General features: G+C 50.8%; 1 protein-coding gene and 3 long non-coding RNA genes across 8 annotated transcripts in view; 2 read left to right on the top strand and 2 right to left on the bottom strand.

The window, feature by feature from the left end:
* The window catches only part of LOC132659637 (uncharacterized), an 18,156-nt gene extending 7,805 nt beyond the window's left edge, over positions 1–10,351 (bottom strand). Inside the window, exon 1 of the long non-coding RNA XR_009600297.1 lies at positions 7,976–10,351. This is a non-coding gene — a long non-coding RNA (uncharacterized LOC132659637). The remainder of the gene's footprint in view (positions 1–7,975) is intronic.
* Positions 10,352–18,739: 8,388 nt separating this feature from the next.
* LOC105608579 (uncharacterized) lies at positions 18,740–46,349 on the bottom strand. Of its 4 annotated transcripts, none has more exons than XR_006059463.2 (3): positions 45,914–46,349; positions 19,696–19,876; positions 18,740–18,906 (listed from the first exon to the last, which is right to left on the bottom strand). It is a non-coding gene; the product is annotated as an uncharacterized LOC105608579 (long non-coding RNA). The 4 variants fall into 4 exon arrangements; XR_009600017.1 differs by lacking the exon at positions 45,914–46,349 and adding an exon at positions 22,541–26,759 and having other exon boundaries at positions 19,696–21,226; XR_003588914.3 differs by lacking the exon at positions 45,914–46,349 and adding an exon at positions 21,135–26,668.
* LOC121819220 (uncharacterized) lies at positions 39,832–41,526 on the top strand. The gene is made up of 2 exons (XR_006059465.2): positions 39,832–39,979; positions 40,548–41,526. It is a non-coding gene; the product is annotated as an uncharacterized LOC121819220 (long non-coding RNA).
* Positions 44,654–67,772, top strand: CCND2 (cyclin D2). 2 transcript variants are annotated; one of them, NM_001127290.1, is made up of 5 exons: positions 44,952–45,146; positions 46,874–47,089; positions 49,717–49,876; positions 58,069–58,217; positions 67,623–67,772. In NM_001127290.1, the coding sequence occupies exons 1-5, from the start codon at positions 44,952–44,954 to the stop codon at positions 67,770–67,772; spliced, it is 870 nt and encodes a 289-aa protein (NP_001120762.1). The 2 variants fall into 2 exon arrangements, with proteins under 2 accessions (XP_060267551.1, NP_001120762.1); XM_060411568.1 differs by lacking the exon at positions 67,623–67,772 and having other exon boundaries at positions 44,654–45,146; positions 58,069–66,842.
* The last annotated feature ends 2,147 nt before the right edge of the window (positions 67,773–69,919 follow it).

Genomic DNA, 69,919 nt, shown 5'->3' with positions numbered 1-69,919 from the left:
ACATGACTTAGTGTCTGAACAACAACAACAGAGTAATAGTAATATATTGTGGAACTGTATGTAACTTTGTTCTGTATTTTTTAAGTCTCATTTAACTGTTATCATACTTTCATAATTAAAAAAATAAAAAAGAAAGAGAATGAATAATTAAAGGAAGCCATTTCTATGTCACCCTCCTACATCCCTGTTTCCACTCTTATCACAGTCCAGCCCACATGGGGCTGTGGCTCCCAGGCTCCTGTCTGCTGCTGAAAGTCTCCTTTCCATATTTTGGTAAAGGTCAGAATAAGGATAGAAAATCAGAACATGTTCATTTATTTCCTCCCAAGGGACTGAAAGCTCAGTAATCAAAACATTGCTTCACTGGTGTTTAACAACTGCTCCGTGGGCAGATGTACACAGAGACACTGAGGTTTGCAGGAGTAATGGGAACTGCTGAAGTTCATGTAATAAGCCAGAGCTGTTATCCAGGGAGTCCCGGGATTGTCTGTTTTCCTCTTACGGCTCTTTTCACTCCTACTGTGTTCAGAAACAAGGAAAATCCTTTTTGCAGGATGAGGAAAATGAACTGGAACCAGTGTTGATTAAGCTGAGCTCCTTACAAGGCACTTTCACAAAACTATCTCCTGAATTTTGTGCAATAGTTGTTACTGCTAACAGTCACAAATGAAACTGAAATTCTGTGATGCTACCGAATCTATCCAGCGTCATCGTCCCCAAATGAGCAGAACTCAGGTGGGTGTGACCCCAAACACCCATTCCCCAATTACACTTATTATTCTTGAGCATGCACCGTGAAAACCATACCAGCATTTTTTGGAAAGGATGCTTTCCCACCTTCACATCCCTCACAGCCGGCCCCTGCATCTTTTCTCCCAGCCCACCCACTTTCTATTTCTCAGATCCTTGCTCCACTGTGAAGCCTGTCTTGATCAGTACCTTTCTTTTGGATCCAAGGAATCCTGACTCTTCACCTCCTCTACCTGCTCCTGACACTCATCTGAGAGCATGAGATGCGAGGCGCGCACTGGTAGATTTCTGTTTTATCACGTGATGTTAAAACCATAATCCCCTATGAAGGATAACCTGAGGTTCATCAGCCTTGAAGCTTGTGTGGTTCGGGAGTCCTCTCTAGGAAAGGAAAACAATGACAGAGCCTTAGAAGAAGCTCGTGTAAGTGGGAAGGCACTAAATTTCCTGCTCCACAGCGTCTTTGCAGTCCACCCCCAAGGAAGATACAGTTCCCTCTGGCCACCCTTTGAGGAGTCTACCTTGAACCAAAGGCTGAGTTTGGAGGCTTAGCCCACTAAACATTCACAACACAGTCAAGAAAGTATGACATTTCGACTTTATAATTCAACTCTTCTCATTCATTGTTATCCATTCAAGCCCAAGTTTCTTAACCTCAAGGGTACAGCTTGCTATTTCTTGGTGGGACCATCCATCAGACCCAACACTATCCTGAGTTCATAAATAATCTATGAATAAGTGGATATTTGAACAGACAAATGAATAGACTCGTTGAATATATAGCAGAAAATTTAATGATTATAGTAATTACTATTATTGAGTGTCTGTTATGATCCGGTGGGAAATATGATCTCAGATTTATAGCTGAGAAAATCGAGGTTCTTATGTGGTAAGTTGCTTCCCCAAGGTCAGACAGGAAGTGGGAGAACCAGATCCAGTTAGCCCTAAAGCTCAGTTCTTTGTACCACGTGCTACAGCTCAGAAGTCAGAACTAGGATGCTTCAGTCATGGGAACCATCTGCCCTGGCTGGTACCTGCTCATCCTGTCTGCCTCATCTGTCAGTGAGGAGGTGACGAGAGACCCTTTCCTGCTTTTACTCACTTTTTCCTGCCTCCCCTGTACCCACAGTTCCTTGGACGTGCTTGGCCCACGCAACATGCAAGTCACATGAACTTAAACAGTGGGCAAAATTCTCTTAGTGGGTCTGCGGTACAAAGTAGAAATCAGTAAACAGTGAGCATGCCGAGGAGACCGGGGTGCTGAGGACTAAACTTGGGAACCAGCGCCTGAGCCGCAGGAGAGGGGAGGAGATGAGCAAGAACCTCTGGGGCTTTTGCCTGGTGCCCCAGACGGCTCTGCAGATAAAGCCAGCAGAAAGATGTTCTTTGCGGTCTCTTTGGACCAAACAGACTCTGTGATCATAGGGGAATGTGAGGGTGCATGCCAGATTCCCACCAAGCACTGAGAAGAAGGAGATCTCTCTTGGGCAATTTTTATGGGATGAAAATGTGGTGGTGCTTTTAAGAGGTTTCAAGAGCCGGAGGCAAAAGATGCTCTGATAACTTTGGAATGAGATGCTCAAAAGCTCTCACCTCCATTATCTCATTGAAGTCTCTCTTATCCTTTAGGGCTGGAAGGGAGGCAGTCCTAGTCATTCCCATTTCAGAGAGGGGAACTTGGAAGCCCAAGATGGGAAAGCCCAGAAGTTCACTGTGTTTATTCTATGTTTGGCTCGGCATGGGATGGCCCCGGATATTAGAAGCTTCTAGAAGACAAGACAAACTAGAGTCTTTCCTTTTCATTAGAGTCTAGTTCAATCTAGCATTCTGGTATTTGTTGTTATTTAGTCACTCAGTCATGTCTGACTCTTTCGAGACCCCCATGGACTGCAGCCCGCCAGGCTCCTCTGTCCGTGGGATTTCCCAGGCAAGAATACTGGAGTGGGTTGCCATTTCCTTCTTTAGGGGATCTTCCCAATCTAGGGATTGAACCTGCATCTCCTGCATTGGCAGGCTAAATCTTTACCACTGAGCCGCCTGGGAAACCACATTATAGTATAGTTCAATCTATTTTAAAATGCTGAAGTTTTATTTTATTTAAAAATGGGAACTTCTCTGGCAGGCCAGTGGTTAAGACTCCATGCTTCCTCTGCAGGGGGCAGGGGTTCAATCCCTGGTCAGGAAACTAAGATCCCCCATGTCTAGTGGGACAGCAAAGAGTAGGAAAAAAGAGCAATGTTGTCTGATGCTGGGAAAGATGGTTATAATGAGGATGGTGACAGTGATGGTGATGCTGATAACGGCCATCACCTGAACTCATTCAGAAATCAGCGCACCAAGAACATCGGGGTAGCTGGCCTGCTCCTGGGTCCCTGTGTGAGACCCAGAGACCTGGCAGAGTCCTCCCAGACTGGTGACAAACAACTTTTGACATGAGCTGCAAAAAAACATAAGTGGAGAGGGGCAAGGAAACTGCAATTACCCAGCTCTGTTGTGCATAGCCAGGTCTATCGTCTATGGTTCTGCAACTCAAGATATTTTTTAGATTTTTGTTTGAAGATTCATGGCCTGAAGCTCTGCAGTCACTTTGTGACCGTGAGGGGGAAATCCTAAGGGCAAAAATCAACATGCTTAGGATGGCAGAGAGGGCTTCCTTGGTGGCTCAGACTGTAAAGAATTCATCTGCCAATGCAGGAGACCCTGGTTTGACCCCTGGGTCAGAAAGATCCCCTGGAGAAAGAAATGGCACCCCACTCCAGTATTCTTGCTTGAAGAATCCCATGGACAGAGGAGCCTGGCAGGCTACAGTCCATGGGGTCACAAAGAGCTGGACACAACTGAGTTTGCATGCACACATACACACCCCCCCACACACACACACACACAAGGTGGTACAGCAGAAAGATGGAAAGAAGCTGGCTCTCTGATGCTACTGGGCCGTCAGACTGTCCAACCACAGAAACAGGCTCAGGACTCCTCACCGTGTGGTGATAAATGTCGTCTTTACTTAAGCCCCTTGAGTCAAGGTCTCCATCCATGCTGTACTAAGTATTTCAACCAGTACACCACCTGTGCAGAGAAAGAGCTCCATGACAAAGCAGACAATGAAGCCAAGGAGTGTGAGAGAAGAAAAAACAAAGGGGAGGCCAGTGGTTACAGAGTTAGAGAGAGAAAGTGAGCAGTGAGACAGGAAGAGCATCACTGGGGGTGGGAGAGAATCAGAGCCTGTGTCCCGCAAGTCCACGGGATGGAAGGGTCCAGAAGAAGTAACACAGGAGTGGACTGAAATCAATGACAGTGGAAGAAGGCAGAAAGCAATGGGAAGAGTGGGGTGGGTGGGGGGAATCACTCTTTGCCAGTTGACTATCTGTACAATGGACAGCTGCCCCACAGAAGCCAGGATGACCTGGGTGTCCAGGACTCAGGAAACTCTCATCCTCAGGACGAGAAAGAAGTGTCATCGTGCAGATATGAACTCCCCACGCCCAGGGCCTCTGGGGCAGAGGCTCTGCAGAATGCTGCCCATTGTCAGACCAGGAGCCCAGACACCTGGTCCCGACCTATCTTCTGTAGACAGAAAACGCAACACAGAGCTGCGTTTATCGCCTGTAACTCCTGGGAAGTCACTTTGTTGCTTTCTTGCTTCCAGTGCCGGCAGCTCCCCAGGCCCCTCCTCCCTCCCACTTTCTTCCTTCCTCCTTCCATGCTTCCTGTCTTTGATCACAGGGTTCCCTCTACCCGGGTGTCCTTCCTCCTCATCTAATCTCTACTTGTTTAAGTTTCTCTTCCTGTCCTTCAAGGCTGCCACCTCCTCCGGGAAGCCCTCCAGGAAGTCCTCCCCAGTTCTCCCATGTGAAAGTTATCCCGGGCGCTTAGGTACCCCCATTTCACCTGTCTTGAAACTTTGTTCTTCAAAAGCTCGAGGGGGATGTGTCTGGGGGCATCCGTGGTCTCCTGGGAGACAAAAGCACAGACCCAGAAAGTAATCGTCCTGCACAAGTAAACGCAGGACCTACACACAGTCTGCCCCAAGGGTGAGCAGAATGTGGGTGACCCATCCCCTCTGCTCACCTTCAAAGTCGCCCCTCCCTCTTGCCTTCTCAGATGACCTCCAGGGCAGACGACCTTGGCAAAGAGCATGTACACCACTCGCCTTCCCACCTCTGGAGGGTAGGTGACCTCACCGGTCCCCAGATAAAAGTCCATTTCCTTTGGGGCCACCTCTCTCCTCCTCGGCTGCCCTCTCCTGGGCTCCAGGCCCAACGCCTAGGCTCTTTCTTTCTCCTTATCGCCCTCCGCCTTTATCTGGCATTGTTTCTTTCTCTGTCTGCCCACCTCTTTCAGACGCTGTCCTTGTCCTTCCCCACCCCTCCTCCTTACTCCCTCAGCCTTGTGGACTGGAAGGATCTTCCTAAGAAGCAGCTTGGCTTCCAGCGCACAAGGGGAGCTGGTATGAAGACCCAAAGGACAGGGGGCTTTGGGATCTGAAACTAACCAGCAGTAACTTACACCGTGTTTACCAGACCTGACTGGACCTTGGAACAAAGTCATGGGCAGGGTCCCAGAAGCCGGGGCCAGAGATGCACACTGCGGCCTCGCTAGCATCTTAGATGGTGACCCGAACAGTTTTGATTGCACACCCTGACCAGTTTTTAGAATTGAGCAGTGGTTAAACTGACACAACGTTCTGAAGTGACTATACTCCAATAAAGATTAATTTAGAAAATTGAGCAGCGGCCTCAGTCTAAGTACTCAGTTCATTCATTCAGACGTGTCTCTTTGCGACTCCATGGACCACAGCACACCAGGCTTCCCTGTGCATCACCAACACCCAGAGCTTGCTCAAACTCATGTCCATCAAGTTGGTGATGCCATCCAACCATCCCATCCTCTGTCGTCCCCTTTGCTTCCTGCCTTCAACCTTTCCCACCATCAGGGTCTTTTCCAATGAGTCAGTTCTTTGCATCAGGTGGCCAAAGGATTGAAGTTTTCGCTTCAGCATCAGTCCCAATGAACATTCAGGACTGATTTCCTTTAGGATGGACTGGTTGGATCTCCTTGCAGTCCAAGGGACTCTCAAGAGTCTTCTCCAACACCACAGTTCAAAAGCATCCATTCTTCAGTGCTCAGCTTTCTTTATAGTCCAGCTCTCACATCCATACATGACCACTGGAAAAACCATAGCTTTGACTAGACGGGCCTTTGTTGGCAAAGTAATGTCTCCACTTTTTAATATGCTGTCTAGGTTTGTCATAGCTTTTCTTCCAAGGAGCAACCATCTTTTAATTTCATGGTTGCAGTCACCATCTACGGTGATTTTGGAGCCCAAGAAAATAAAGTCTGTCACTGTTTCTGCTGCTTCCCCATCTATTTGCCATGAAGAGATGGGACCGGATGCCATGATCTTAGTTTTTTGATTTGTTGAGTTTTAAGCCAGCTTTTTCACTCTACTCTTTTGTCTTCATAAGAGGCTCTTAAGTTCCTCTTCGCTTTCTGCCATAAAGGGGTGTCATCCGCATATCTGAGGTGATTGATATTTCTCCCAGCAATCTTGATTCCAGCTGGTGCTTCATCCAGCTTGGCATTTCACATGATGCACTCTGCATGTAAGTTGAACAAGCAGGGTGACAATATACAGCCTTGACGTACTCCTTTCCCTATTTGGAACCAGTGTATCTACCTACTTCTATATAGTTCTAATACTTTGGCCACCTGATGTGAAGAGCCAACTCATTGGAAAAGACTGATGCTAGGAAAGACTGAAGGCGGGAGGAAAAGGAGACAACAAAGGATGAGATGGTTGGATGGCATCACCGACTCAATGGACATGAGTTTGAGCAAATTCTGGGAAATAGTGAAGGACAGGGAAAACCAGCGTGCTGCAGTCCATGGGGTTTCAAAGAACTGGATAAGACTCAGTGATTAAATAATTTTTCCCTTGTTGTTAACATCTTCCATAGTAGTGGAATTTATGAACTAATACTGATTTCGTTATGATTATTTTAAAGCCCCTGCTTTACTGTGTTTTGTTTTGTTGGGTTTTTGGTCACACCATGTGTGGCATTCAGCAACTTAGTTCCCTGACCAGGGATTGAACCCACACCCCATGCAGTGGAAGTTCAGAGTCCTAACCACTGGACTGCCATAGACCACAATGATGTTTTTTGAAATAAATAGAAGCTTATTATTTTTCTTCCTAACCCCATGCCTCTGGCATACCCCCTGTGTCTGGTAGCCCTAGTGGTGACCGTTGGTTTGGGAGGTCCCCTTGCTCATCAGATAGCTCAGAAATGAGGCGAAGAGGGGACACCAGGTGAAGGGAGGTCAAGAGTGTGAATGCTGAGCAGATATGCAGAGATGGAGTGACTGGCAGCACCAAGGATCAGTCCAGAAAGCATCTTGGAAGCTGGGTTTAGCTGGGGAGGTCAGAGACTGCTAGAGAGAAGGGTGTGGCTTTTCCAGGGTGGAGAGCAGCCCCGGTGCAGACCCCAGGGGAGGCAGGAGCAGAGCAGAGGGGGTGGCAGTGAGGGAGAACCTGGTTTGCGTGAGGAGCATGGCCGGGCAAGTGACACAGAGCTGGTCTGAGTCAGGGCAGTGGGTGGTGGACTCCAGGCCCGGGTCCTGGGTACTCTTCTGCTCTAAGAGCCTGTCTGCGCTCTTTTGAGCCCAAGGTTCTGTCTCTTCTGCTGAACTCTGTGTCCCGTGCTGTGTTGTGCTGTGCTTAGTCTCTTCAGTTGTGTCCAACTCTTTGTGACCTCATGGGCTCTAGCCCCCTGCCCCCACCCCACTCCCGCCCCAGGCTCCTCTTCATGGGATTTCCCAGGCAAGAATACTGGAGTGGGTTGCCATTTCCTCCTCCAGGGATCTTCCCAACCCAGGGATCGAACCAGCATCTCTTGCATTGGCAGGCAGTTCTTTACCACTGCACCCTGTGGGAAGCCCCTGTGTGTACTGGTTCCCTGTTAAAACAGCAGGGTTTTCCTTGACCCTTGGGAGTCCATGTACTGGGTTGGCCAAAATGTTTGTTCTGGTTTCCTATAACAGCTTACAGAAGAACAAGTTTTGACCAGCCCAATATCTGGAGGACAGCCACGATCTTGGAGAAGAAAATTGTAGCAAGACCCCCTACTCCCCTCTTCAGGCCATGAGATAAGAGCTGTCTGGGGAAATCAAGTCCTTTCTGGCGCGTGTACACAGAATGCACCCACGACATACCCGTACTCACCCACTCACTGCCGGCTTCTGTCCACATTCTGATCCCCAGGTTTTCCGTGACTTTCCGGAGGAGGTCCAGAAGCAGAGCCCCTGGGGTCCCCTCCATCTGGACAGACACGAGCCCGTGGACTTGTGCCCAGCGGCTGAGCGCCCTGGCCATCACATAGGCCTGGGGTGTAGAAACGGGTACAAACCAAGATCACAGATAGGTAGGGACGTAAGGGTGACCGATGCGGCGCCGAAACAATGTCATCACCTGTGCGCATCCCTGGAGGTGGGACTGGGTCCCTTCCCTCTGCATGTCCGTGTCCAGCTCAGGGCCTGGTGCACAGTCCGTGTGTCAGACAATTTGTCCATCCAAACGTGCTTACAGTCATTTATTGTAGAACCAGGAAAGGTCTGGGGACCCTGAGCCTTGGGTCCTGCTATTCCTTTCATGGTACCAAGTTACCAAATTGCTTCTGGACCTTGATGTGGCTGCATTTTGGTTCTGCCAGCCACCTTGCTCCTCCACCCCAAGTACACCCACACCCGTCCCTCTGCTGGTTCACCTGGGCTAAAGAGCACTTGTGGCTCACAGAGAGCTGTGGCCACAAGGCCATTGAACATCCGGGCTGGTTAGCTTCAACCAGGCTCAGCCCTGGCTCCAGGCAGCCTCCTTGGAGAAGGGAAGGTGCACTTGGGGACAGACAGCAGTGCTCAAACCCTTAACACTCAGTGGGGCCACAGTGCCTGGAGGATAAAAATCCAAAGTCGTTAGGGTCAAGTTAGTCCTCCATCATTTTTCTGGAGCCTTCTGTCTCTCCGTTACCAACTTCTGCACTCTCACTCTAATCCTGACTCTACTCACCCAGCTCCCCAGACATCCATGGCTCAGTCACGTTTAATATTTGCCATTCCTTATACGGGGCTTCCCTGGTTGGCTCAGATAGTAAAGACTCTGGCTGCAATGCAGGAGACGCAGGCTCAATCCCTGGGGTGGGAAGATCCCCTGGAGAAAGAAAGGAATACCCACTCCAGTATTCTTGCCTGGAGAATTCCAAATGGACAGAAGGGCCTGGCCGGCTACAGTCCATGGGGTTGCAAAGAGTCAGGCACGACTGAGTGACTAACACTTTCATTCCTTATACGTATCCTTTGTCCACCGGTACAAACAGAGGATATGTCTGATCAATGTTTATAACTGCTTCTACTGTGGAAGGGTCTCCCTGCAGCAGGCCAGGAGGATTCTGATTTTGGGAGCAGTTCTGTCAGACAGGGCTTGGGGCACCACCTCCCCACCGTCTACCTCATCCCTCCTCAGAATTTCTCCAGAGAAGCACCCAGTGGCCCCCAGAAAGTCACGGAGCCCAGAGGCGCAGCACAGCTGGTCCCCAGCAGCAACCTTTTCCAGTGTCTATCCTTCATGGCATCCCTCCCCCATTTCCTCTCTGCCTCCCCCAACCACACACGCCGCTGGGATCCTCCGACAGAAGGCCCCAGGCTGCTGCTCCTCCTCTGGACTCCTGAGTGCTGGCGACCTTCGCCCCAGTGCAGCCATGACCCTTGGGCTTGGAACCAGAATCATCTAATTCATCTTCCTCTTACCCATCAAAGGTGGGCGGAGCGCGTGGGCTTCTAGGAAGCCCCCAGACTGCCCAGTAATCCATGCGACACTCAGCCAAGAGCAAGGAAGTAGCATGGGACAAAGTGCTCCCTGCTTTCCTGAGAAGGGCCAAGCTCATGCCCGTGGACCACACAGGTTTCCGCCCATCACCCCTCATCAAAGTCCTGCAGGATCTCCACCATCCTAAGGAAGAATGGCTCCAGTGACATAAAATCATGAAGGATGTCAAGCTTCCCCAAGGCTCAGTGGGAAAGAATCCACTTGCCAAGCAGGAAATGCGGGTTCGATCCCTGAGTTTGGAAGACTCCCTGGAGAAGGAAGTGGCAACCCACTCCAGTATTCTTGCCTGGGAAATCCCATGAACACATGAGCCTGGGGCGGGGCTACAGTCCATGGGGTCGCAGAGTTGGACACCACCGATCACAGTACACATGTGAGGGATCTCAGACCCATTCTGTCCGGTTTGGGAGCACTGGTGGTTCTTTTCCTGCAGCTGACTTTCCCGAATCTATTGAATATTAAAAGCCACGCACCGTCTGGACAGGGCTGGAGGGAAACTGGCTCCTTATGGAGAGCTGGCCACGAGCAAGTCTGAGCGGTTGTTCTCCAAGAAATCTTTTAAAAATCACAGGAATCGCCGGAGAGTCTGAGTGCTGTGTGTGCGCATTATCTTCTCCGCTTTGAAAACCAACCCAGAGTCATAAATTAGCAACACTGGGAGGGGTCTTGAGACCACTGCCTGAGTCCCGCTCTGTGTGAGGAAGCCGGAACCCACAGGGAGGTAGGGCCTGCCTAGCGGGACAGCCCGTCTCCTCCTCCTTCTCTTTAAAACTTTGACTCATACGCCCTTTTACCCAGAAACCAACCCACTCGCCCAGCTCCCCTCACCCAACAGCAACTTTGCTCCACGCTCTGATTTCTGCTCAGCTGCTATTTTTATGCACCTGCTGGGTGTGTCCTTTGTGTGTGTGTCATTATGTACATTTTAATGACTTATTTCTCCTATTAACCTATAAGCTAGAAAACTACTGATTCATTTGGGTTTCTTCGTGTAAACTACATGCTAACGCCTCATCGCCTAGTAACACCCGACTAACGGCCCCCAGCACCCATCCTGAGGGTCTCTGGCTCCCACCAGATCCTGACCCTGCTACTTTCCAGCCACAGGGCTCAGTTCGTCTGGAGGTGGCACCAAGGGGAGGCTTTAGTCCTCACAATTGCCAAGGGCGTTTGTGTGCTCAGTTGCTAAGTCACGTCTGATTATTTTGCGACCCCATGGACTGTAGCCTTCCAGGCTCCTCCGTCCATGGGATTTCCCAGGCAGGAGTACTGGAGTGGGTTGCCTTTTCCTCCTCCAGGGAATCTTCCCCACCCAAGAATCGAACCTGCATCTCTTATGTCTCCTGCGTTGTCAGGCAGACTCTATCACACACCCAAACACACGAGGTATAAAGTGAAAACAATGTATTTTGAAACTCAGCTTCAGGACTAGTCTCCCAGTACCCCTGCATCTGTAAATTAAAATGATTAAACTTCAGCAGCTACTGCAGCTCCCTCATTCTCAGTTTCCATCATCTGTAAAAGGGAGGAAACGATATCCACTAAGGTCTTTGCATAAGTTCAGTAAGATAATCCATGTAAAGCACTCAGCACTTGGAAACCTTTAGTATGTGTGCACGCACGTACTCACTGGGGTTAGGGGTCCAGTGACCAGCAAAACCTGGTCCCCATCCTCAAATGCTCACAGAGGCAGAGAGAAGGCAGACAGGAGATTCAGTGAGGGCTGTGTGGGACTTCCCTGGTGGTCCAGTGGTTAGGACACCTCGCTTCCAATGTAAGGCTCGTGGTTTGGCCCCTGGTCAGGGAACTGAGATCTCACATGCCATGTGGGGCAGCCAAAAAATTTTAAATGGTGACGGTGTGATGAAATGGATGGAATAACAGAGGGTGAAAGGAACAGTGTTAATCGCGGGCAGGGGGATAATACCTCCAACTGTGGAAGGTGGTCTGGGGAGATTTCACAGAGGAGAAGAGAAAATGCCTAAGCAAGGACATGGAGCATGAATAGGCGTTTCCTGGGAAGACAGGTATCTCGCTGGCCCCAAGGAACATCTTGTAAGAAACCAGAGGCTATAAATATCACAGTGCCTCCACAGTGCATGAGCAACCAAATGGGGGCAGGGAGAGGCAGTGGGCAAGACACCAGTAAGACGTGGCTTCTGCCCACATCTCCATCTGTGACCAGCTGCACAAGCAAGAACCTTCACCTCTCCGAGTCTTAGTTTCCTCATCTGTAGAAAGGCAGGAGAACAGGACAACCACCCCCAATAATTATCACCCATCGTTTGGCAGTGGCACCCACTTAGTAGCCTGGGCACGGGGCAGCTGTGGTGTCCTTTGTATCACACAAAGGAGGAGAAAAAGGCCTCAGAAAGAGCTATATGGGTGAAGGTCACCACGGTGGAGATGAGAATCCTCCAGGAGAACACCAGAAGGGCTGAACCGCTAATGGCAAGGGTTGCTGCTGTTCCGTTGCTCAGTCGTGTCCGACTCTTTGCTCTCCCAGGGACTGCAGCACGCCAGGCTTCCCTGTCCTCCACTATCTCCTGGAGTTTGTTCAAACTCATGTCCGTTGAGTCGGTGATGCCATCCAACCATCTCATCCTCTGTGGGTGAGGCAGGGGGCAGGGATGCCAATGAAAGGTGCAAGTCAACAGATGAGAGGGTCTTGGAGGAAAAATGAACAGTTTGTGAAACTTAAGATGAGTGATGGGCAAGAGGCATTTAAGGCGAAGACTTCACCAACAAAAATTATACGTCTGCGTGTGTGTGTGTGTGTGTGTGTGTGTGTGTGTGTGTGTGTGTTTGTGTGTGTATTAAAGGAAAGAAATGCAGGGTACATAGCAACCACAATGGACCTAGCATCATTATTCCTCTTGTCATGGAAAACCGGCCCATCTCCCTCTTTTCTGGGTGAATAACCTGAGGCTCAGAGAAGCAAAGCCATCCTCCCCCCGCCATGACCCTGAGTGGGGCTGGGGTGGGAATGCCCAGCGGAGGAATTGAAACAAGTACTGGGGACTCCTTGGGCCCGTGAAGCCAATGACCTTGGTTCAATGGCTCCAAGTAGATGCTACCATCTACTGGGTTTTAAAAACTATCTTAAAAATAAGATTAAATATAAAACTATCTTGTTCTGTGACAATAGTTGCTCAGTCATGTCTGACTCTGTGTGACTCCATGGACTGTAGCCCACCAGGCTCCTCTGTCCATGGGATTTCCCAGGCAAGAATATTGGAGTGGGTTGCCATTCCTTTCTCCAGGGGATCTTCCCTACCCAGGGATCAAACTCGGGTCTCCTACATTGCAGGCAGATTCTTCACCATTTGAGCCACCAGGGAAGCCTTAAAAATCACGGTATGTGTCATTTAAATTATGAGAGGCCAGTTGATGTCAGGAGCCAGGATCTAAATGCTGTTCCCCAGTGTCTAGGAGGATAAAGTTGTGTCTGGACGGCTGGCCATGGGAGCCCAGAGTCCTGAGTGGCGGTGGTCACATCTCGGGCAGACATTTCTGTGGCCTCCACGTCACTGACCTGCCCTGTGATGCGTGTCATTGGGACACAGGGAGGTTCCTGCTTGGATGGGGGCTCGGGTGGGGGGGTGGAGGGGAGAGAGAGAGAGCATGCTTGTGTCCACCAGGCAAACTGGAAAGTCCTCTCCCCTGAGTGACCCCCAGACAGTGGAGCCGCGGGGGAATGTGCACTAGGGAGGCCGGAGTGGGAGGGTGGGGGTGTGTGTCTGGAGGGGGGCGGTCTTTAGACACCGGGAGCAGCAGGCGAGTCCACGGTCTTTCGCGGGACTCTAGCCAAGCGAGAAGCATCTTCCACTGGAGGAAGAAGTCACCAGGACAGCCAGGCTGGACTCCACCGCCCCTTTGGTCTCCGCAGGCAGGCACACCTGGGGAGTCCCCAGATCGCTCTGCCATCCCCTACTCAGGCTCCCACAGCCCCACCCTGCCCCCACCAGGGTCCCCCCACCCACGTGGGTTGTGCTGAGAGCAGGCAGCAGTGTCTGGGCCTGGCAGGGCTGGCAGGAGAAGGGCTCCAGCCCGCCCCCACACCCCCACACAGCTCTCTACCCTCCAGCTGTCGCTCCCCCTCCAAGCCCACCATTTGGCAGAGCGAAGCCCCACCTCCAGCCCAGTCTGGTCCAGCAGGCACGGCTTAAGTTGCCACAGAAACTCTGACTTTCCTGGGGTTTGGAGCAGCCCCGGCAAGGAGGGAGGTGGGCGGTGTCTGCGGCCGCGGTTCCAAAGGCTGCTGGCTTCGGGACCCCCTTTCCTCCCACGACTTCTGGCGGGCATGGCCACTGCCTGGACTGAGGCCTGGCAGATCCTGGCCCGAGGGGTGGGTGGCCTACTGCTGGTTCCTTTTCCTCCTCCCCGAAATCCCGAATAGCAAGCCATCACCCTTAAAGGGTCCACTTCCACGTTTCAAAGAACTTTCTAAAATTTTATTCCACATGGTCCCCATTGGTTCCCAGAATAATTAAGACTGATGCTGTCTGGTCAGAGGAGAAGGTGAGACCAAAGAGGGTGAAATGACTTGCCCAAGGTCCCACGTTAGGGTCGCTGGCAGGGAACCCCTGGAGTCCTCCCCAGGCCATGTCGTTAGCCCCATACCCTCTCTGGGTGACACAGTGTACTCCCAGAAGTCACAGCAAAAATGTCTTTTGCATTTTTCACAGCTTCCCTTTTGCAGAAAAGACCCTGGAGGTGCCCCATGTAGGGAGCTGGTAGGGCAGTGGGGAGACAATAATTCACTTCCTCTCGGGCAACCTCACCACGTCTGGGCACCAGGACCCACCCTCACCTCCCCCACTTGCTGGAAATACGTGCTCTGTGTCCTGGGCAAATCTCCTGATCAATGTGATAAACCCCCAAAGAAAGATGCTTTGCCTGTGTTTTTCCATAGGAGGAACAGGAAGCTTCAGAGGGTAAAGGAAATTAAGAGAACTGGGGGAGGAAGAGGGCAGAGGAGGAAGAGATGTGCCCTTGCGGGCCTGGAGACAGCAGTTGTGAGGGCTTGCTCCTGCAACGCGTCCACCTCTTGGCAGTTTCACGCGTGTGCTTGTTAACTTGACCCCACCTGGCTTGAGAAGAGACCCCTCCAAGGCAGCAGGCTCATTCCTGAATCCACAGAACTGAAGTCACCAGGTCCAGCACAGTCCTAAATTCCGCCAGTGGTGAATCTGCACCCTGGTCTTGCATGTTTCCAGAAAAGGGAGTGCCTTGATCAATTCTCCAGTCTCAGGTTCTACTTAGAGTCTAGCCTAAATCCCTCCTGCTTCAGTTTTACAAGACCTTCAAATCTCAGTGGAAGAGACAGCAGGCGGGATGCCAACAGGTAGGAAGTGAAATCAGGAGGCTGATGGTTTCCCTCTTTTCTTTCTTCTCCCCTCTCCTCCTCCTAGTCCATCACCTCGCTGGCCCCCACCCGTGGGGCAACTTATCAGATGCCCCACTGTGATGAGCAGCGCCTATGTGGACGGTGCCCTTATCAGTTACAGATTCTTGCCGTGAGCCTTCGGGCTTCTCCTTGCAGCCCGGACAAGGGAAATCCCATAATGAAGGATTTCATGGGGCTCAGAGGCTGGGAGCGGCTTTTCTCTCCATCTGTCATTTTACTTCATGCCTTGACCTTTCTGTTCCCACGTGGGGCGGTACCAGGAAGAAGCCTGGGCTGGGGAGTGAGTGTCTGGGGTGGGCCGTGGACTAGGGAGCAAATGAACCTAAGCAAGTAGACTAGGGTCAGATAACCTTGAAAGGGTGCGTGAAGGACCAGAATACATCCTTCAGGGCTGTGGATGGAGGCAGGTGGGGTGAAGAGAAAGGTTTAAAGAGAGGAGAGGGGCTTCCCTAATGGTCCAGTGGTTAAGAATCCGCCTGCCACTGCAGGGGACGTGGGTTCAATCCCTGGGCCGGAAGATCCCACATGCCACAGGGCAATGGAGCCTGTGCACCCCAACTGCTGAAGCCCATGTGCCCTAGAGCCCTGTTCTGCAACAGGAGAAGCTACTGCAATGAGAAGCCTGCAGTGAGGAACGGCACTCGCTTGCCACAGATAGGGAAAAACCTGTGCAAAGCAGCAAGGACTCAGTACAGCCAAACATTTCTTTGAAAAATTAAATTTAAAAGAAAGAAAGGAGAGGATCCAGTGAGGAGTCCTCTGTGGAAATGAGACCGCAGAACAGCCTAGGAACCCCTCCCCGTCTAGCCGCCCTGGCCAGACACCCGGCAATGCCGCTTTTATCAAAGAAGCCAAGGCTCTTTTGTTGTTCAGTGCCTAAGCCGTGTCTGATTCTTTGCGATCCCATGGACTGCAGCACACCAGGCTTCCCTGTCCTTTCTGGAATCCCCCAAATATGTGTTTAAAAGCCCCTTGCTTGCTGGGACCTTGGGTCAATCCTTTAACTTCCCCAAGGTTCACTTTCCACATTGGAAAGCCAAGGGCGGGGACTCAGATGTCACCAGCTGCTCTGCTGACGGAACAGGCCACCGCCCAGGGCTCAGCCTGGTACCTACAGGTGGGCAGCGTGTAACCAGGGATGCTGGGCGCGCTTCAGGGCAGGAAAGGAACCCAACACCTCCACCTGGAAGATCTCAGAAACCAGAAAGCCCAGCCATGGCCTCGGTGCTCACAGAATACCTGGAATTTGCCCCGCTCCACACCCAGTAGGGCCTCAGCCCCGGACAAGCGGCGGTGAGAAAGCAGCTGGGGGCTTTGATGCCAGTGAAAAGGCCACCTTCTGAGCAACTTTCCCATGTCGGGTCCAGACGGGGCTGAAAAAAACTCCCAGTCTCCAAGGCTCCACCACCAAATGCCCGGCTGGCCCTCAGCTTTGCAGAGGCCAAAGCCTCCGAGATGCACAAGGATTGTAATTGTTCGCAATGCTGGTAACATTTCATCTTCCCAAGGACCTTGTTCATTTATCAGGGTTCTTAAAACCCTTTTGTTCCTAGGCGCGCGGTGAGCACAGAAAACATTCTAATATCAGAGCACAGCTGTTCCCTGACAGACAGACTTGGGGAGAAAGCCCTTAAAAAGGGGGGAAGGGCAGGAGGGGTTTATCCTACCAGGGACAGAAACATGGGAGAAGCAGCCAGGGCAGCTGCCTGACCAGAATAAGCTGCGTGGGGGCCCCGGGAGAAAGTCCCCCCAGCGACAGTGGGCCCCCAGGCGCTGAGTCCCGAGACAGAGGCTAGGCCCCAAGTCGGGGCTCCACCCCCTGTCGGGTTCCTGGCAGCCGCACCCGAAGCCCCAGCCAAGGCCCCTAAAAATGTTTGAAGTAGGTGTGGAGTCTTGAGTAACATCTTCTTAAGGGCCAGTGTGGCTGGAAAAAAAAAAAAAAAAAAAGGCCTAGTGGAAAACTCTGTCCATCCAAGGCCACAGACGACCAGGAAATATTTTCTAAAAAGGGCTTTGATTGCTCCTGAAGGCCCAGGACAGAGTAATCGTGCCTGGCCATGGTGGAGACTCTGCAACGTTACCAATGGCTGCAGAAGGTGGGGGCAGACAGGTCCCCAGTCTAGGATTTATTTTCAGCTCTTGATGATTGAGTCGGGAGTCGCATAAAACTTGGATAAAGGAAAAATCATATCTGCGTTGATGAAATGTCCGAACAGTCGACATCACATTAAATGGCACTTTATTTCATAAATCAAAGCCACATTCTAAAAGGGAAAAAGGGACTTTCCTGGTGGTCCAGTGGTTAAGACTCCACCTTGCAATGCAGAGGACGCAGGTTCAATCCCTGGACTGGGAACTAAGATCCCACATGCCACGGGGCAATGGGGCCTGCAGGCTGTGACTCCTGGGCCTACGTGCCACAAAGAAAGGTCTTTAAGATGCAACACAGATCTCAACACAGCCAATCAATCAATATTTTTTTTTTTAATTTTTTAAAAAATAAAAGGGAAAAATGATAAAGTTCATTGAGTTGCCTTTTCAATACTGAAAATTGCAGTTGCCTTGTAATCAACTAAAAATAAAGTAAGTGTTAGTCACTCAGTTGTGTCTAACTCTTTGTGACCCCATGGACTGTCCACGTAATTCTCTAGGCAAGAATACTGGAGTGGGTAGTGATTCCTTTCTCCAGGAGATCTTCCCGATTCAGGGATCATATCTGGGTTCCCTGCAGTTGCAGGCAGATTCTTTACCATCTGAACCACCAGGGAAGCCCATACTAGTTAATGACAGAGGTAGGTTTAAATGATGATGCTGTGTGACCTTGAGGAAATGTCTCAACCTCTCTGTGCCTGGGATTCTCCAGTGGAATGATAATGAAGGCCCTTACATCACAGGGTTGCTGTGAAGGTTCCAGGAGCTTCTCCATAAAATGTGTTTCAAAGAGGGTGAGAATCTCTTGAGCCTCCCCTTTTAAAAGTAGAGGCTCAAATTTTAATGAGATGGAGGTAATCACAAGGCTTTGTTGTCATCAGGAAACAGGTAGTCTAAGCTTGACCACTAATTGGATCCTGAAGCATCTCCAGGCCTTGGTTATCTCTGCAAGAGGCAAATGACACTCATCTATTCCATCTGACACGAAGGTCAGGGGTCAGAGAAGCTTGCTGCTGCTGCTGCTAAGTCGCTTCAGTCGTGTCCAACTCTGTGTGACCCCATAGACAGCAGCCCACCAGGCTCCCCTGTCCTTGGGATTCTCCAGGCAAGAACACTGGCGTGGGCTGCAATTAAAGGCGTAGGTAACTGTGATCTATCATTATGACAAAGTATCTTTATTAAGGGCTTCCCAGGTGGCGATAGTGGTAAAGAACCCGCCTGTCAATGCAGGAGATATAAGAGACGTGGGTTTGATCCCTAGGATGGGGAGAGCCCCTGCAGGAGGGCATAGCAACCCACTCCAGTATTCTTGCCTGGAGAATCCCACAAACAGAGGAACCTGGCAGGCTATAGTCAACAGGGTCAGACATGACTAAAGCGACTTAGGACAGAGTGCATGTCTTTATTATGTAATTTATTTCCTCTTGTTCAACAAACAACCTCATGCAAGAACTTTGAAGGAGTACTGGGACCCAAATTTCCACTGCATCCTTATTCTAACAGATCCATCGCTAAAGAGTGACAGGAAAACAGTGGGGAAAATTGGATACTGAGTTACTGTTCATTTTATTAGTTATAATCGTTGTATTCCAGATTTGTAAGTATGTACATATGACAGAGTTCTTCCATGGGTGCACGTGGAGTGTTTACAGATGATATCACACGATGTTTGGATTTGCTTTAAAAATCTTCATTGCAGGAGTGGAATCTGGAGCTGGGTATAGATAAAAGAAGGTTGGCCATATGTTAATAATTGTAGAAGCTGGGTGAGGGCACATGGGAGTTATTTATATTGTATTCTCTACCTTTATGTCTGAAAACTTTCCATAAAAACAATACCAAAAACAATTCCAGAAGGGGATCAACGATTAAGCATCCATGAGGGCAGCTGAGGACCATGTAGAGAGTCCTAACCGGGACAGTCAGGTAGCTGGGATGCAAAGAAGGTACCCAGTTTCGGGTGGGTGCTGGAAACTGGATGGCCTGCAGAGGACAAAGCTTTGTGCAGCCACCATCCCTCCACATCTCGGGCTGCTGTGTCATTTCTCCTGTAAACGGGGGACAGGAGCCTGAAATGCTCCTTTCAGCTTGAACATGCTACGCTCTTCGAGGATTTCAAAATCAATTACACTTCACCAGGCTCTCTGAATGGAACACATGAATCTCACTTTCAAGTGAACGAAGCCATTTACAATGTATCCGCAAAGCTCTCAATTTAAAGAATCACCACGGGAAAGTGTCTGGGTCAGTATAACAAATATTTTGGTGAAGGGTGTGCCTTCTGCCTCAATTTCCTCCTGGCTTTTCGATCTGTTTGTTAAGGTCCATTGACCAACACCTACAGAGTCTGGATAAGTCCTTCCAAACTTCATTTCTAAGAGCTTACGGATAATCTGAAAAAAAAATCCTTTAGGTTTCAAATCTCATTACAAAAACAAAACAAAGCACTCAAAGCCAGGCGTCTGCTTTCCTAGCTTAACCACCACGGAGGAACAAATACTACCTTCTTGGTGAGCTTGGCGAGAGGTTTCTTCTCATTTCAGGTCACCGCCGAGCATCAGGTCTGACTGCCCCGGACTGGAGATGTAGGCAGAGCGGGTAGAGATCAAGTCCAGTCTGCAGGGCATCTTCTGGAAGGTGAGTGAAGCCCAACATCCATCCTCTTAGGAGCCAGTTTCACCTTCCTACAAGCGGAGGACAGGAGAGCAATTAACACAATGTTCTGGTTTGGCTGAGTCCATCAGTCAACTGATGTGGGCTGTCTTCCCATTTTTCTCTGCCATGACAGACTGCGTTCATTCACTGTGACCCCAAATATGCAGGCTTTACCCCCACGCCAACCAACTCTCCTGATGCCAACTGGTGGTCCGACAAGTCAATTCAGTTCTGACAGGGACCACAGGGTCTTAGCACAGACCCTGAAGTGAAGAGCTCAGCCAGCAAGACTTGCCCAGCTCAAGTGCCATCTGGACTCCTGACCAACTGGCCATAAATTCAGTGGTTCTCACAGCCTCCTCCTGGGGTTTGATCATTGCTAGAACAGCTCACAGAACTCAGGAACCAGTTACACACTATTACTGGTTTATTAATAAACCATAGTGGGCTTCCCAGGTGGCGCTAGTGGTAAAGAACCCAACTGCCAATGCAGGAGACTTAAGAGATTTGAGTTTGATCCCTGAATGGGGAAGCTCTCCTGCAGGAGGGCATGGCAACCCACTCCAGAATTCCCGCGCGGAGAACCCCATGGACAGAGGAGCCAGGGGGTCGCAAAGAGTCAGACACCACTGAAGTGATTTAGCACGTACATAAAAGATATGATAAAGGATCCAAACAGACAACCAGATGAAGATGTACAGAGGGTGTGGTCTGGAAGGGTCCCAAGCATGGAACTTTCTGTCCCCATGGAGCTGGGTTGCATTGCCTTCCCAGGCATGGTTGATTAAGTCATCGGCCATGGGTGATGAACTCAATCCCCAGCCTTCTCCCCATCAGGAGGAGGGGGGATGGGACCCAAAGTTCCAACCCTCTAACCTTGGTCTCTTTGGTGACTAGCCCCATCCTGAAGTTCTCTAGGGACCCCCCTCCCCCCGAGAGTGGCCTCATGAGAACAAAAGACACACCTATCGCTTGGGAAATTCCAAGGAAATAAGAAGCTATGGGTTGGGAACTGGGGACAAAGACCAAATACATGTATATAGTGTGTGTTTGTCACAGTTACCCTGAAGACTTGGAATAAAATGCATGGAAGTCTCTCACTTCTCCCAAGAAGTGCCTGGCTTTTGTCCAGCAAGGACTCAATACTATTTTGTCCTCTCAAAAGCATCTGAACTCAGGAATTCCCTGGTGGTCCAGTGGTTAGGACTCCAGGCTATATTGCTAAGAGTGAGCACAAATCACACAGCATGGCCAAAACAAATAAAAATAAAAAGCACCCAAACTCACAGATCACTGGAAAAGCAGACCAGAAGAGTCTTGGAACAATCAGTAAGCCGATGTTTCTTGAGCAACTACTCTGCAGGGACATTTGCTAAGCGCTACAGGAGATACAGAGGAACAAGAACGTCCTTGAAAATGTCTTGTTAAGAACAAGACGGAGACAAATCCCAGACTCTGACACCTGCCCGGGGTTTCAACACTGTGGTCCCATCCAGTACCAGCTGGGTCCTTAGCTGCCGAGGACTGGGGCCTCCAGTCCCTATTATGTAATGCGCCAGTAATAGTAACACAGACTTGTAGGGTTGTTGGGAGGATTAAACCAGCTAATCCCTGGAAACGGTGCCTGGTTCATGCCAAGTATTCTGTAAGTGTCTTGCGAACATCTGAGAGGTGCGTTAGTGTAAGAAGCTGCTATGGCCAGGAGACATCGCACCAGCAAGAACTCCAATGCCCAAGGCCAGATGGACACTAGGGAGGGTATATTTGCCATAAGAATGGGGTTAATGGGGAGACAGGTCCCTGGACTGACTGGGCTGGCTTCCAGAGTGTCTGAGGCTTTTATCACCTGGTCTGAACCTCAGCCCTCTGGGGACCCCTGCCCTCAAGGAGTGTGGACTGGCCTGGACCTCAGAGAACCTAGGCTTTGTACCCTCAGAACAGAACTGTGAATTCTATGGGTGTGCGGGTGCTGGTCAGTCAGGAAGGGCTCCATGGAGGAGGTGGCAGTGGAACCAAGGCCTGAAAGAATGGATGGGGTTTCAGAAGGTTAGAGGCAGAGACAACGAAGAGGCCAGCTTTGGGGTGGCCCATCTCCTCTGTCTAGAGGCCACTTCGCTGGGTGAGGTCCCACCGCCACCCTCTGTCACAGTCAGGCATTGTACACCGTCGGGGATGTCTCTCTTGCTCCCTGAAATCCCACTGCTGCTGCCCAAACAGAAACCTACTTTTTCTTGCTTGGCTCTTGGGAGAGCCTCTTCCTACATCCCCTCATCCACAGAACAGCCCTTCTCAGATCTGAAGGCTGAGGTCATGCCAGCCCACCCCGCTGGCTTTCTCTTCTTCCAAGGACCATGTTCGTCTGGTCCCCTCGAAGCCACACTTGGCGCTCAGCCCAGCTCGGGGGTGCCAACCCACCAGTGGGCTCTGAGGCCTTCCCTGGCGCAACCCCAGGCTTGTGGCTGCTGTCTCATCACCCTCCCCTCCGCCCTCCCCATCTCCGGAGCTGCAGAGATGCGGCTGTCCCTGGCACCCCGTCCCAGCTCAGCTCAGAGACTCTATTCTCAGAACCCTGGCATCCCACCCTGGGCCCTCCCTCGCAGGAGATTTCCAGGGAGAAACAAAACCCAAACAGAGGAACATCTTCCTATTGCATCACAAGACCTCAGGAGTGAAACACACACCCCACCACTCACCAGCAGGGTGAGCCTGGGCAAGTGACATGCGCATTCCGAGCCTCGGTTTCCCCATCTGTGAAAAGGGGATAACAGATAAAGGGGATAACTACACGGCACGGTAGTGAGAGCTGGAGGGGTCACTATAAAAGAAGCATGGAACGGTGCCTTGTGCAGAGTGAGGGCCCTGTTAGTGTGGGGTCTGGTTGGGATGGTGGTTAACAGGGTGGGAGACTGCATCAGGCCTCCTGGAGACACCATTTAACCTCTCTGAGCTCCAGTGTCTTCATCTTCTTACAGTAGGAATAACCATAGCACCTACTTCCCTAAAGTGCTGGACGACCATAGGAGATGCTGCCTGCTAAAGGGTCTGTGTTAGTGAGGTAGCACCGTAATTGGCATGTCCGTCTAGTCAAGGCTATGGTTTTTCCTGTGGTCATGTATGGTTGTAAGAGTTGGACTATGAAGAAGGCTGAGCGCTGAAGAATTGATGCTTTTGAACTGTGGTGCTGGAGAAGACTCTTGAGAGTCCCTTAGACTGCAAGGAAATCCAACCAGTCCATTCTGAAGGAGATCAGCCCTGGGATTTCTTTGGAAGGAATGATGCTAAAGCTGAACCTCCAGTACTTTGGCCACCTCATGGGAAGAGTTGACTCATTGGAAAAGACTCTGATGCTGGGAGGTATTGGGGGCAGGAGGAGAAGGGGACGACAGGATGAGATGGCTGGATGACATTACAGACTCAACGGACGTGAGTCTGAGTGAACTCCGGGAGTTGGTGATGGACAGGGAGGCCTGGCGTGCTGCAATTCATGGGGTCGCAAAGAATCAGACACAACTGAGCGACTGAACTGAACTGAAGTTACATTAAAGTTTATAGCATTAAAAAAAAAAAAAGAACCTTTTTCCTTTAGTATTTCTTATATGGACCATTTCTAAAGTCTTTGTTGAATGTGTTACAATATTGTTTCTGTCTTATGTTTTGGTTTTTTGGCCCCGAGGCACGTGGGATCTTAGCCCCCCGACCAGGGATCAAACTCGCACCCCTGCACTGGACGGTGAAGTCTTAACCACCGGACCGCCAGGGAAGTCCCAAGAAGAAGAATCTTGAAAGGAAGAAAAAAAGAAAGGCTGATCAAGGGATAGAAGCGCAATGACCAAACTCAAGAGAGATGTAAAATGTCTGTAACTCACCCCTCACCCCAGAAGTGGCCCCCTCCACGGCACCCCTTGCCAGGCTGACCCAGGGGTCCTGAAATAAACCAGGGTTCAAGCAACAGCATATTGAAGCATGCCTGCTTGACCCCCAGGAACCCAGGGGAGGAAAAAGAAGCCCTTGAAGGATTTTTCTCCACCCGATAAATACACAGACCTCCTCCATCAGGGAGGGTGGCTTTCATGGGTGCCACAGAAAGTGTGGACTTGCCACATGGCTTTGGGTGCCAGGGTCAGGAGCTTGGGCTTTGCTTTTGAAAGACTGGGTTCAAGTGCACAACTCTGCCAGTTACTGGTTATGGAATTTGGGTAAATTTCTTACTCCTTCCTAGCCTCAGTTCCCTCCTTCCTAAAGTGGGGATTATGCAAAGTACCTCATCATAGGCTTCCCTGGTGGCCCAGATGGCAAGGAATCTGCCTGCAATGCAGGAGATCAGGGTTCGATCCCTGGGTAGGGAAGATCCCGTGGAGAATGGGGATGGCAACCCACTCCAGTTATTTTTGCCTGGAGAATCTGATGAACAGAAGAACATGGGAGGCAACAGTCCATGTGGTTGCAAAAGTTGGACACACACACACACCCCTCACCACTGAGTGCAAGCTCAGTTGTTCAGTTGTATCAGAGTCTTTGTGACCGCAGGGACTGTGGCCTGCCAGGCTCCTCTGTCCATGGGATTTTCCAGGCAAGAATACTGGAGTGGGCTGTTATTTTCTCCTCCAGGGGACCTTTCCAACCCAGGGATCGAACCTGTCTCTTGTGTCTCCTGCATTCAGGCAGACTCTACCAACCACGGAGTAAGGAGAAGTAAATGAATTATTTGTTAAACGCCCAACACACTGTCTGGTAGATATAAGCGCTGAATGAATTTGGCTCATTATTATCCATTCTGGATTTCTCAAACTCCTGAAGAGAGAAGAGCATTCCAGGCAGGAAGTATTTTTAGGGCATATCTGCTGTCTTCTTAACTGTTCCGGTTGGGGATCAGGAGAAGAAGGATGGGGCCGTGACCTGAGCCCCAGAAGGCTTCTGCCTCGTGCCAGCACCGCTGACGTGTGTGTTCATCCTGCCCCGGGGTCACGGTCCCCCTCTGGCTGCAATTGTCAATCCCGTCACCATCAACACCGCTCCTTCTGTAGAGATGTGAACACGCTGGCATTGTTTCCTCTAGCCAATGGCTTCTCTCTGGCCTGTGATTGGTACCCCCGAGATTCCACTGCGGTCCAGGCATGCCAGCTATGTCAGCGTGACTCCGGTTCTGTGCGTCTGACATCCACACGGCCCCGTAGAAGGCAGGCTGCAGCAAAAGGTTATTTGGAATGCTGCTGAATGTTTGATGGCTATGCGGTTATCTTTTTGGGGTTAGGCCATTAAAGTCGCATCTCGTGTTTTACGGAGCAAAAGAGATAAACTACATGTTGAAATTCATGAAGCACAGAGGGAATTTTTAAGGATACAGACCCATTAGCAGCTAAAAGTTGGTGGGGGTCTTTTCCCCCCTAAAACTTTGCAGTTTGTCTTCCACAAGGCGATTTCACTTGAATTCAAAGCAGAGACACAGTGAAGCAGAGAGGCATCATAGTAACAGACTCAGGAAACCTTGGGGCTTGGGGTCACGTATAAAGAACGTTGAGTGGGAATGCAAACTAGTACAGCCACTATGGAGAACAGTGTGGAGATTCCTTAAAAAACTGGAAATAGAGCTGCCTTATGACCCAGCAATCCCACTGCTGGGCATACACACGAAGGAAACCAGAATAGAAAGAGAGACGTGTACCCCAATGTTCATCGCAGCACTGTTTATAATAGCCAGGACATGGAAGCAACCTAAATGTCCATCAGCAGATGAATGGATAAGAAAGCTGTGGTACATATACACAATGGAGTATTACTCAGGCATTAAAAGGGCATTTGAATCCATTCTAATGAGGTGGATGAAACTGGAGCCGATTATACAGAGTGAAGTAAGCCAGAAAGAAAAACACCAATACAGTATACTAACACATATATATGGAATTTAGAAAGATGGTAACGATAACCTTGTGTGCAAGACAGCAAAAGAGACACAGATGTATAGAACAGACTTTTGGACTCTGTGGGAGAGGGAGAGGGTGGGATGATTTGGGAGAATGGCATTGAAACATGTATACTATCATGTAAGAAATGAATCGCAAGTCTAGGTTCGATACAGGATACAGGATGCTTGGGGCTGGTGCACTGGGATGACCCAGAGAGATGATATGCGGAGAGAGGTGGGAGGGGGGTTCAGGATTGGGAACTCATGTAAATCAACCTTTTTTCATAAATCGATAATCAGTTGTTTAAAAATAATAATAATAATAATAAAATAAAGAACTTTGACCCATCTGTCTGGCTCCCATCATCCCATCAGATGGCTGCTCTAGCCTTACTCTTTCTGCCCGACCTGCAGCATGCATATTAAAGAAAAATCATTTTCCAGACTCATCAAAATGCCTCCTGGGTGTCTCTTAGTCCACTCCCACACCCTGTCCCCCGCCACAGCCTTCTATCCCCGTGCTGTTCAGAGGCGGCCTGTGCTGAGTGCCCTGGCCGCAGCAGCCAGTTCTTGGCCCTCTGAGAAACGGGACACTTCTTCACTTTAGATCCAGGGCTATGTCCCCTCTGCTCAAAGCATCCTCCCCATGCATCTTCACCATTAGTCATCCAACCAAATGGCCTAAAAAAGAATCCAACTAAATGACAGACACATTGCCAGGCCACGATAGGAAGATGGGCAGACCAAGCATCAGGGCCTTCCCATCCTCTGCAGCTGTACTCAAGTGCCACCTCCTCCATGCAGCCTTCCTGGCTATTCACTCAACAGAGCCCCTCAATCTCCTTCTTCCTGTACTCCTGTAACACTGAGGGGATCCTTATTTCCCTTCAGTCAGTCAGTCAGTTCAGTCGCTCAGTTGTGTCCGACTCTTTGCAACCCCATGAATTGCAGCACTCCAGGCCTCCCTGTCCATCACCAACTCCCGGAGTTCACTCAAACTCAAGTCCATCGAGTCGGTGATGCCATCCAGCCACCTCATCCTCTGTCGTCCCCTTCTCCTCCTGCCCCCAATCCCTCCCAGCATCAGAGTCTTTTCCAGTGAATCAACTCTTCCCATGAGGTGGCCAAAGTATTTCCCTTGCTCTTATATTAAAGGGAAAGTCATGTGTGAACACATTTGTTCTCTACAGACTGTGGAATTGTTGAAAATAGGGACCTCAAGATGTTCGTTTTCTGTCTTGGACCACTTTTGAGGTTGCAGCATTAAGGTCTCAAGACTTTTCTCCTCCCACGGACACTGAAATGCACAAAGAAACAAAGCACAATGATGGCACATCATTTATAATAGCAAAAAAGAGTGGTGCGGGAAGTCGCCCACATGTCCATTAATTGTAGGAAGTGATTAAATTATGATACATTCTAACTGTGAATGCAAGAGACGATGGTTTGATCCCTGGGTTGGGAAGATTCCCCTGCAGAAGGGAATGGCAACCCATTCCAGTACTCTTGCCTGGAAATCCCATGGACAGAGGAGCCTGGAGAGCTTCAGTCCATGGTGTTGCAAAGAGTTGGACGTGACTCAGCGACTATTAAAAAACCTTTTGCACTTGCAATGAATGGAGCAGATCCATACCAACTGTTCACTGAAAAAAATAAAGCTGCGGGACAGTATGTTTGGCGTGATCCTAGTTAGGGTTTTCACAATTTCAATGCTTGGAAAAAGAAAAAAGAAAAATCTTTCTGCTGTGATTGGGAAGGTATTGGGTTATCTAAAGATGTCAGGAAAATGAGATATCATTTAAAAATGAATTATACATACCTAAACATTTATTATGGGGAAACAGTGGAAACAGTGTCAGACTTTATTTTGGGGGGCTCCAAAATCACTGCAGATGGTGACTGCAGCCAAGAAATTAAAAGACGCTTACTCCTTGGAAAGAAAGTTATGACCAACCTAGAGAGCATATTCAAAAGCAGAGACATTACTTTGCCAACAAAAGTCTATCTAGTCAAGGCTATGGTTTTTCCAGTGGTCATGTATGGATGCGAGAGTTGGACTATAAAGAAGGCTGAGCACCGAAGAACTGATGCTTTTGAACTGTGGTGTTGGAGAAGACTCTTGAGAGTCCCTTGGACTGCAAGGAGATCCAACCAGTCCATCCTAAAGGAGATCAGTCCTGGGTGTTCATTGGAAGGACTGATGCTGAAACTGAAACTCCAATACTTTGGTCACCTGATACGAAGAGCTGACTCATTGGAAAAGACCCTGATGCTGGGAGGGATTGGGGGCAGGAGGAGAAGGGGATGACAGAGGATGAGGTGGCTGGATGGCATCACGGACTCGACGGATGTGAGTCTGAGTGAACTCTGGGAGTTGGTGATGGACAGGGAGCCCTGGTGTGCTGCGATTCATGGGGTCGCAAAGAGTCAGACACGATTGAACGACTGAACTGAACTGAAACATTTATTTGAAGTGGATGTACCTTTGTTTACTAATCTTTTTAAAGGTTTTAGTGGTTTTGCTTATTGTTGCTTTGTTTTGGTTTTTACTTTTTGGGTGTGCCACGCGGCATGTGGGATCTTCCTCAACCAGGGAGAGAGCCCATGTCCCCACATTGGCAGCGTGGAGTCTTAACCACTGGACCACCAGGGAAGTGCCTATTTACTAAACTCTTGATGTCAATCCAACACCGATTTTTCAGCATGGGTCCATCATCTTTCCTGGTAAGCCACACCCAGAAAGCACTGTCTGTGACTGCTAGTTTCATTTTCTGTGAAGCAGAGGGAGAACTTAGAGACAAGAATGCAGTCATTTGGGTGCGGGTCCCTAAATCACGGTATGTAGAAGCTGCGTGTCCAGCACAAGTTGAGTAAACTCTGTAAGCCTGTTTTTCTCATCTGTACAAAATAGGGCATGGTAATAGTAACCATCAGTAACCGAGAAAAAAAAAAAAAAAGATGATTCTCTGTTCAATGTCTTGTTCTCAATAAGGTTTAGCTGATCTATGAGGTATTTTACTTTCCTACTATCTTAGCACAGTAAGATGATGAAGAACCAGCAGGGGACCATTCTACCTGGGACTCTGGCCATCTTCTCTCTCTGCCTCGAACATATTCAAAGTCCAGAGATACCCAGGGGCAGTGAGGACTGTGGCATGAAGCACAGACGATGTTTGACAAAACCGTGCTAGGGGGTGTGGCAACAGAGAGCTGAGCAAGTTAGTCTCTGCTCCAAGGGACATCTCAATCTAATAACAAAACATCGTATATACATGGGAAGGCAATAATAATGAGGATGAGACTGTTAGCATAACTGACTCAATGGACACGAGTGTCCGGGGGACAGTGGAGGACAGAGGAGCCTGGTGTGGTATAGTCCGTGGGGGTCACAAAGAGTCCGACACGACTTAGCGACTCAACAACAACAAATAAGTATCGATTAGGTATTTTCAGTTGCAATGGAAAGTTCCGGGGGTCGGAAGGACTTCAGGAGATGCTTGATCTGACTTCTAGCTCCATCTCTTTTTGGTTTTTCTCAGCTCTGCCCTGCTCCCTCTGTTAGTTTTGTTCTCAGTCTGGCTTCCTGCTAGTTTAAAAAAAAAAAACAAAAACCTGACTCTAGCAATTCTAGACCTCACATCTGAGACCATGTTGTCAAATTGCAGTCCCGAAGGTTGCGCTGGCCTAGTCAAGCTCATGGACCCAAGGCCAACTCAATCCCTCCGGCAAGGACGGGATTATGTCAGTTGGCTTGGGCCAATCAGGGATTACCCCTAGATAGGGTGATGGAATGGATTCACATTTATCTTCATAACAACCCTAGGAGGTAAGTACTAGTAGCCTCTCTAGTTTATAGTGGCAAAACCCAGCCCAGAGAGGTTAAGTAGTTTTTGCAAGGTTGCACAGCTCAGGAGCAGCAGTGCCAGGATTCCTACTTTGGCTTTCTGACTCCAGGCCCCACATTCATAACCACTAAGCCCTAGAGTCTCCCAAAACACAAGCCCCAGGGTGGTGCCTGATGGGCACTGCAGACACTTGTTGGGTAAACTGAGAGGAATGACTGTTGGCTAGGCTCAGTTGGTAGAGAAGGGAGGGCTTGAGCTAGGTCTTAAGCAAAGGCGGGAAAATCAGATCCAGTGAACTTTCAGAGATAAGAATCCTGTTATACCAGGAATAACAGAGGCAGTTGGGTCAGACAGCTGCTGTCTGCCATCTATATACAAGCTGAGTGAACTTTTAAAAATTATTTGACTCCTCTGAAGATCCCCTGGAGAAGGGAATGGCAGCCCGCTCCAGTATTCTTGCCTGGAGAATCCCACGGGCAGAGGAGCCTGGCGGGCTACAGTCCATGAGGTTGCAAAGAGTCGGAGGTGACTGAGCGACTAACACTTTGCTTTTGACTCTCTGAGCCTACAGGTAAATCAAAGACCCATGGGGAGAAGCTCAAGAGAGAAGGGGGACGTCCTTGGTGGTCCAGTGGTTAAGAATCCGCCTGCCAGCGCAGGGGACACGGTTTGATCCCTAGTTTGGGAAGATTCCCCATGCTGTGAGGCAGCTAAGCCGGTGGTTCACAGCTACTGAAGCCCACGTGCTCTAGAGACTGCTCCACAACAAGAGAAACCACCGCAGAAGCAGGCCACACACCGCAACTAGAGTTGCCCCTGCTCAGCACAACTAGAGAAAGCCCACACCCAGCAACAAAGACCCAGCACAGCCAAAAATGAACACATAAATAAAATTTTTAAAAAAGAAGAGAGCAAAGAATACAGTCCCGGAAACCCTGAAAGGAACCAGTAAGAGTCCAGCCAAATCGTAAAATGGAAAGTCTCTTGGGAGGGCAAAGTACCATGTCACAACTCATGGGCTTGCTGTAGAGACAAGTCTAAAGCAATTATTCTATAGCAACCCCACCACTGCCAGCTAGGAAACAGGAAAGTGAAAGTGTTAGTTGCTCAGTTTTGTCCAACTCTTTCACATCCCATGGACTGTAGCCCACCAGGCTCCTCTTTCCATGGTATTTCCCAGGCAAGAATACTGAAGTGGGTAGCCACTCCCTTTTCCAGGGGATCTTCCCAACCCAGGCTTCGAACCGAGGTCTTCCCACATTGCAGGCAGATTCTTTACAGTCTAAGCTATCAGGGAAACAGGAAACAGGAAGGAAGGGGATCAAGATGAACCCTCAGGAGCTATAAGGATATCCTAATAGACAGCTCCTTACAGCCACACAATTCTGGACCTTGATGGGACAACGGACAACATTTGGTACAATCCGATTATCTTATACATACGAAAGAAACACATCTGAACACATATCGAGGTTTGTAGGCAAAGTGCCTAGCACGGTGCCTGGTAAACGGTGGGTGCTCAATAGATATTAATAGTATTTCTCATTATGTTTTGAAGTGACTTATCCAAGGGATCAGAAATTGGTTAGTGACCAAAAAAAGATGAGAATCCATATCTCTTAATGCCCAGTGCAGTGCCTTCCATTCTTCTTAGCTTTTTTCTTCTGTGGCAAATTCAAGATGCAGGATGCCAGGTATCGCTAAAGTGAGGGGTTAGTCTCTTTCACCCAAAGCCAGCAACCCTCCTTAGTACCCAAAGTGGGGGAAAGCTATCATAGAAAGAAAATATAGGAACAAGCACCAGACAAGGAGTTTGGAAGCCAAGATTATGGATGTCGATCTGCCATTAACCAGCTCAGTGACCTAGCCAGCTGAGCCCCAGTTGACTCATCTGTCAAATTAGAGATTTGGGGGAAAAAAATAAACTCGGTTTCCTTTCAACTCTGAAATGTTACGGAAGTAGGTTCTGCTCTTCACATTGCAATGGATATCTTTATACGAGATCATGACTGAGTTCTAGGGAAAAATTGTATAAGGCAAAGGTCACACAGAAATTGAAAGTGGGAGGGGACACGAGAGTTGGCTTCATATATTTGGAGAACTCTCTGGTCACATAGGGGTTAGACTTCCTTTGTGAGGCTCCAGAGGCAGAAATAAGCACACAGAGTAAACGCGTTGGTAACAGATTCTTGCTCAATACAAAACAAGATTATGTTCATATATTCTCGGGCTCATTTATTAGGGCCAAATAAGGTGTATAATCATTACATCTTCCAGATGAACTAACCCTTCTATCAGCTGTTCTTTGCGTCCCTAGTAGCAGCTTTTGTCCTAAAGTCTATTTTGTCTAGTGTTGGTAATAGCCACGTTAGCTCTCTTTTGGTTAGTGTTTGCATGAGACATATTTTTTCATCTTTCTGCTTTAAATTTATGTCTTTCCATCTAAAGTGTGTCTCTTGCAGATGGTATATAGTTGGATCATGTTTTCTTTTATTCTGCCAACCACTTCCTTCGACGGAGCTGTTTAGTTCATTTATGCCTAATGTAATTACTAAATTAGAACGGACATCTGTCATTTCGTTATTTGTTTTCTGTATATATTATGTCTTTTTTGTTCTTCTATTTTCCATTGCTAGATTCTTTTGTCTTGAATAATACTATTAAGTGTGCCACTTAAATTCTCCTGTTTTACTTCCTTAAAAAAAAATTTTTTTTTCTTGGTAGGTGTCCTGGGGATTACAATTAAAACAATGCATTAATACCAACTTAAAGTTCAATAGTTTGTAAAAAAATTTACTCTATTACAACACTATTCCTTCTCACTCCTTTGTGCTATTATTGTCACGCACATTACATCTTTAAGCATTATAAGCCTATCAACAAATGCCCTGAACCAACGTCTCTTAGCTTTACCAAGAGACCCGGTGTGTGTGTTGGGAGATTCTGCCTTCAGCAAGTAGTAGACAGTTTTTAGCTCTTAACTCTCACTTTCTGTTTGCACAGAGGCTCAAGGTCGGCTGGTGGCGAGTAATTAGGGCTTTCTCAGGTCATGCCTGTGTACATGGAAAGCCATGCACACGCAGTGCGACTTTCTAGATTCCCAAGAATATGTCAGAACTGCTCAAAGCCCATGTGGACAGCACATTTTCCAGCATTTCCTTTTCCTTTTCTCAGCCAGCCTCTTGTTAGCTCCAGTGGGTAGCACCATCTCAGGTGGTTGAAATATTAAACAATTACCGCTGATTGTTTTGGGCAAACACCCTGAGGATAAGCTTGTTCACCGAGCAAGCTCTGAGTCAGGTCAGATAATGACAAACCCTTGAGAAAGAAGCTATTTCAGAAAACTGATAGATAAGTCAAATAGTGACATTTCTCTACCCTTAAAAAAGCAGATAAGTTTGGAAGGGCGACAGGACAAAAGGAAAACCTACTTAGATAGGCAAAAGTAACAGGCAGTAGTGGTCTGGTAAAAAAGCAAGGCACCTGGCCCAAAAGTTAAAGGTAGGGAAAATCATTAAAACAGAAATGGACAGTAAGAAGTATCTAAAGCCTTTCAGAAAACACAACCCATCTGTGAGTCACAGTAAAATACTGAGGAAGAAACAAGCAGAATGGGTAAATTGTAACGATACAGTTTAAATGAAAAGTTAATCCAAAGACTTAACTTCTTTAATTTCAGAAGTGAAGTGTGCTATTTTAGTCCTAGACTACCACCGAGGGGCTGCGAGATTATAGATGTAAGTGAGACGCTGTCCCTCAGTTTTCTAAGGAAGAATTGGAGTGTGTTTCCTAAATTTTAATAATTTGCATACAACTTTCCTGATTTTTAAAAACTGTATCTCTATATCACTGCTTCAACTTAATTTTTTTAAAAATGGATCCTTTTTTAAAACTTAAATACCACTATAGTATTTGTGTAACTATGAGTTCTATATGTTGCTTTTTTTTTCTGCTACTCATTGAAATAAACCTCAAAGCATTTAAATACAAAATGCTCCTCCATGTACCAACTACCTCACTTTGGTAAACAGTGGATTTGATATGTAAGGATCTCTCCACTTTTATGATTGTGTAAATGTGTTCTCCTTTGTCCCTTGCACAAGTTGGAAGATTATGAAGGTTGGAGGATTATCTCTGAGTACATGTCTCTCTGAGGATGAAGTAACAGGATGTTTAGAACTGACTTGTTTGAGATTAAACCATGTTGGCAGAAGCCACTGAGTAACTGACCCATAGTGGTGTAAACAGTGGGTAGAGACACCCCACTATATTATGGGGACTTGACCTCACCTCTCATAACCCCAAGCCTAGTGCTTTCTTCATGACACCATACACCTTGTTTAAAAAAACTACAGGGGACTTCCCTGGCTGGCCAGTGGTTGAGACTGTGCGATTCCATGGCAGGGGGCATGAGTTTGATCCCTGGTTGGGGAATTAGGATCCTGCATGCTCTGTGGCACAGTTAACCAAATTAATTAATTAGTTAATTAAAAAATACCTTAAAATGATATAGAACCGTCCAGAAACTCTCCCAAAGGTAACTGCTTATTGTTGTTGTTTGTTGCTCAGTTGCTAAGTCGTGTCTGACTCTTTGCAACCCTATGGACTGCAGCACCCAGGCTTCCCTGTCCTTCACTGTCTCCTGGAGTTTGTTCAGATTCATGTCCATTGAGTCAGTGATGCTTTCTAGCCATCTCATCCTTTGCTGCCCTCTTCTCCTTTTGCCTTCAGTCTTAGCCAGCATCAGGACCACAAATTTCTCCTTCTCAGCAGCCAGGCTTTTTTTTTTTTTTAAAGACTTTTGTTGTTGTGGACCATTTCAATTAAGACCAAGTCTTAATTGAATTTGTTACAGTATTGTGTGGAATCTTAGCTCCCCAACCAGGGACTGAACCTGCACCCCTGCACTGATAGACAGTATCTTAATCACTGGACTGCCAGAGGGAAGTTCCCCAGTAGCCACACTTTTAAGAAGGAAATAGTCTAAAAAATACATAATTTTATATGGTAAATAATCTACATTAAGTGGATTTTGCTCAGTGAATGACATTTCTCACATGTTCAAAGCAATGAAAAGTGGGACAGAGCAGAAAGCTCTCCTTGCTTACTCTTAGCTGTTAGGATGCAAGGAGGAATGTCCAGTCTAAAGACTGCAATGCTGGAAATCAAAGGAGTCACTTGATGCCCTGGGAGTTCCATCGAGTTCGGAATAAGCCTTGCTGAAAAGAGGCCTACAAGGCTCTAAGCGGTCACTTAGTCAGGCTACCTAAAGAAGGGTCTGTGAGTGAGGATCCAGTCGAAACTCTACATCCACACATGCTGTGATGGGGCTGTGTTCGGGATGCAGGAGTACACACTAGGTGAGTTTAAATTTTGTGCTGGAATTTTCTTAAGCACCAGAACACTCCTATATTCCATATATTTTTACACTCCGTGAAGTTTAAAGGCTACTATCTTCTTCTGTTGACTTGGGCCAATGAAAGTAGTCTTTTCATCAGCTAACAACACATAGCAAATGCTCGCCTATGTAATGTACTGAATTTAAAAGCTTTCAAGGGACTTCCCTGGAGGTCCAGTGGCTAAGACTCTGCACTCTCAGTGCTAGGGGTCCTGGGTTCAATCCCTGGTCAGGGAACTAGATCCCACATGCCGAAACTAAGAGTTCTTGTGCTGCAAAGAAGACCCAGAACAGCCAAATAAATAGAAACAAATATTTCTTTAAGAAATAAAAAGTAAATAAAAGATTTCAATCTATGAGGAGTTAATATCTCCCAGATACCTAGGGAGTGAGAATACATCCACCCAAATTCACAATTTAAGATTTTTTTAATGTTAAACATAAAATACATAAAAGACGCTGTAAGATATAATTCCTATTTTGATGATGATGATGATAAAGCCACAGGAACTTGAGAAATTTAGGGCTGAAAGGGAACTTCATGATCCTTTACACCAGCCAGCTAGTTTTGTAGATGAGAAAGGAACATCAGAAATGGAAGCACTTAAGCTATCCCCAGGTTACACTGCTGGAACCAGAAGATGAGAATTCTGACTTCTAGGCTGGTGCCATCTCACCAACATGGTGCCAAGGACAGATGTTTCCTTTATGCATTTTAGGAGACATCGGAGCTCATAATAAGAGGTCTACACTCTGCTCTCTCAACATCTGGATGAATCAGGATGAGTATTAATACATGATCTACTTTTGACCTCAACTTCCCTAACCAAAGGAGTGAAAAGCTAATCAATACTCTGATTCAGGGAAGGCTCATGGAGACGAGAAACAGATGGTCTGGGAAAAGCAGCTACTCCAAGAAAGGGCTGCTTGCAGACCGATGGACCAAGAAAGGAGTCTGGGTGCTTTAAAAGGACTGATCAAACCCCAGACACGTAACCCATATATCCAACCAACAAGTTCCAATAGAGTATTATCAAATTAAGAACACAGCTCAAGAATAACTTAAGAAAAATAATTTTAAAACACTATTCAGTCCAAGGAATAACTACTTGTGTAGACTGAATTTTAAAGAAAATATAAATCTCCACGCCCCTGCCTTAAGGTGGGTGGCATAAGGTAGGTAAGACACAGCATCTCATTCTATGCCTTCTGTTCTAGGTTTTATTACTTTCTTAAAGCGTTCATGTATGGGATGTTAATTCTTTCCCAGGCTTGATCCCTAGACAATGGGCTTGTTAAGGACAGGGACTATGTTATCCAATACTTTTTTCTCCATGCAAATCTTACAAAACATTCATTCAGTGTCCAGTCTTCATACCCTCCACATCCCTGATTTCTAGCACATTGTTTGACCCCTGGTAAGGAGTCAGTTTGTATCAAATAAATGAAACAATAAAACACAAAAGGCAATTTCCTAAGCATAGAAACCTCTGCATATCTGACTCCTTCATTAAAACCACTTAAATTCTATCTTACAAATCTGAAGTGTGCCCTCCGACATGCTCTGCTGTACTTGTGCACAGACCTGCGATGTTATCAGTTTAACACATATGTGATCGCTCAGCATGAATAACCTTGATGAATACTATATAGAATTTCAACTGCAGACTCGCAGACACAGAAGGCATATTCTATGACCGGCCAAAATGTCATGAGGGTCCATCATCCGTTCCCCTGTTTCTAAGCAAGACTACATCTAATCTATAGCAGAGAGACAGGTTTCTTAAATCTGAAAGAGCTCCACTGAGTGAAACACACAGACAGCCAACGTAAAGTTTTAAGTGTCTCAATGGAGGGTCAGACCTCGATTTCTCAAGGTAAAGTATGGTTTTCATCCCAAGTGCAGCAGATTTCACTGGAGTTCGATTACCGACTTAACTTAAATCATTTGCTAGATGACATAAAATTGCTGGTAATCACACTACAAAGAGTAATTATCTGAACTCTCCTTGTATAAAGGCAAGTAAATTGAAGCCCTAGTCTATATTCTGCTAGGGAAATTTATAATTAGGTCTGCCATTTTATTTAAAAAAGAGAGAAACATCACAAGAATATATGTTCAGAAGTAGGGGGTAAAAAAAAAAAAGGCTATTTACCAGTTTATTGAAATTATACAAAAGGGAGTTCATGGGCTGCTATGTGAAACAACTAAATTTCTTGTGTTTAATAGATTTTAGGAAGACCCCACACACAAAATGGCCTGCCCACATGTGATGCGTGAGCTAGAGTCCCCTCTCTCTCAAAATATTTCTTTAAAATCATATTTCATTATCCTGAAATAATTGGTGCCTGTGAGATGCCAGATGTAAGACATTTCATCCGAAACCGTCTTGTAAACCATACCATTCACTTTAGCACATCTTCCTAGACACCGGAAAAGACTTTAGGTCCTGATGCATTTACCTAACGGACTGCCTGGCTGCTCTCAAAAATGGAAACATACGTGGGCACGATGAAGGAAAGGATTTGTAAATTAAGCAAAGGATTTTTCCTGTTCATTTTTAATCCAGTGCCTTTCCCCCCACCTCTTAAGCAACATGACTACTAAATTTTGGTGACTTTTTATTTTCAAAAGCACAAAATCGAGTGCTTTTGCTATTATTTCCCAGGAAACAAACCTAACTTTGGGATGCATTTCTTTGCAACATGCTCACAATTTTTATAGGAAATTAAAGTGCAGGCTCACACACATTCACTGGAAGAGGAGATAGGTGGATTATTATTTATTTTCATCATCATTATTATTAAACGGGGCTTGAAAGAACATACCTGTGTATGTCACAAAGAAAAATTATTTGGTTTACAGCTGATGGAATCACAATGAAAGCGTGACTGGAGAGGGCTAACAGCAGAAATAAATTAGGACTTTCTGTTCTAATTTCACCTTCCACATGAACCCCTGTCCTCTGAATTTGTGCTTTTCAAAGTTGTTTATATAATGCATAGGCACAGACTTTGTTTCGAGTTCATATAAGAACAAATGCCCTAACTTAAGTAGGAGTGTAAATCCATCCTAGCTGGGATTGTCCAGCATACTTCTGCAAACTGCTTGCTTTCAAGTCAATCCCAAAATAGAAAGAACATCTCTCTCCAGAGGTGCACATTTTGAAGATTATAAAACTTAAAACATGCTCTATTCCACATTTCAAATTAAAAATGCCAACAAAAGACCACCAAGAAAATAATTTTTGAAAAATTTTCAATCTGCCTCCTGAATTTTGCTACTAGGGAAAAAAACCCCAAACCTAAAACCTCAACAAGAAAACTATGTCTCCGGTTTATATTAATTAGTTGTGTGTTTTTTTTTTTAAAGTTTGCAGAATGTGAATTCAGGGTGTTGTACAGCTATGCTATAAAGTAGACTAACAAATGTTTACAATCCTTGTGTTTAAAAATTGAAAAATAAAATATGAAATAAGCACTATTTGTTAGAAATATTTTATATTGCTTCAATTTGGTTGTAGCTAATACACAGCCAAAGAAAGCCACGAAATCGAAAGAATAGTCAATCATACTAGAAAAGTGGACATTTTCAAGGCAAATGAACATTTGAACTTGGGCAAAATTGAAGTGTTTATAAAACAAATAAAAATGACCATTGCTCCAAGAAAATTTCTGGTAAGGGTAGTTTTGATATTTCACTAAGGATTTAAATGCACAAAATGCTTACTCTGACCTCCCAGAACGTAAATGTCTAAAGAGAAGCAGGAGAAAAAGTTAAAAGACATTTGTCTTTTTTGGTTTCTTAAACACTTCTTTGGCTCCTTCCCTTTTTTTTTCTTCAATAATTTATTCTATTTTTCTACCTTTGTACGTACAAACCAAGCACCCATCAAATCAGGCACCAAAAAGCAGGAACTCAAATACAGTTCACTCAGACTGACCTTCAACAGCAAGTATTGACATTTTTTATTAATTTTAACTCTTTTTTCCCCTCAGAAGAAACAAAACAAAGTCTCTTGGGTCACAGCAACAACCATTAAATGAAAAAGAAAGAAATAATGAGTTAAAAATAGAGGGAATGTGTTCAAACGAAGGAAGAAGGTTCATAACCAAAGTCTGACATCTTCAAAAAGAAACAGTTCCACACTTCATATCTTATTCAAACAGAAAGCTTCTCCTTTACATTTGAAACAAATAATTCCACCTTCAATCCACATTTTCTAAGAAGCCCCTAGCTTTCTACATCTGATTCCTGCAACAGTCTCTATACCTCACTGAGGTTAAAAGCTAGTTCACGTTTGACTATTTTTCTCCCAAAAATTCCCACAAACTCCTTGTAACTTTCAGCAGAAACGCAGCATTATCACCCTGGGTTTCAGGAATGGCACAGTTCAGATATCACCCCCCCAAACGGAAAGATTAAAGACTTTGCCCGAATGTAGGGGAAAAGGAAGGCACTTGGGCTCACTCTGCAGCTGCTGTGTTTAGCTCTGGGAGTCTAGGAGGTTCTCCCGGAGCTCGGACATCATGGGGGTACCCAGCGGGTGGGAGGGGAGTCGCCCTATACTTTTACCCATCGATTTGTGAACTCTTTTGAAAAGTATATAGTTGTAGCTGGATTTGCTCCTAACACAGTAAAATTCGTCCCAAGCTGCTTTTACGCAGATGTCACATGTCATTTTCAGGGCATCAGCCAGTCGGTATTGAAGTAGTGGATGGGGCGGGTGACGGGGGTGGGGGTGGCAGGGAGGAAAAGTCACGCGTGAAAAACTCCTGGTGTCAAAATATGTGCCGAACTCCCTGCCGGGGAACAGAAAGCACACCCACGTCTCCATCACTGGAGAGGCGGAGGACAGCCGGGTGGCGGCGCGTCGCGACCAGCACTCGCGATATTCAATCTGATGTCGCCAACGAGCGCAACTGGACCGCAACCCAAAGAAATCAGCTTTTCCCGGAGCTAGGAGCAACTCGCGGCTTCCAAAGGGTGAAAATCAGCTCCTCCGGGTGGAAGATGCGGGGGCGCGGGGGCGCGGGGGGGGGGGGAGGGCCCGGGAGCCGGTCGCCGCTCGGCTCCGGGCGGGCGCGCACGGCGGGTCCCAGCGACCGCGGCGGCCGGGGGCGCGCGGCAGGAGCGCCCCTCGCGAGGTGCCGGCCACGCCGCCGCCGCCGCCCGCCCCCTCCCCCGCCGCTTCCTCTCGCTCTCCCAGCCCCTTCCCCCACGTGTGGGTGACGTCAAAATTCCGCGAAAAAGCCGCGTGGTGGCTCCTCCAGCGGAGGCGCGATTCCGCCGCCCAGCGGGCCCCTCCCGGGCGCCTGGGTGGGGGAGGGCGAAGCAGTGAGCCGGCCGGTTCCCTTTCCTCCCGGAGGCCGGGCCCGCCGACGCCGCGGGCCAGACGCCCCCCGCCCCAAATCTTAGTGGAAAAGTCACTTTTTTTTATAAAGCGAATACATTTCCAGGGCTATTTTCGGCCGCGTAAGGCGTGTCCAGCAGCTGAATCAGACAGGAAGAGGGGGAAAGTTCGGGTCTCTTTACTTTTTATTTTTTTTCCAAGGGAGAAGAGGAAGATGTGAGGTGGGCGAACGGACGGCAGGCGTTCCAGACCCCTGCCTGTCACATCTGCCGCCCCAGGCACGCAGCCCGGGTTCGAGCTCGGACCTCGCCAGGGCGGCTGGAGAGCGCAAGCCCCCGCCCGGCTCTGTCCCCGCAGGGTCCAGGCGCCCCGGAGCCGCCGCGGGCAGGGGGCAGCCGTGCCCAGTCCCGGAAGCGCCCTCGCACCTGGTGTCCCTGGGTCTGGCCTGGGGTGGGGTGGGGCTCCCGACGGCTCATCCCCACCCACTCACCCTCTGTCCCCGTGCGCTCCAGTTCCTGACCTGTCCCTCTCCTGGTGCACATTTTTCTAACTCGTTGCTACCCCCCACTCTCCCACTCCAGCCGCTGCTTCTGCACCCCGTCCGGTTCCTCCCTGGTACCCCGGGCGCCCGGAGCCGGGGCTCGGACCCTCGGCCATCTACTTTCAAGCCACCGTCGGGTTTTCGGTTTTGACTCTCTGTCCATCCCTAAATGGGAAAACCCCGACACAGCTCTGCTCTAGGGGGGGCAGTAAGGGCTGGGGGGAGGGCCTGAGCCCGAGCTCCCCTCCCCTCCCCCCACCCCGCCTGAGCGCCCCTCGGAGGACGCAGCTTCCCGTCGACGGCGGGATCACCTGGCTGGGCGGCGTCCGCCAGGTGAGCTGGGGCGTAAGTGTGCTCAGCGCTGCAGGTTCCTGCAGAAATGTGCCTATAAACACCCTACACCTACAGGGTTTTGTACACTTTCCAACCGAAACTGCACAACGCGAGAGGTGGTGAGCCGGCCCGGGAGGGAATAAGAGTCCAATAAAACTGAAGTTCGCTAAAGGTTATCACTGATCCCTCGAAGGGTAGGAATTTTTTTTCCCCTTGAGGCATGGAAAAGGAATAAGGAAGAGCCAACATTCTCCTTACCCCCCGCCCCCAACAGTGACCAGTTTTGACTTAAAAGCTAGAGCACAAGTTTGGTTGTTTTTTTTTTTTTCTTTCCCCTCTAAACCTACGTCTACACTCAAAGAAAATGCGCAGGTTTGCCCAGAAGGCAACGTTCCTTTTCCCGCGTGCGAGACGGTGTGCTTTTTAACAAGTAAAATTAAGGTTTTAACACATGGTCCGAGTGGCGACGAAAAGGGAAAACTCAGTTTCCAGTCCAAGCCTCCCGGAGACATTCCTGCCAACCTCCGCACCCTCGCACGCCCCACCCCGAGCCTCGGAGCCCGAACCACTGGGGGATGGATTCGCCGCGAGGTTGCAGTTCGGATAGAGTCGGTGATCAGAAGGGGAAGTCAACGGGGAACTGGAAGGAGCGAGCCTGCCGCGCGGGGAGCGCCCGCACTGGCGGATCGGGGTGGACGGAGAGGGCGGCTGGGAGAGGGGCACCCGCCTGCGCCCCTCCCCTTCACGACCGCCTCCCCTCCGCCCCCGGCCCCGCTCCCCGCCGGAATTTCTCAGTAAAGCCAGACGGGTTTGGGGTTGGGGGGAGGGAAGGGGCGAGGGGGCCCCTCGGCTCGCTCCGGAGACTTGAGGCCCTGCCACCCAGGCTTTCTCCCCAGGGTGGGCGAGGCCCGGAGGACGACCACCCGCCTCTTCCCCACCCCCCCTCCGCCCCCCGCTGCCCCTCTTCAGGGGACCCCGAGCTCAGGATGCTTTCTTTGCAGGGAGGTGGAGAAAAGACCGTGCTGCGTTAGTTATCAAGTGATGTCAAGAGGCTGGGGGCCCTGGCCGGCTTCTGTCCTTGCCTGTCGGGGCAGATTTATACTTTAAAAATACCTCTCTCGCCCCCACTGCCCCCAGCCCACTCCACCCTCAACTCCTGCAGGCTTTCTTTGATCCGCTCAAAGGTGGCTGAACTGAAGTTTGAGTAGGTCTTTTATGGGGTCTTAAAATGTAAGTTAACGTATTTATCCGGAGTGATTCAAGGCCTGAGTCGGGAAGTCCACGTTGACTGAAATCAATAGGCGATTGTTAGGGACCCGATCTTTTCCGAGGAACACGCTCCTGGGCCCCGGGTGTCACCCGCCGCGCGGGGCTGTTTCATTTTGAGTTTGCAACTTGGGTTTTTCAGCGAGGTTTTTTTTTTCTTCCCGAAAGCTAATGGCTTCCACCGTAATTAGACATTCTCCTCGCCCGCCCCCTTCCCTCCCCTTTCTTTACGTACAGTCGATAGGATCCTAATTCCTGCGGCTATTGATAAGGTCGCGGGCGCCCCGGCCTCTCACCAGCCCCCGCCCGCCCCATCCCCGCTCTCCCTCCGCCCTCCCTTCCTTGGCTTCCTTTTGATGTAGCGGGGAACGCGTCCTACTAAAAAAAAAAAAAAAAAGTAATCTGCCCGGTAACAATCAGCGCGCAGTAGCAGGAGACCCAGAGCTATTGGCTATGCAAATAGAGGGAGGGGAGACGGCGCCCCAAACTCTTACTCACCCTTTTAAAGCGATAGCCCCCTCCACCCACCCACCCACCCACCCACCCCTTCCGCCCCACCCTCGTGGAAAGGGGCTGGGCCCGGGGCCGGAGTTAATCGCTCGCACCTCTGGTTTTCTGCGCGCTCCCCGCGTTCCCTTTCACCTCCCCCTCCTTTCAGGGAACCGCTCGCCCGGTTCACCCATCCCGCACCCGCCCGACCACGCTCGCCCTCCGTGCCCCGGTTCTGAGACCCTCCTTGCTCCGCGAGGGAGGTGCTGGGCTGACCTCGGGGTGTCGCGAGAGCCCCGACCCACGCGGCGCTCGCCGCACGTGCCAGCTCGGCCAGCACCCGGGACGCAGGGCCCGCTCCTTTCCCCCTCGGAGTGAAATAGCACAGAGGGCAGGGTGGGAGGGGGGTGGCGGGAGGAAGGAGGTGAGGAAACGCCCCCGGATCCCCTCCCAAAGCTGCTTTGACCGGAGGATGCGTCGGAGCACGTGTCGGAGCCGACCGCGTCTCCACCGCAGTCCAGTTCTCGAGGAGAAAGCCCTGGCTGCGATGGAGGCGTGAACCCGGAGGGTCCGCGAGTGTGCCGGCGAGGGACCCGGGGTGGGAGATCTTGGGCCTCGGAGGAAACGAAGGAGTGGTGTCGTTGGCGCTGGGGGAGAGACAGGGAGCCCAATCTACCCCCCTTTCTCGCCCCCCTCCCGGCCCCCCCCCCCGCCCCGGGCTATTTCCTAGAAAGCTGTATCAGTGTGGCCACGCTCGGCGCAGACACCTCGGGCGGCTTGTCAGCAGATGCAGGGCGAGGAAGCGGGTTTTTCCTGCGTGGCCGCTGGCCGCGGCGGAACCGCTGGTAGCCCTGCCCCCGGCCTGCGGCGGCTCGGGGCGCCTCCCCGCGTCTCCCAGTGGCGCCTGCGGCGCCCCAAGAACGGGAGGGTTTCTGCTCCTAGGTCACATTCTCCCACGTCGAAGAAGCGCCCCCTCCCTCCGGACACCAACCCCTCCGCCTTCTTCCTTTCCCCACACATCTGCGTGGTGGGGGGGGTGGGGCGGTGGCATGGGGCGGAGTGGGGGGGTGTATTTTGGTCCCTATAATCGGGTTTCGGAAACAGGCTGAAAATGATTAAGAACGTACATTTCAGGGCCATACATACCCTTTCCCTCTGGGTATGCAAAGTTAACTGTTTTCCAAAATCACCCTCCTTCGGGCTCATATAAGGGATCTTATTTCTCAGTCGTTTGAGCCCACCTCATCTTCAGCTCACCCACCCGTCATTCCTGGATCTTAAATTCGTGGGCTGGAGTGTAGCGATCATGTTTGAGGAAACCAGAGTCGGAGGGTCGTATTTTTGGCGGGATGCACCTACAGAATGGGCTGCAATTACAGGGAATAAGTAGGGATCGGTGGGGTTTTGTGGTTTTTTTGGTGGGTTCCCCTCTCCTGGGCCCCTGGCTTGGTGGAGGGAGAGGGCCTCGGAGAGCTAAGGGAGAGGGTGGGGGGCGGCGCGGGGGACCGCGTTTGAAGTTTGGTCGGGCCAGCTGCTGTTCTCCTTAATAACAAGAGGGGAAAGGAGGGAGAGACTGAAAGGAGGAGGGGAGGGCCGGGAGGGGAGGGAAGGGGAGGAGGAACCGGAGAGGGGGGTGAGGCGAGAGGGAGGAGAAGTAACTGCCCAGCCAGTTTGCGTCACTGCCTCAGCGAGCAGAGAGCCGAGCGAGCTGGGGAGAGCAGACAAGTTTGAAGGGGAGGGCAGAGAGAGTCAGCCGCCCCCGGGGCGCTCCTCTCCCACCGCCCATCCTTCCCTTTCCACTCTTCCTCCCCGGCTTCTCTCTCTCTCTCTCTGCCTTTAACTCTACCCCTCTAAAAAAACCCTTATTTAGCCAAAGGAAGGAGGTACGGGGAATCCTCTCCCCTCCCCCCTCCCAAAAAACCCCCAACTTTTCCAGTCCGGAGATCGCAGGGGCACGAGCGAGTAGCCAGCTGGCCATGGAGCTGCTGTGCGGCGAGGTGGAGCCGGTCCGCAGGGCCGTGCCGGACGCCAACCTGCTCCACGACGACCGCGTGTTGCAGAACTTGCTGACCATCGAGGAGCGCTACCTGCCCCAGTGCTCCTACTTCAAGTGCGTGCAGAAGGACATTCAGCCCTACATGCGCAGGATGGTGGCCACCTGGATGCTGGAGGTAGGGCTGCAGGCAGGCGCTCCGTCGGCGCCCGCGCCGGTCCCGGAACCTGGGCGAGGGCAGCCTCGGGAGCCCGCCCCCCCACTCCTGCGCCAGAGCTTACCCCCGCGCCCTCGGCCAGACGCGTGGCTTCCTCTCGGTTCCTTGCGGGGGGTGCAAGATTCCCGGGGCGGGGGGAGGGGGAGAGCAGCGAGGTTGTCCCAGGGCTGGGGGTGGGGGAGCATCCCGAGCGCGTGTGCCTGCATGCGGCTGCCACCTCTTCCCACCGGCACCCACCCCCGCCGCGACCTTTTGCTAAGCCGAGGCTGCTTGCGGTGCCTTGAAGAAGAGAATGGGAGGGTGAACCCCGAAGTTAAAAAGTCAGCTGCACCCCCTTCCCCCGCAAAGGCCAGAGCAAATGGGTCCTAGCCTCGGGTCCCCGCATGTGGTCGGGACTCCGCGTTGGCACTTAAGGGGGGAGGGAGAGGGCGGAGGGAGAAGAGAAATGGGGAATTCAGGAGCCCCGGAAGTCACACTGAAGAAACGTGTGTTTTCGGGGAACCCAGAAGAAGCACTTCTTTCCCCTTGCTCCGAACCCTTGCCGTGTGCCCACGTCTGCACGGCTCCGGACCTGCCGTGGTTTCGCCATGTTGCTTTGTAAACTCGGGGGTGGAGCGGCTGGACGCGTCGCCTGCTCCCCCTCGCACCCCACGACCCCGGTCCCCCCACTTCTGATGGCGCCCTCTCTCCCCCATCACCCACCCCGCCCCCTCGTGAAGGTTACTTACGGTTCGGCCTTCAGTTTCCTGGGTGCGGAGATCTGGGTGGGGTGGGAGGGGGAGGAGGTGTGTGCAGGGGGGATAGCGGGGCCCCCCCGAAGGAGAGGCCGGAGCCCCCCGCGCCTCTCCCCGGCGGCTCCCCGTCCACGAGCGTCCCCCAGCTCTTCGCCACCGTCCCCGGCCTCTGCCCTTGTGGGCCGCGGCCGGACACTCCCGCCGCCGCGCTCTCCCCTGCAAGTTTCCCCTCGGGATCCGAAGCCCCAGGGGTCGCGCTCCAGACCTTCCCGGCGCCTCAAACCTCCGCTGCGGGAAGCCTGGGTCCTCTGCGGGGTTTTCACGGCGAAAGGGCTTTTCTGGGATATTTCCTCGATTTTTAATTATTTTTTGAACCCGTCTCCCCTGCTCCGACTCCGGCCGCCCAGGCTGCGCGGCGCTCGCTCCCTCCGCCCTCCCCCCGCTTCCCCACCTCTCCCCACCCACCCCCCCAAATGCGGCGCCTGGGCCGCGGGGACCCCTCCAGACAATTTTTTCAATTGTCGGGAATGATAGAGCAGGGTCTGGGGATCCGAATGAGACCAAGAACGAGACCCCTGGAGCCTCCAGAATATTTTTATTGATTTTTTGAAAAGATGACGAAATCCAAAAAAGAGAGTGAGTGAGTGCGAGCGCCCGGAGTAGTGAGCGGCCCACGGGGGCGGCGGGGCCGGCGCTGCTGCGCCCTCGGCTTCGGGGTCCTTAAGCCCCCTCTCCTTTGAGATTTTAAGTTCCCGGGGAGGACCCCCGCGCGGATGGCCATGTAAATTGCCCCCAGTTTCCTCGTCTTCATTCTTATCGCTTATTCTACTCCCCTCCCCTCCCCCCAAATTCAACATTTTTGTCATTTCCCTGGATTGTGCGATTTCCCTTTCTTCCTCCTTTCCTGATATGATGGTCTCCCCCTACCCCGACCCCTTCCCACTCATGTCGTAGGTCTGTGAGGAGCAGAAGTGCGAAGAGGAGGTCTTTCCTCTCGCCATCAATTACCTGGACCGCTTCTTGGCCGGAGTCCCAACTCCGAAGACCCATCTGCAGCTGCTGGGGGCCGTGTGCATGTTCCTGGCGTCCAAGCTCAAAGAGACCATCCCGCTGACCGCTGAGAAGTTGTGCATTTACACCGACAACTCCATCAAGCCTCAGGAGCTGCTGGTAATGCCTGCCTCCTTCCTGCCTGCCTGCCTTTCTGCTCTGCCCTGGCCTAATCCGCCTTGACCCACCGCTCCCAGAACAAACTCTTAGGACCCCAAATTACCCATCTGTGAAATGTCCACCCTTTGGGGAACTCTGACTTTTCCTATTGAGACTCCTTGTGTTCCTACTGTGTGCTGGACTGTATATACAAAGCACTCAGGCTCCGCCCATGCATAAGATTCTCCTTCACAGAGTTTTGGGTTGGTGACACTCATTTGCAGAAAGAGAGAGAGAGAGAGAGAGAGAGAGAGAGAGAGAGAGTGTGTGTGTGTGTGTGTGTGTGTGTAGTGGAGGTATAGAACACAGTGATAATATTTTAATCAAATTCCCAGTTTTCAATCACTGACTTCTGAGACAGTCGTCAACCTCAACATGATCCAGACGCGTTGTGACGTGTCTCCTAAGAACTAGGAGTTCAAAGGTAGCGTCTAGGGAATCTCTCAGTCTCTCTGGCATACCTGGACATAGCAGCTGTTCACTAAACACCAACTCACTGGCTTTTGAGCAGAGTCAAGTTTGGCCCTTTGTGGGAGGATTCGGAGGCATGGATTCCCGTCTTTGGTGGGGCTGTAACCTCTGTACAGACATGGGGATCTTGTCTGGGCTCTGGTTTTCTGCCAGCAAACCTTTTCCCCACCCAGTAGGAAGGACCCTTTGCCTCTGCAGCTTCACCTTTAAGACGTCCATGTAGCCGTAGTGTGGCATTGGCTGAGTAGCCCCAGAGGCCCACCTTCAGTGATCTGCACACCCATCTCCCAACTCTTTTGGAAGAGCGCCCCCCCCACCTCCACCCTCCCTCGCTGCTGGCCAGGCCTGCGCCGAAGTCCAGAGGGCCTGGACTGGCTGCCTGAACTGAGTTCTTTGTGAGAGGCCGTCCTCCCTGAGGCTGTGCTGCCACCTAGCGGCAGACATGTGCAAGGACGGGGAGGAATCTCCGAGAATGCAGAGGGGCATGAATGACCTCACCTTTGAACAGCTGCCAGATTTCAGCTGCTTCTGGTTTGGTCGGAGAGGCCCAGAAAGGTGCTTTCTTCTGGGAGATCTGCTTCCTTTAATAATGGTACAAGTCGAGTGGTTTATACTCACATTCTCCGGTGAGAAGGAGAGCTGGAATTTCAAGCCGTCTTGGAAGACCCTGATTGTTTAGAAGGCTATCTGTGTTTTTACCCCCAACCTCCGGAAAAAAGCAAAGGCCGACATTAAAGCCAGTAAAGACAAACAAATGGGTAGAATTAAGATCCAGTTATTATTTGTTTTCCCCAAGGAAGACCAGGAAAAATAATCTTCCTTTTGCATCACTGTTTCATCATGATGGGGAGCTCAGATCTTTTAGAGCACCCCAAGTTTTTTGAGGGTCTGCCAAGCTAATTTGTATTTCTGCAGACACACGTGTCTGTTCCTAGTCTCTTTATCCCAGAAGTTGAGCTCTAGAGGGGTCCTCCAATTCTACCAATGAGGAAGCTAAGACCAGGGAGGGGAGGGCTTTGGGGGAGACCACACAGCCGGTGGGTGCCGTGGGCAGAATGGGGCTCCGGTGGCTGGGGGGAAGAGAGTCAGTTTCCCCGGGTGAATGTGGGAGCGAGCTGCACTGGCAGGCTGCTCTCAGCCTCTCGTTCCTCTGACGGTGATCTATCGATAGACCTGTTTTCCCTCTGACTGCACGTTTTTTTAAGGCATTCTTTTTGACTTGTTTCCCTTGAGCATAATTCCCCCTGAAGTACCTCCATGAGGAAAAGAAACAAGGTTTTTTCAGTAGGTGGGCTGCTGGTGAGAGGCCCACAGACACCGGGTTAGCCTTGTGCCAGGATTTGGGCTGCATTCTTCTCTATGACCTCGAACAAGCACTTTAATCCTCTCCTGAATCCCCTCTAGCCGCAAAACGGGGTGGGGGGCTGGGGGTGGCCAGTGACCCTCCGGTCCTTTAGTCATGGTAACAGAAAACTGCGAAAACCTGTATGTGGAAGGGTGTGCTGTGTCTGGGTGTCATTTCCTGAGGTCTTCTGCGTTGTGTGTCCAGGGGAAAGTCTTGGCAGCAGAGAGGAAAATGGTACTTTTTGGCATCGACGGCAGACGAGCTAATTGGTTGTCAAGAATTTAGGCCAAGAAACCTAAATTTGAGCTTCTTTTTGTGTACATCATTTTTCCAGGAGAATGAAAAAAAAGACTCATTAATCCAGTCACTGATATATACAATAAATTCCTACCAAAGGGCCACCACAACCTTGGCGGTATTTTACTGTGAATTCAACCTCCTGGGTGGGCGGGCGAGAGCATCCTCTGGAAGTCAGGGTTGGGTGGGGAGGTGGGGTGTGCAGCTGGAGAGGCTGAAGAAATAGCAGAAAGGACCATCGAGGCAGGGGCCACCTGGGTGCTCAGGTTTCTGGGGAGCTTGACATTTGAAGCCTTAAGAGCCATCATCCACTTCAAAACTTTAGGACCACTCTGATAAATGGTCCCACCTTGCAGTCTAGCCTCGTCCTAATGAACATCCTCAAAAGGCTGGTCTAGATCCCAAGCCTCCCATCCGGGACACTGGGTTAGCCTGTGTGGGTTTTATACTCTTCTCTGCCTCCCTCCCTCCCCAGGAGTGGGAGCTGGTGGTGCTGGGCAAGTTGAAATGGAACCTGGCAGCTGTCACCCCCCATGACTTCATCGAACACATCCTCCGCAAGCTGCCTCAGCCCAGCGAGAAGCTGTCGCTGATTCGCAAGCACGCTCAGACCTTCATCGCTCTGTGCGCCACTGGTAGGAACCGCTGGAGCCCTGGGGGACAAGGGTGGTGGCGGCTGGGTGCCGAGAAGGGCTTTGAGAGGGCTGCAGGAGGAGGCAGACCACAGCCCTAACTTCGAGCGTTTACAGGAGGGGTCCCAAGTAGTCTCTAGAATCCAAGGTTTCCTTCCTGGGCATTTTTTTCCTTCCTTTATCTCAGCTGGTATATTTTCTCTCTCTGCCAAACTCATAAATGGTTTATGAGGACAGGTGTGGTAAGGGGAAGAAAAAAAAATAGCGCCTGTTAAAATATTCTTTATGGTGTCTAAAGTGCTCTTTTGAAGATTATATATACTGCTCTCTGGTCGTGTTTAAATCTTTCATCTTTGGAGGGAAAAGGATGGCTTGGAGATAAGCCCAAGAGGAAATTTGGGGGGTGGAGGCAAATACAGGTTAAGGAACCCTGTCAAGATAAATACTGCGTGCCCTGATACTGGGAAGGGAAGAGGCCTCAGGATTTCTACTGGTTGCCAGGCACTGACTGCCTCCCGGCTGCTCCCTCTGGCAGGGTGGGGGTGGACCTGTGGGCTTTGCAGCCAGGAGTCACTTCCTAAGCCTGGGCTTTGCTACCCGCCCCCCCCCACCCCCCCCAACGTGTTGAGGTTTTGATTGCAGCCTGCAAGTTGCAACTGCCTTTTCATGTTAAAAAGCACTACATCCACCCAGTTGATGCCACAATTGGTACATAATCTTGTTGGCCCCTGTGCCATTAACTAATACACCAAAGGCAGCAGTTTGATACAGTCTCATCACACTGAACCTTGGCCAGTTTCTACATTGTCCCCACTTCCCGCCCTCCAACGGTAGTGGCTGTGGAAGAAACTCCGGACCCGCAATCATCTAGGGTGGAGCGTCAGGAGTTCATATTTTCACAAGCAGAAGTGTCAGGGAAAGAACTTGTTTGGGCAGATCTTCTCCTGCCAGCGGCGGGGGGGGGGGGGGGGGGGGGGGGGGGGGGTGGAGGGAGAGGGCGTGGTTCAGGGTTGCCAGGAGTCTGCACTTGCATTGCAAAGGTGGGCCTAGGGGTTGACTTCTTTCAGTATCTTGTTACATATTATATTAGAGCCCAAGGATGAACACATTGTTTGCAGTAGAGTCCGTGCCCTGTTTGCGGCCAAAAGGTCAGGCTTTGCTACTTATCACTGGGTGACCTCCGGGTGCTTAAGTTTTGTCTGAACCTTAGCTTCTTCATCTGCAAAACACTGACCCGCGACATTCCTACAACCCTTTCAGGGTGGTTCGGAAAACAGACATCACAAGAGAGATGAAGGGCGAGGAGGCCCTTTGTCATGCAGGCAAGGTACAGGTGATGGGCCCTGGTACTAACTGTGAACGTGATTCCGATGCTGACTCTTCCAGCTAAGGCGGATACAGTGACTTTCACGCTGACCCTGCTGTGCCGTCTGAGTCCAGCAGGACGCCATGCTCGGCCTTTGCTGGCTCAGATGCAGGGTCCGGGCACCCCCTCCGTGGATCCCAGGGCAAGCTTCCCCTCCCAGGGCAAGCTTCCCCTCCCCGGGCTTCCCAGATGCAGTCTGTGCCCTTCCTGCGGCCCCGAGGGCCACTCTTAGCCATTGATTCCTGCTACCTTGCAGGCCGTGGCCATTCTGAGCTGCTTCCCTTTCTGCTGTCTGGCCTAAGCCCTCGAGGTCAGCCCCTCATTGACTTGTCACTTTGTCTCCCAGGCCCCGCCTGTCCCTTCTTCTCCGTGGTCGCGGGTCACTGGGGGAGGGGGTCAGCCAGCCCTTTTCTCTTTCGGACAGCTGACCCCTGACCCTGCGCTCCCGCACTGCCCAGCTGTTGATGGCCAGAGCGCTGCTCTGACCTTGTCTCTTAACTGATGTACCTTTGGGTCCGTCTGCCCGCCCCTCGATGATCTCTGACTCGGATAGGAGGGCGGGGGGAGTCCCCCAGGCCTAGAACAGGTCTCCACATTCTCTAAAGGCCCATTCTCTAAAATTGGGGATCCCATCCCCCACTCCTGGCCTTCTTGGCCAGATCCTTGGGGCAGCTGCCAAGTTTGGGGCCAGAGTAGGGAGCCTGGGATTCAGGGACTGAGGACAGAGGTCTGAGGGGAGGCGGAGGAAGTTGGGAAGACTGCCTTGCTAGTGCGGGGCAGGGGGTGGGGAAGGATAGGAGAAAAAAGACTTCTGGTCGGGTACTCAGTAAGCCGCAGGTGTGGTCTGCTCAGAGCACAGGGAGGGTCTCCTGTGTCTCCTGAAGGAAGGAGCCTGTCTCCAGAGGCTTTTCTTTGCCCCATCCGCCCTTGAATGTGTCTGCAAGGCTGCGTCACGTGGCATCCCACTGGCCGGGGCTTTACGTCCACGATGGATCAAGAGCCCTGGGGCTGCTTTTCTTGGAGGAAACACCTTCCGGTTAGATGAGATTCCACACCCTGGGGCCCCGTGTGTATCTGGGACAGTTAGCAGGTGGGAAGTCCCAGGAGCTCAGGTCCTGTTTCCCCACCCCCACCTCATGTGGATCCTGCCGGTTCTGTCTCTGAGCTCTGGCAGCCAGGGGCTCGGAGGCCCCTGCAGAGGCCCCGCGGGTCTGGAGGCGGCAGTAGTGACCCTGGGGCGCTGTGGCCAGTTAAGGGGGAAAGCTGCTTGTGAAAGAGCTGGCCTCGGTCCCGCTGTCTGCAGAGTGCCTGTGTGTGAAAGGGGAAGAGATGGGAGGCAGGATGGGTAGGGGGTGTCAGTGTTCCTGGGGCTCGAGGCATAACATGGTGAGACGGAGAGGTACCCCCTTTCCTCCCCTGCTCAATCCCGAACAGCCTCTGGGGCGGAGACTCCCCCAGGCTGGTCCTGGTCGGTGGAGGCCATGGGGCAAGGGGAGCCCTTATAGCTACTGGCTCCTGTGGGCTTTAGCTGCCAGGCAGCAGGCGGGTCCTGATGGCAGAGCCCCCCCAGGTCTGCCAAGGGGGAAGGGGACCACTGGGATGACTCAGGATTGCACGCCTGCATGGGAGATTCTTGACGCATGATATCATGCTCAACAGATGATTCCAGTTACGTCTAGAAGAGCCAATGGCATTGAGGTTGAACTTGGCGCGGGGGGTGGGGAGAGGAGGTGTTCAGCCTCCCTACCCATGGCGCCCGGCCTCTCCTCTTTTTGCCTAGGTGCTCCCCACCCCAAGGTGCTGCCTCAGCTCTCCTGCACATGAGTGTCCCCCCAATTTCCAGGCCTGGGCCCGGGTGATGGTGTCACCCCCCGTGCTTCCAACTGTCTTCCTGGCTTTGTCTCCAGGTATTCCTGTGACAGTTCATCCCCAGGTTATAGCCAGATAGTGATGGCCCAGGTGGCTCCCGTGGTAAAGAATCTGCCTGCCAGCGCAGGCAGAGGCGAGATGTGGGTTCAGTCCCTTGGTGGGGAAGATCCCCCGGAGCAGGACATGGTAGCAACCCGCTCCAGTATCCCTTTTCCCTTCATTTTGAATTGGAGGATACTTGCTTTACAGTGTTGCGTTGGTTTCTACCCGTGGACAGAGGAGCCTGGCGGGCTGCGGCCCGTGGAGTTGCAAAGAATCGGACACGACTGAGCACGCGTGCGCACGCATACACACACACACGCAGAGTGATGGCCCAGAGAGGATCTACCACTTGGCGCCTGAGCCAGGAAGGGAGGTTTGCCTGGGTGGTTGGAAAGTGGAAGGAAGAATGGAAACCGCTTTCTGTCCTCCAAGAGCTGAGGTCGCGGGGCCCAGGGGGAGTGGCCCGTTGACCTGGAGTCTCCCTTCTTCCCTGTGTGGGTTCAGGCAGCCTGGCAAGGCTGGCTCACTTCCCATCTTGCTGTGAGGAACGGCCTGAGGGCCCTCCTGCCACCTGCTCCCATCCAGGCTGCTGGAGTTAAATTGGCATCGAGGCCCCCACAAGGACGTGGTGGGAGCCGACTCTGGGGGCGGCCGGTGACATCATTCGGTGGCCAGTGACCACCCCCATCCTGGCCTTTTAAACCCCCAACGGACTGACAACAGGTTGCAGGAGAGATGGAGGAAGGCATTTTTGGTTGACACCTCAGAGAGAGCCTCTCTCGCCCCCCAGTGGTGAACAGAAGCACAGCAGTCATGCTTATCCGGTCAAGGCCTCCACCGCCGTAGTCTAAACAACAGGGATAACGCGACCAGCCAGGGCCCTGGAATCTGTGGTTGCAAACCTGCTTAGCTCAGAACGCTTCCTCCTGTGACATCTTCCTGAGTTGATGAACGTGGAGCACTTCTCTTGCCCTTGCCTGGGTTAAGGGGCCCCCCCAGAGGTCCTTGACAGACGTGGCAAGGATCTCTGCAGGGTCCCAGAGCAAGAGCAGGGTTGGTGGTGGGGGGACGGCTGAGGATGGAACTGGTTCTTGTCTCTTGGACGTCAAAGCTGAGGCTCCCTCCTCTGGGCATTTCTCCTGCTTCTGATGGGAGAGACGACCCTGTGTTCTCAGTGGGGCTGGAGGGCGGGGGGGTCCCTTTGAGGCTCTCTTTACCTTCTGAGGAGTTCTCCAGCACACTGGGTGACAAGTCTAGGCGCCTGCAAACCCAGCAGCAGACGCTAGACAAAGCCGCTTAACCTCTGGAGATTTTACTGATTCACCCGTAAAAGCCAGTGTCCTGAAACAGGTGAATTTTACCTTGTTTTTTGCTAACACTTGGCCAAGTCAGCAAACTGTAGGAACGCCATCAGGGCTGGTCGGTGAATACGCACCCTTTGCCTGCCCCGCTTCACTGGGAGGGCGGAGGTCAGGTCGGGGCTGCAGGTTTGTGGGCCTGTTCCTTGGCTCTGGGTGCCCCTCTTGCAGGAATGAATACGGTCCATCCAGCTTCCCTTTCATTGCTTGTACACTTGTATCGTCTTTCTGTCCCCCCATCCCCACGTCCCCATGGGTTCTCAGCTTCTGCCCCGACAGAGCAGCAGGAGGTGGTGGGGACTCCATGAGGCCGAGTTCCTGTGACACACACACACACACACGCGCGCGTGCGCACACACACACACGATTGGGAAAGAGCCTCCAGGCCCAGAGCAGATTCCTCGTTCTCTCTGGGCTCGCCATGCACCTTCCCCTGAATCACTGCAGATGCTGAACAGAATCTCTGATAGTCCGAACTGCCCACCCCAGGGGCTTCCCTGGCGGGCCAATGGTTAAGATTAAGTGTTTCCACAACGCAAGGGGTTACAGGTTCGAGCCCTGGTAGGGGGAACTAAGATCCCACAAACCATGCAGTGTGGCCAAAAAAGGGTACTGCCCGCCCCAATCCCACGGCAAGTCCCAGTGTTAGGAATAGTGGGGGTGATGGTGGTGGCGCTTGATGTGGACTGTTGACTGTGAGCAGGGCACTGCTCTCTTGGTTGAAGCCTCAGAACTACCCTAGGAGGTGGGTATATCCTCATTTGCAGGTGAGAAAACGGAGTCTCAGAGCGGTCAGGTGACTGGCCCTGGAGACCTTCAGGCAGCTGGTGAGCAGTGGGTTACCAGCCTCCATGGCCTCTACCTTCCAGTGCTTGGAGCTGCGTGGCCCAAACCCTTCCCACCTTCTAGGGGAGGCCTGTGTGGCTCCATGTGGCCGCTCCTATCCACGTGGGGGCATCTCTTTCCTTAAAGATGTATCTTTAGAAGAAACCCCCTGCGTTGTATTTTTATGTCCTATATTTTTGGGGCAGGGGACCATCCCTGGTGCCTGGGGCATGGGGGAACATGATCCGAATGGGTCCCTGCTCAGCTAACTACCTCTCAGTCTGCTGAGGGTCGGGTTGCTCAGGAAGTGACACACACCTTACCTTTGCAGGTAGGAAGCTGAGGGTGGAGGGAGATGCTTTCCCTGATCATGCCTTCAGCACCAGGATATAACTTGTCAGCATTTCTAAGCAAGAGACTTAGATTCAGGGGAGATTGTTTCGTGATGTTTAACTTTTGCTAAAAGAAGTTTTCCCCACCCAGTGGTGGGGAAGTTTACGTATATCTTTGTATCTTCTAGTTTTCCTATATGCATGCACGTTTATGCCTTTCTATTTATATATTTATGGGTGGTTGTAATCTTGATCATAGCACACACTCATATAGGTGTGTGGCTTTTTTTTTTTTTTTTTTGCCCCCTTCCTCACCCAGGTAGGTATTGTGAATATTTCTTCATCCAGTTCCATAGCTGAAAGTTTAAGGTCTTCAGAAATGGCTGAATGGGTTGGGTGGAACTTTCCACGGTTGAGTGGAGGTTAGCTACCAGGAGCTAGGACAAAGACGAGACCAGGTGTTTTATTAGGTATTTTCCTCTCTGCCATTTCCCCTATCAGCAGAGAGGGGAGTGTCTCTGGGTGTAGTCTTGGGGCAGCCCCTGAGGGCATGCAGAACTGCCGGATGGAGAGACATGTCTTGTGACTTAGCTGCCTGGTGGAAGCCAGGGTGTCTGCTCTGTGATGACCTAGAGGCGTGGGATGGGAGTGGGTGGGAAGGAGGCTCTCCATAGGAGAGGGGATCCATGTATATATAGAGCTGATTTGCTACATTGCACAGCAGAAACTTAACACTGTAAAGCAGTTACATTCTAATTTTTTTGTAAGTACAAGTGGGTTAGACCTGGAGGGGCCCCTGGGAGATGAACCAGCCTGCTGCTTTTCAACTTTTGACCTACCATAAAGGAAGAAATACATTTTATAACACCACTTGGGACACCTCATCAGGGTACCTCAAATCGATACAAGAGTTTCTGCAGACAGTGTTGACTCTCCACCACATGCCCTCCTTCCTGACACTTTTATTTTGTTCCGCACAACAGCAGCAACGGAACAGGCAGGTCGCGACCCAGGAGTGAACTTGGTGACTGGTACTGAGTTGCAAGGGAAGTTAGAAAAACTTCAGGGTGGAAGGGAGGGCATGACTGGTCCAGGACCCCCAGGGGGCTGAACCTGGCTTTGCAGCACTCACGTTGCCTCCACTGGGTTAACCCAGAAGAGAGTGAGCAGCTGTTCAGAGTCCTGCTGCTCAGCAGAGCCTTCCTGGCTTCCCTTGCTTCATAGGTGCAGCCATGCGGGGGTCAGGGGATGGTGGGGCGGGGCAGGGGGGACATGTCTCTCAGCATTTCCCCCCCTAAACAAGGGAGGTACAGTCCTCTGGGCGCCCCCTGGACCATCCATCCGCACCCCCTGGCTTCCAGAAGTTGGTTAATTTGCTAGAAGTAGGGGTTGGGTGTACAGGTAGCGGGATGAAGAGATAGGCAGTATGTGGACTGTGCTTCTGGGCTGAGGCTTGGGCACTGGGAGGCGGGGGGAAGGAGGCGGGGTCTCCTCCTGCCCGACCTTTCCCTGCCAGCTGCTCCCACCCCAAGCCCCCGTGGGCCCAGGGCCACGAGCTGGCTTCCTCCTGTGCATTGTGAATGTCTGGTGGGGTGGGGAAGCTAACGAGGTTTCTAGGCAGAGAAACACTGCTGTGATCCCATGTGAAGAGACCTACAGCAGAGAGGAGGGAGAGAGGCTGGCTTTGTCACCATCCAGGGACAGAGGAGGCTCTGCACAAGTCCACGCACAGCAGGCTCTGCGTGGGATGTTGTAATGTACATCCCTCAGGAGGTGGAGATGGTGCACAGGCTAAGAAAAGAAGGCCAAGGAGAAAGACAGACAGCCAGGCCTGCCGTGCTCAAGGCATGCGGCCAGGAGGGCTGGGGAGTGGGTGCCTTGTTGAGCCACCCAGCATGGTTTCTAAGGACGCCCGTGACTCGATGTAGACCTTGGAGTCAGTGATAAGAGTGCCTCCATGGACAATGTTGATATGCTAGCAAGAGGGAGAAGCCATAGGTCAAACTGTTTCTGTGGCTTCAGCTCAGTGCTTTGGTTGGGTGTTGTTTTTTTTTTTTAAATATTTATTTGGCTGCACTTGGTGTTCATTGTGGCATGTGAACTCTTAGTTGCAGTAAGGTGCAGTCTAGTACCCCGACCAGGGATCGAACCCATGTCCCCAGCATTGAGAGTGCAGAGTCTTAGCCTCTGGACCGCCAGGAAAGTCCCCTGTGCTGGGATTTGAATTGGGATGCAGGTCCTCCCTCCCCAGCAGCCCCTACCCTAGCCTTCCACTTTTTGGGTGGTGAATCACACGGGTTCTGATGCCTCCGAGGGACCAGGCTGCACTTGTGCTATCCGTCTACCAAGCGGGGAAGCACCGTCTCCACCCTTTCCTGACCTCCCCGCCTCTCGTCCCCGCAGACTTCAAGTTTGCCATGTACCCGCCGTCGATGATTGCAACTGGAAGCGTTGGGGCCGCCATCTGTGGGCTTCAGCAGGATGAGGACGTGAGCTCGCTCACTGGAGACGCCCTGGTGGATCTCCTGGCAAAGATCACCAACACGGATGTGGTAGGTGGCCCCTGTCCCTCCTCCTGGCCGAGACCAGGCATCCTGTCTGTCTGCTCGGGGAAAGAGACAGTTGGTGGGATGGTGATGTGTCAGAGGTTCTTTGTGCTGGCTGGCATCTCTTTGCCGAGACCCCGGCCTCTAACGTCATACAGAATTCAGCAGGTAAGGCTGCCTCTTCAGGTTTCAGCAGCCCGTGTGCCCTCAAGATAGAGGGGAGAACTTAGCAGGCAGATCCGAGGCGGGAGGGAGGCCGCTTACTGCTTTTCCTGTATGGCCCGGGCTTCTCCGCGGCTCTGATTTGTTGCTTGTTTCCATTTATGTACAATCCCCAGCCTGCTTCTCCTCCAGCATGGAGCCTTCTCGCCTGCTCACACACGCTGAGGCTGGCAGGCAGGGCCGGAGCGGGGGGCCCCCCTGCAACATAGGGCGTGGGAGAGGAGGGCCCCCCCACTCCCGTGAGGAGGTGTCCGCCTCCACTGACCTCTCAAGCCCTTGCGCCTGCCTCTCATTTCCCTTTAGTTCACTGTGATGATGGATTAAAAAGCACTTTAAAAAGAGTTAAGTGCCATGCAAACGCAAGGAACTATTATTAGCTATAGATTTTTCCATTCTGGGTGCCCCGTGGACAGTTCAGAGGCTGTAACTCTGGTTGCCAGAATTTGAAGCTCCATAGAAGAAAGAGGTTTAGAGGAGAAGCCAGGGTCTAGGGAGGCTCTGATTCAGCTGGTTGGAAATGACAGTCCTTAGAAGGTCCAGGCCAGGGTGATTCTACAAGGTCAGGGAGGTGGAGAGGCCGGGGTCACTGGCCTGGGACCGGAACCCAGAGGCTCTGACGCCCAGGCCTGGGAACCCTGCATTCCTGCCTGGCTGCAACTCCTGGGATCTTTTTGTCTGAAAAAGGCCTTTGGCTTAAAGCAACCCGGGAGAGGGGTGTCAGCTCCGAGGCCCTCTCGAGTTACCATGGAGAAGCTCAAGAATGCAGGGGACTTCGTGATGACCCCCTCTGGATGGTCAGGGGGATTCTGAGCGCCCTGCTGGGAGAATATATTGAGTTACAAGGGAGAATGTGGTTTACCAGCCTGAGGCCGGTGCCTCCTCTGGCAATGCTGGGCAGAAGGGGTAAATGTCAGCTCAGCAAAGGCTGAAGTTCTCTTGCTTCCCCTCTCCCCCAGCCCCTCCTTAGATTTTGCCCGGCCCTTTATTACCATCTCACGGAAATGGCACCGAAAGGGGTTCTCCTAGGCTTGATTTCCAGATGCTGCCTCCAAACAGGCTTTTTTTTTTTTTATTATTGAAGGATAGTTGCTTTACAGAATTGTGATTTATGCCAAAGTGGGTAAAAGAATCCACCTGCAATGCAGGAGATGAGGGTTCGATCCCTGGGTCAGGAAAATCCCCTGGAGGAAGAAACGGCAAACAGGGTTTTGAAGCATGGTTTCCGAGGTGTAGATCATAAAGACCCTCCCAGGCAGAATGCTTTTCGAATCCTCTAGAGGCAAATCTTAGACAGAATTTATTAGGATTTTATAGAAACGATACACTTCCTTCCTTTTCTGAACGTCTCCTATTAAGGCTGCCTTGCCGAAAGGACTCCCAGCCAGCGTCAGAGCAGCCCCTCCTCAACCCCCAGAAACAAAACATGTCAGTGACGGTCTGATGGCCCCACAGGGTCTCCAGCCTTCTCCCCCCATCTCTCTGTCACCCCCTTAGTGGCTTCAGATGGACAGATTGTTCCCAGGGTGTCACTGGAGCTCGTGAGCTGGGCCTGGCTGTGCCGGCGACCCAGTCTCTCACTTCATACTAGAGACGCTGCTGGCCTCTTTCAGACACTATTTAGCCAAGCCATTCAGACCACGTCAACTGAATACAGCCCCAGCTTAAAGGTTCCTTCTAAAAACGGCAGCTGTTGATGGAGATGGCGTGCTTCAGTCTCACCGGTGGGTCTGGGGGTGGAACAGTTTGATGTGAAATCCCGAGCATGCGTGGACCAAGTTTTCAGAGAGCTGATGGAGACCTCAGGAATTTCCCAGCTTCACCGTGGATCCCCGGAGCCTGGCTCCCGCTCTCCTGGGCCGTGTCTGTCTGCTGTGCCTCAGCTGCTGTGTGTGTTCGTCCTTGGGCACTGAGTCCTCTCTCCCATCAGTCTCGATTCTCTGGAGGGCTCTTGTTTAAAACAATATTTAATAGAGGATATTTGACTTAATTGCAGTATTAAGTATTCAAATATTAGTTGCTCAGTCGCGTTTGACTCTCTGCGACCCCGTGGGCTGTAGCCCACTAGGCTCCTCTGTCCACAGAATTCTCCAGGCAAGAATACTGGGGTGGGTTGCCATTTCCCTCTCTAGGGAATTTCAACGTATAGTCGTTAAAAGAAATAGAAACAGTAGGGAGAAGTAACAGCAAATGCATCCGCTACTTGGGCTGATACCCACATCCAGCCTTGAAGAGCACTGACGAGTCCCGAGTGACTGCAGTCTGGAGTCCCAGCTGGGAAAGGGTCCCAGGCGGAGCCTGCACCCTACGGGTGAGGCTTTAGATTCCTGCTTTCAGGGCTCCCGCTCACGATCCCAGGTTGCAAACTGAGATCATCAGCTCTGGGTTTTCTTTAGCTTTTTTTTTTTTTTTTTTTACAATGCTGTTTGTTTCACCTTGTGAGTCATAATCTGGAGAGCCCTTGGTGCAAGCTGTCACCTTGTGAGCAAGGCAACACGAATGAGCAAGGCACAGACCCGAGACAAGAGTGGGAGACGTCCGGGGGTGGGTGACACGTGGAAAATAAAGATGAGCTTCCTGTCTTCAGGGAACTCAGCGAGTGTGTGCAGAATCAACAGTGAAGCACCTAAACTCCCGGCAGATGAAGAGCCAACGAATGGGCACTAGGCAGGTGTGAGGAGCTAGAGGCGCAGCGGGCAGTCAGCCCGCAGGCAGGACTCTCTGGGCCTAACATGAAACTCAGGGAAGAGCATCAAGTTTCATCACTTGATGATAGAAAATGCCCTTGGGACGGAGAAAGAAAGTACGGTGTGTACACGCCATGGTCTATCGTTCACCCATAAAAAGAAATGAAATTCCTACGTATGCTACAATGTGGATGTGCCTTGGACATGTAAAGTGAAATAAGCCAGATACCAAAAAGACCAAATATGATTCCACTTACCTAGAGTAGTCGAATCCATAAGCACAGAAAGTGGGATAGAGGTTCCCAGGGACCAGAGGGGCGGGGGCGGGGGAGCGTGGTTGTTGATGTAAAGATCTGGAGAGGATGATGGTCACACAACCCAGCGAAGGAAGTTAAAGCTAACACACTGCATTTAAAAGAGTTGAAGATGGTCAGTGGTAGGTGGTGTATACTGGGTTGGCCAAGAAAGGTCATTCAGGGTTTTCTGTAAGAGCGTATGGACAAACCTGAGTGAAATTTTTGGCCAACCCAATGTTTTGCCTTCACAAAAAGTTGTAGACCCTTGGACCACACTGAAGGGCCCAAGGGTTTGCACTGAGTCCTCCCACAGGGAAGCCAGGTGTTCGACCACCTTGTGTCCCACTGGCCCTGATGCTCAGACAGCTAGGAAATCGGGGTATGCTGGCCTCTGACTCCAGAGTCCCTGAAGCTGTGTGTCAGCCTTGTGCACCTGGAGATCCTGGACCAGCTGAGGGTATCCTCTCCCCATGGACTGTCAGGGATCAGGCTGCGGAAAGAGGGTCCCCTTGACTCCCCTACCCCAGGATAGCAGACCCACCTCTCCGGCTCCTTGGCGGGTGGCAGTGAGCTTTGATAGGAGGGACACACGCGGCCGTAGAAAGCCGTGTTCTGTTGCTCGCTCTGGTTGCCAAAATAAACCGGAACGCTTCATGCCAAAGAGAAAGCTGAGTGAGAAGGCTGACGGTTTTACAGGGAATAAAAGTCTCAGAGGGTGGTGTATTTTAAGTAGTCTTTCCTTCCACTCATGAGGGTTGCTAAAAACAGACACCAGCCAGAGAGGCCGTGCTGGCGTTGGGGGACGGTCCACCGGGGCTTCCGTTGCCAGGGGTCTGCTTGCGAAGGGAGAACCGACTGGGCCACTTCCCTGGCAGAATCGGGGTTCCTCTTCCGTCCCCTCGGCATCCTGCTCTGCTTGGCGCCTGCCTTTATCTCCTTGTTCACTTGTCTATAGACTCTTGAACGAGACCCAACTTTGACTCAATCCTTTCTCTCCGTATCCCCTGGCAGAGTCATCGGGGAATGATGCTGGGGTGGGGGGAGGAAGGGGAAGGGAACAAAGGGCTGGCAGGTGGATGTCAAGTGTTTCTCCCCTGCTCTGGTCTCCTCAGGTCTCTTGGAAAGGCAGAGAGGACTTAGCATGTCAGGGTCCCTCGACTTTTCCCTGGCTTTCTCTTAGAGCGAGTCATTTCGCTGTTATGTGACACCAGTTTCCTAAATCCCTAGTGAGCGAGTAGAGTGGGGCTCACAGGCCTTGAAGATGTGAATTTATCGGAAGATGGTGAACAGAACAGGTATAGGCTCAAGTCATCTTGTCATTGTATATACCCTGTTGTACCTAGATTATACCAAAAGTCTGTTGCATTCTTTTTTTAAGATTTTCTCTTTTAATGTGGCCCAGTTTTAAAATCTTCATGAGTTTGTCACCACACTGCTTCTGTTTCCTGTTTCGGTTTCTTTGGCTGTGAGGCATGTGGGCTCTTAGTTCCTGGACTAGGTCCCCTAAATTGGAAGGCAAAGTCTCAATCAATTGAGACGCAAAGTCTCAGTCTCAAAGTCCTGGTTCCACTGGACCACCAGGGAAGCCCCTCTGTCTCAGTCTTAACTAGCTCCCGGAGGAGTTCCAGGACACCACTCTCCTAGGGTCGTCCTGGCATATTAGAATCCTGTTGTCAGTGGGCGGTTACAAAACTGCAGCTGCAGTGCCGGGGGAGATGCGATTAAGACTGGGCTTCCCAGGTGGCTCCGTGTTAAAGCATCCCACCGCCAGTGCAGTCGACGCAGGAGATGTCGGGAAGATTCTCCTGGAGGAGGAAGTGGCTACCCCACTCCAGTATTCTTGCCTGGAGAATTCCATGGACAGAGGGGCCTGCATACTACACTCCATGGGGTCACGCAGAGTTGGACGCGACTGATGTCATCTTGGTCCCCGGAGCCCTCACAAGCACACCTTCTCCTGGAGACCCCTGTGTTCCCCAGGCTTGTCTTTCGTGGACAGGACCGGGTCTGTATGGTCAGGGGCCTCCCGAAGGGTGGCTGGAGGAAGGGAAGGCGGGGGCGGGGCGGCAGAGGAAGCAGAGTTGGAGCTGACGCTTCCCCGCGTGCCTGCCTGATTTTCACTGCGGGCCTCATTTGGTATTCAAGGAAATAAGCCCAACAGGCTGCGAAGAAAGGAAGAATGAGATAGTTTCCTAAGTTGTCTGTGCCTGATTTGGCCGCGGGTCTGGGGCTCATTCAGCCCTTTGTCCCCCCGTTGAGTGCAGTGCGTGTGTGGTGACAATGCCCTGATGCAGCGACACTGGGGGCCGATGGTAACAGTTCCGCAGCCCATTCACCGAGGCCGAAGAGGGTGCAGGGCGCGGAGCTGGAGCCAGCAAGCGGAGGAAGCTGGGGCCCAGGGGACGGAGCCCGGCATCACAAACGCCGCTGTCAGGGCTCCGGGGGCCAGGGCTGGCGGGGGGAGGGGGCCCAGCCTCGTGGGGCTGGAGGCCTGCCCGACCCCCAGCGCTGGGGAGTGCCACCTGTCCAGGCTGACAGACGAGCATTATGGCTCTCCTTCTAATCAGCTTAATTTGGGGCATCTCGACACAATGGCTGGTGCTTTTGGAGGCTGCTGAGGAGCAGAGGGCCCTGGGGCATCTTTGCATCCGAGGCGCTGTTGCGGTGGGGTTGGGGTGGGGCGGTTTCCAGGCCGCTCCTGGGCTGTGTCTGCCTTTCCTGGAGATTCTCTGGTCTGTCTTTCCTTAGAGCCTGGAAGGAGCAGAGAGTCGCACAGGGAAGAGGGTTCTGGAATAGGAAGCTTGCCCTCTGAAAACCAGGGTTAACGTCTGACTACATGTGACTGGGGGATGAGCCAGCTCTAATTCGGTTCTCTAAGCTGGGAAGTGAGGGCCACTGGCTGTTACAGCTCCCCCTGCCCCAGAGCCCGTATTCTCAGATTCTGTAAGGATTTACCTGTGTCCACCTAAGAACCCCACCCGAAGACACACTGCCGTCACTCTTCCCCAGCTTTGCCTCTTGTTCCCTTCAGACTCCACAGCTTGTTCCCCCATCTATTTGTTTGTTTCCGTCTATAGGCTTGGCCGCCACCTCCCTCGGAGTCACACCCTCCACCCTGGTCCCTGCTGGGGAGATTGAGAGCCCTTTGGGCAGGCCTTGGTGGGGGTGCCAGTCTGCTGCGGGTAGGGGCACCAGCCCACCCTCCCTCCAGCCTCACTTTCCAGCAGCTCACAGGAAATTCACAGTCGTAGGAACTCCACAGAGGGGAAGGGCTCCTGCGATGCTGAAGGAAGGTGTTAAAATGCAGGGAGTGGGGAATTGCCTGGAGGTCCAGTGGTTAAGACTCTGCACTTCCACTGTGGAGAGCACCGGTTCTATCCTCAGTCTGGTAACTTAAGATCCCACATACTGCGGCCAAAAAAAATTATAGGAAAGAAATGCAAGGCATGAGCTCTGTTCTCCAGGAAGAAGGAGGCTGATTTCTTACCTTTGTGCCTCCAGCAGAGAACTTCAGCATCCTTTATGCAAAATGAGCTCTTGCCCTCAGGTAGGTTTTCATCCCACCAATAGCAACAGATCCCACAGTTAAAACTTGGATGCTGTCAGCAGTGGAACCAGAGGAGGGTTAGACTTGGACCTCAGAGTGCTTCCCAGGAATGGGAGAGAAAATTGGCTGCTGAGAGCCTTTGCTTCCTGCTCCATCCTCATTTCTGCAGCAACTGCTACGGTCCTTCCTTTTCTCTCGAAGCAAGAAGTATCAAAGAGGAAGAGCTGGTCACTGTCAAAAATGATTTACATTGACTGAAGGAAGGAGAGTCTGTGTTTTGTGTGATATCTTTCTTCATTTTATTCAGGAAAGCTTGAAGGTTTGGGGCTGCAAGTTAATGTACTTGTGATGTTCGATGCCTGTGTTATCTTGAAGTCCTGTAGAAGTGACTGCCCGGTGTACCAGCCCGCCCCGAAGGACTTTCTCAGAACTTTCCTTTTAGGGTCTCAGGCTGCTGGGAGGGAAGCCTGAATACCAGGAAGATCAGGCACCTGGGTGACCTGCAGGGAGACTGTCCATGACCCCCTATCAAGCTGCTTAGCTCTCTGGAGCCCCATCCCCATGTTCAGAGGACCACCCATCTCAGCCGCTGGTGTGGCTAATGCAGAAATGGTCATGGCATCCTGGGTTCATCGTATTGTTGGGTAGCAGTTGTGTTGACACAGAAACAGAGTCTTGGAGGAAGGAAAGTCGACAGGGTTGGTGGAGAGCTTCGTAGGGGACCAGCCAGAGCAGTGTTGACTGTTGTCAGTTTTTGCCTTGTTAACCTGATGCAAAGAGTGAACTCATTGGAAAAGACCCTGATGCTGGGAAAGACTGAGGGCAGGAGGAGGAAGGGGCAACAGAGGATGCGATGGTTGGTTGGCATCACCACCTCAATGGACATGACTTTGAGCAAACTCCAGGAGATGGCGAAGGACGGGGAAGCCTGGCGTGCTGCAGTCCGTGGGTTCGCAAAGAGTCTGCATCCCTGCTGGACGCTCCATCCCTGGTGCGCGTTCCTCTGTGCCCCTCACCTGTCTTGAGCAAATGCTCACTCGTACCTCATTTCAGAGAAACCTCAGGAATTTGTTCAGATTCCAAGACTTCCACTTTGTGATGAACGATTAGAGCTTCATTTGGACATCTCAACTGATCCTCCCTCTGTGAGCGTCTCCTGAGTCTTACATTACAAATGGGGAAACCAAGGACAGAGAAGGAGAATAACTCAGTGGTGCCCACAGGTCTGGTCGTGGGGACAGCAGATACCACCTCCCTCTGTCCCTCTTCACTCATTCTGAGTGGTATTTCGTATCTGCTCTCAGCGCTCGGTCCAGATGTTAATTTTCCTAAAAAGCTGTGGTTTAACAGTGTACGGTGGCCGAGAGATACAAAAGGAAAATGTGGGGGCATGGAAACTTTCCTGGGAGTTCCAACTTTATTTTAGATCTTTGGAAAATAGAGATAATGCTTGTGTGCTTGGCAGACTGCAACCTCTGGGCAGTGAAAATTGCGTGGTGGAGCAAACACAAGGGGAACATACATGAAACTCTGAAAAGACCCAGGCAGAGTGGAGTTCACATAGTTTCCATACGTTTACGAGAGTGCCAGGAAACCAGTCTTGATGAGTAGAGAGGTCGGGAGATGCTGAGTTGGCCAAAAAGTCCATTCAGATTTTTCCACAACATTTTACAGGAAAAGCTGAACGAACCTTTGGCCTACCCAGTATCTGCTGTGAGCAGTTACTTCAGCTCTCGCCCCGGTTGCTAGTGCCAGCCACCGTCCCACCCTGACGACGCCCATGAATTCCTGCTGCGTCAATGTCGCCCAGTTTAGAGGAGCTTCTGCGTGGGGCTGACACACCCTGAATCTTCCCTACCAAATATAGACTGATCTCAAAGCAGTGCTGCAGTTTTTTCTTTTTGCTTTCTCCCAAATTAGACGGCTTAAGTGTCCAGAACGTTGTAAACACTCTGTGTTGTGTTTTTTATGAGAGTTAAAGAAATGGTAAACAAGTGGAGAGGCGAATCTGCTTGTTTCTGAGTACGGTTGCAGTGGCTGGGAGGCTCAGTGTAGTTTAGTCCTTTCGCTTATATCTGCCCTTCAGGTCGTCTAGTTCTGTCACACTGTCTGGAGGGCTCACCTTCCCCTTTTCACACTCACCATGCAGTGGCCCCAAGCAGGAAGCATCCCGCTGGCCCTTGAGTTACCAGGTGCTGCATGGCCGCAAATGGCCCCTCGCCTTGGCCAGCGCTGCCCGGGCTTCTGATGAAATGCACATCCTGAGATGCAGCTGGTTCGGAGAGGGCTGAGAATCGCATTTCTAGCTAGCTTCCAGGTGGTGCGGATGCTGCAGATGCTGCTGGCCTGTGGACCCCGCTTGGAGTGGTTCCCCGGCCACCAGGAAGACGCACCTCCTTCCATGTTGACTTTCTTTCTACTGGAAGCAGAGAAGGACATGGCAGCCCACTCCAGGATTCTTGCCTGGGAGATCCCATGGACAGAGGGGCCTGGCGGGCTGGAGTCCAGGGGGTCGCGAGAGGCGGAAATGACCTGGTGACTACACCACCACCACCTGCTGGCGTGTGGAGTCAGGCGGGCTGGAATCGTGCGTGCTCTCTGTTGATTGCTGTGTCCCGGTGCCCTTGCTAACGGCCCTGGTCTCGATGCTTCTCTCTTCTAGGATTGCCTCAAAGCCTGCCAGGAGCAGATTGAGGTGGTGCTGCTGAACAGCCTGCAGCAGTACCGTCAGGACCAGGGCGACGGATCCAAGTCGGAGGATGAGCTGGACCAAGCCAGCACCCCTACGGATGTTCGGGATATCGACCTGTGAGGATGTGGGGCGGGCCCAATGGGAGGGGTGCGTCCAATCCGCTCTCTCCTTCTCTCTGGTTGTATTTGGTTCTCTTACATTTTAGGATGAAACTTAAAAAAAAAAAAATTCTGCCCCCACCTAGATCCTATTGAAAGATCTTTTAGAAGTGAGAGATAAAGGTCCTATAAAAACAAAATCATTACAAGCATTTGGTGCCTATTTGAAGTACAACAGAAGGGAATCCCTTATATATGCCAAGTTACTGTTTGATGATGTTAAAAGTCATAGTAATATGCTTACAGGAAAACCTGCAGAGTAGCTAGAGAAAAATGTACGCCTGCACTATGGGAACAAATTAGAGACTCTTTTTTTTCATGTTATGAACTAGCACGTATATACCCCTGTTGGATAATTTGGAAGAACTGCGGATGCCACGTATGGCAGGATTGGATTGTGAAGCAATGAACTTGAGAAGGAATTAGGAATCAAGGAGGGACAGGATGGGGAGGGAGTGACAAACGATCTCAGCGCAATCGAACCATTTTGGGTGGAGAAGCGCCTAACTCCCAACCACCTGTTTGTTGCTAAGCAATGCTGGGTCTCTAGTGACAAGTCTTGCTGCCTGCCGTAGCTGCTACCTAAAAGAGATGTTCTGTTTTGCCCGTTGGACACAGGTGATTGGATCCTGGGTTTCATGTTTTTCTATACCTTGCTTCTTCTTCCAAACTCGGTTCGTTGCAGACACCACCCCATTTTTATCTTAAAGGGGCAATCTAGCTATGGGCCATCCCCCAAACTCTGTGAAATGGAGGCAGACGGAGCCCCAGGGTGGGATCTGGAACTTTTTTTTTTTTTCTCCTGAGGTGTTCAAGAGAGTAATGTGACCTTGGCATCCCTCATTAGGAAAAAAAAAAAAACGTGATTTTTTTTTTTGGTGCTGATTGGCATGTCTGGTCCACAGGTGAGCGTTGGTATAAACCATTCCATTCGAAAAGCACTTTGAAAAATTGTTCCCGAGGGGGTAGATGGATTGGTTTATGCAAATCATACAGAGTAGAGGCCTCCTTCCTTCTCCTGTGCCCCCTCCCCTCCTGCCCCCCAATCAGGTTGCTGTCCTGTATCCGATACTCTCTGGGTTCCCCTCCGGGGACTCAAAGACACATCCCCTTCCGCAGAAATCCCTATGACAACATTCCTAAAAGCAGAGATCTGTAACCATTTTGATGGCACACAAGGATCTTAATTCCCACCTCTATACTTCCCCTTTGGACATGGAAAGAAACATGATTGCTGGTGCAAAGACAGACAGCGGGTCATCCGTGTGGCATTTTGTTCCCGTTTCCGTTTTGTTTCTTTTGTTGTTGATTTCATTGCAAAGTTGCATTCAGCGTACTTGAACTTTTTTTTCCTCTCCACGTCTTAGAGGCATTCAGTTAGCAGAGAGGTTGAAGCACCAACTTTTTTTTTTTTTTTTGCACAATTATAATTGACAGGTAATGAAGCTATTAAAATATTTGCCTTTTTAAGTAAAAAAAAAAAAAGATCAGAACAGGGCTACTCTGAAGAATTATTTTATACGCAGATTCTGCCTTGTTTCATAGTATTGAGGGTTTAAGATGGAGAAAAATCTAAGGGTCTCTTATTTTTCATTTTATTATGTTCAGTTTTTTATTATTTTTTTTTTTTTGCGCTGCTAAGAAGCTAAGATCATTCATCGTTATCCACATTAACAGTACCTAGCTGTAATGTTTCACCGAGTGTGCTGCTATTATATAAACATTTTTATAATATATTATTTTACTGCTTAAATTTCCAAGTCCTGAAGTAGTTGGTTGAGATAGGAGTTCTTCGTACTGGAAAAGCCCTCTTCCATACATAGTGTGTTTTCTTCTGGTTGCATATTCATGGTTTTTTGTTTTTTTTTTTTTTCCCTCTCTGATCACATCCTTCAACGACAGAGTATTCTTTACCTCAGGTTTACTGGACAAAATCAATAGCTACGAAAGAAAATGGTTCACATTTTTGTTCTCATTAATACCTCACAACCGTACAGTTTCTGCTTGGGAGCCCATCAGTTAGGGAAGGCGGAGGGGGGAGGGGCCCACAGCCTCTCCCCAGTGGAAGGTGGGGGGCTTAACCCCAGGGTCTCATGCCCAGGGACCTCT

This window comes from Ovis aries, chromosome 3, assembly GCF_016772045.2.
Source record: "Ovis aries strain OAR_USU_Benz2616 breed Rambouillet chromosome 3, ARS-UI_Ramb_v3.0, whole genome shotgun sequence".
In the NCBI taxonomy this organism is placed as follows: domain Eukaryota; kingdom Metazoa; phylum Chordata; class Mammalia; order Artiodactyla; family Bovidae; genus Ovis; species Ovis aries.
Note: the sequence above shows the minus strand (reverse complement) of the source record. Positions and strands in the feature narration are given on the sequence as shown.

Excerpts from the sequence above, each read along its gene's own strand:
- CCND2 (XM_060411568.1), top strand. The coding sequence starts at position 44,952 with ATGGAGCTGCTGTGCGGCGAGGTGGAGCCGGTCCGCAGGGCCGTGCCG. Across the intron at positions 45,147-46,873 it reads TGGCCACCTGGATGCTGGAG|GTCTGTGAGGAGCAGAAGTG; the intron begins GTAGGGCTGCAG and ends CTCATGTCGTAG. Across the intron at positions 49,877-58,068 it reads CATCGCTCTGTGCGCCACTG|ACTTCAAGTTTGCCATGTAC; the intron begins GTAGGAACCGCT and ends TCGTCCCCGCAG.